This window comes from Acomys russatus, chromosome 18 (genome assembly GCF_903995435.1).
Source record: "Acomys russatus chromosome 18, mAcoRus1.1, whole genome shotgun sequence".
Lineage (NCBI taxonomy): Eukaryota > Metazoa > Chordata > Mammalia > Rodentia > Muridae > Acomys > Acomys russatus.
In genome coordinates, this window is record NC_067154.1 from 57830834 (window position 1) to 57902922 (window position 72089).

Consider the following 72089-nt stretch of genomic DNA (forward strand, 5'->3'; position numbering starts at 1 on the left):
TTAATCCCAGTACTTGGGAGACAGAGGCAGGCAGATCTCTGTGAGTTCCAGGCCAGCCTGGACTACAAAGTGAGTGCAGGACAGCTAAGGCGGAGACAAAGAAACCCTGTCTCAAAAAAACAAAAACAAAAACAAAAATCAAAAAACAAAAGCAAACAAACAAAAAAGGAAATCATGATATTTGCAAGCAAATGGGTGGAACTAGAAACGATCATCCTGAGTGAGGTAACCCAGACCCAGAAATACCAATATGTACTCACTTATAAATCTTAACTTTCTGCTTAGTCTCTGTCAGCCATTACCAAGGGTATGGAAACTCAGCCAGGAACCAAACAGAGCCAAGGCGCACTCTTGTATCAGATCTCATGGAGTCAAATTCACCTCATGCAGGCATCACTCACAACCTGAAGGGTGACTTGTGGTGAAACGTCACGGCAAGATACCATGTTCATCTAGTTCACATCGAAACACACCCCGGACGCTCTGAATGAAGAGCTGTGCTACAATGTTGGTTCATTCGCTCACCCAAAAAGCATTTCCAGGAGATTCAGGATGAACAAAGCTCTGGAGAAACCTTGAGTTTAGCCATTGTGTTGAGGATGGCAACAATCCTCCATCAGGCAGAGGCCTATGTTTTCTGAGTAAGGCAAGGTGTTTAGCTAGAAAGCCAACAGAGGGGTACTAAAGGATGCACCAGCTGACCTCTAATCAAGTCCAAACGAGTACTGCACAGCCACCACCTCTAACTCCCTGCTGGTATCTTCCAGCAGGATGGCTGCTTTGAGGCTTGGCAGATCTCCCTAGGATCCCTGGCTTTGAGGCTCTGCCTGCAGAACTGGCAAGCTAACGTTTGCAGTATCTGTTCTCCCAGGTCAGTGGTGAAGACACCACATCATCCAGCAGGGACCTGCAAGAAACACTGTACATGGGGAGGGTTGGGGTCTCCCTCTGCACCCGTACCGTAGAGATCTTAAAACTTCACCCAAGAGGTCAACTGTGCATACAAGGACAGATTTTCAGAAGTAAGTATTATATGTGTGACATGTATACGCATTTCACTACACTTGCACTGAGCACCCCAAAGATGGAAATGAGTGCACACAGTTGAGAAGCCAGTAGCCACCACCCCCAAACAGAACAATAGAATGAAAACATTATATTTTTATTTTCCTTCTAAGAAGTTTTCTCCTTGTTTCTTAATATAAAATGAAACATATAAAACAAAACCATTTACTGAAAGTATTATAATTAACTATTAAATCCTAAACAGGACGCACATCAAGCAGGGAATGCAGGATCCGGAAGAGAGCTGAGTTCACAAAGGGCGTCCCTGGCTGGACCTAGTTTCGCCTTCGGATGCCTGCTTCATGAAAATGGTCTGTGGAAAGTCAGTTCATACGCGCTTCTCTCACCCTGAGCGTGTAAACATCTTAAGTGATTTGTTCCTCTTCCTTAAGGTTGGCTGTGTCTCTGTCACTGAGAAGAATGCGCCGAAGTGCTCAGTGACATTTTCTGAGTTTATTTGCATAATATTCAATATAAGTAAATACCAGCTCCTTACTGTGTAAATTTATCCTACCTTTGGAGTTGTTAAAAAGGCATTCCTAATTGATTTATTATGAGGTCAAAAATTGTATTCCTCTTATATAGAGTACAAAATTAGAAAATTGTTTCTTTTAGGAAAGCATAAACATGATATTTATTAAAGGTTCCATGTGCTCTAGATAAAAGAAGCTGAGTGTAAATGATTTTTATTTATCTCTGTTTCTGACACAACTCGCTTTAATAAAATCTTACGACGATATGGCATATGAGAATTCTGATATGCCTGAAAGGTAAGATAGCAGTGGTTATTATTCATAAATGCTCACCTTTTAAAACCTGATTTCCCATGGTACTTTTAATATATAATTGATTTATACATAACTTTTCAAGAGCGGAGCTACCATGCACAATTTTATCTTCATTTTAGTATTTTCCTCCCACTTTAGAAGTAGGATATGAGACTATGTAGCCAACAACCCTGAACTCAGAACATAGACTTTCCAGGAAGGTCCACATTAATGATCATTGTTTGGGTTCCGTGAACACCGTGAATGGCAGGACACAGATACGTGTATGTGCGCATGCTGGTACCCAAGCCGATCTTCTCGCCATGAAGGATGCTGGGGTTATCTCGAGTGGCTTTAATGAGTCTTCTCTGGGCTATCCTGTAACTTCACAATACTTGGACTCAAATTCCATTCCATCTGGGCATTTTCCCTTTGTCATTCCAAGGAAATCGCACTGGTTCTTGGTACCGTGTGCACCTGTTTGCCTCCCAGCACTAACCCATGCTCCCGGTGGCTTCAGAGACCTCTGACCTGCATGCTCCACTTACACACGCCCAAGTCAGCAGAAAGGGGGCAAAACAAACCAAGAGAGGGGCGCCTTGAACTTCAATCTCATTCCTGATATAAACATGCCAGATATTCAACAGATGAATTTTACCTTAAATTTCGCTGTGTTTGTTTTTCCTTGGAGACATAGTGTACTCAGCCTGGGATTCAGAATACTGGCTATCTTCCAGGAGACCCATGGCCAATACCCAGCACCTGCATGTCTGTAACTCCAGTCCGGGAAGGAGAGAGGAAGGGGGGGACACCTTCTTTTAACCACCGCAGGCACTGCTTGAACATGATACACACACACACACACACACACACACACACACACACACACACACACACAAAGTACCCAAACACATAAGAAGGAAGTTTATCATGGTGATTCCCCACTTCTGAGCAGTTAAATGTTACTGATATTTCAAGTCAGAGACCCATGAGGTGCAGAAGCTCCAGAATGCAGTGGTGCATCTCTGCCATGCCAACACATGCAGGTGAGGTGTGGAGACAGAAAAGTCTGCCAAGCGCTGAGAGGTCAGCTAGGCTGCAGTACGCAGGGCAGAAACAAGAGAGACCCTGCCTCACAAAAAAGGTGGAAGAGAAGAGCTGCCCCACAAAAGCTGTCCTCTAGCCTATGCACAAATAAATAAGTAAATAAATAAATTTTGCAAAGAGTTCAAGCCAGGTGTCCTGGGGCTCATGCCTCTAATCTCCACTCCTGAGAGACTAGAAGATGATTCTGCCTTGTGCTGGTATTACAGGGGTGCACCACTGTATCGTGTCGTTACATTGTTTTCAGGATCAAACTCAGGTCACCAGGCTCATGGCAAGTGGCTTCACCCACTTCATGGGACTCTGACTTGAAATATCAGTAACATTTAACCTCTCAGAAGTGGGGACCACCATGATAAATTTACTTTTTATGTGTTTAGGTATTTTGTCTGCATGTATGTCTGTGTACCATGTCCAAATAGTGCCTGTGGAGGCTAAAAGAAAGTATTGCGCGCGCATGTGTGTGTGTGTGTGTGTGCGCGCGTGCACACACACACACACACACACACACACACACACTGGGACTGACGTTACAGACATGCAGGTGCTGCAGATTGACAATGAGTCTCCTAGAAAGCAGCCAGTGCTCTGAGCCACTGAGCCATTTCTCCAGGACCAATCATGATAAACCTAAACAGCATCTTAGGGATTAACATATGAAGCATCCCTACTTTTCATGATCAGATAATCTCTTAGCAGATTGTGGCCATTTAGTTCTAAATTGCCATAGTTTGAATAGATGCTTTGCTTCAGGATGACACACCTTGGTTGCCTAATACTCTTGAATACTTGCCTCTACAGCACCGCATTAATGCACGGACAGCCAGTTCTTACAAATAACACAATGAACTGTCACGAATGACTCTGTGTGTGAGGCTACCTAATAAAGGGGTAGGTTCAGCATCAGTGAAATGAGATCTCATGGCTGTGGGGGCTCTTACTGAATTATCTCATGACCTGTCTCTTGCAGTCAGCCTTCCCTGCAAAAGCATGACTCTCTATCCATCAGCTGGCCTGGGTTCTGTGCCAATGTATGAGGACACTAGAATTACCCCCTCCTCGGCTTGTTCTACAGAGTCAATATTTACACAGCTGTTGGATCTTGTAAAAAAGCCAACCATCAAGAATGGCAACTTTAAACTAAATTTTGTATAAAGTTCAACTCATTAAAGACTGAATTGAAGCTTCATCTGTTCATTCTTTATCCTATATAGAACATAAAGACTTTCCTTTCCATGGCTGGGGAAAAACAAAGCCGAAGGCAGATGAGGTTGAGAAAACTTAGGCTAGACTTAGGCTTTAACTAAAAGGGATATTGGTAGTGAGTCAACGGTGACACCTGCTGTGCTTTGGACAAAGGCTGAGTGTATTCTACCCTCTCCAGGCAGGACACGGTCTATGTGTGCTTCCCCAACTCCAACCTCAAAGATTAAAATCCAACCCCCAACATGAAGAATTAAGAAAGCAAAACTGATTTAGATGTGGGAAAGTAATTAGGATTCAATGCAGCCATCAGAATGAAGGCCTTGACTGAGTTCCGACGGGTTCTATAAAAAGAGGGAGAGTGGCCAGATAAACATGCACAATCCTTCATTCTTGCCATGTGATCTGTGTGATGATCTACACCACCTTGGGATTCTTTCAACAGCACAGTCACCACATTCAGCACCTTGTCTCTGAACCTATAAAACAGCGACTAAGAAAAACACACAATGTCTTTTCTTTAGGAAGTTAGCTTGTTTCGTGTGTCTCAACATAATAGTAAAATGATGGCAAACACACTTCCCACAAACACTGTTTCCTGATCTCAAAACACACTTATCTACAAGTTTAAATAAATCTACTCAATGTTTTTGTTGGTTTGGGTGGTGGTGATGGTGGTGGTGGTGGTGGTGGTGGTGATGGTGGTGATAATGATTGTAGGCATAAGGTTATTGTGTAATTCAAATGCTGATTTCTGTAAGCCCATCCCCCTCATGTCTGGTTGCAGTTCTTGTTCTGAGAGTCTCTTATTTCAATGTTGTTTAAACATTGGTCCCCAATTGTCCCCTGGTATGTCAATAAAGCAGCTTATAGCTGATCATTGAGAAGGGGAGATAAGAAGGCTGCATATCTTGCCAGCCAGGGAGGAGGAGTTAGAAGAAGAAGTGGGGGATTCAGCAAGGGATTCAGCCACAGGCAGAGGTGCAGGAGAGATGAGGAAGATTCAGCTGGAGCACAGAAAGAACTAAAAAAAAACAAAAACAAAAACAAGTAACTTGGGGATTTTGTCAAAGACAGAGTCAGGATAACAGAGGGATAAGGAAAGACTTAAACTGCTCAAGAGTGTGTTGTAAAACCTTATAAATAAATATAAGAGCCTCAATTATTTGTATGATAGCCGGGTTAAGAGAGGAACTAAGAAACAAACGCAGTTTTATAAAAATAACTGTAACAGGTTACAGTGATGGTGCTGGTGGTGGTCATGGTGGTGGTGGTGGTGGTCGTGGTGGTGGTGGTGGTGCTGGTGGTCATGGTGGTGGTGGTCTTGGTGGTGCTGGTGGTGGTCATGGTGGTGGTTGGAGGTACTTTCAGAACAGAAAGACACTGAGTCTGTATAAGGACTTTTAATCAGGGGTCACAGATAGTTAGCCACATCTTACATTGACGATGGTGATAGACCCAAGCATTTTGACTGCATGCAGTAAGCAAAGCATCATCTACAGCTAGCGCTACGGCTACGTATCTTCTGTTGGGGCATCAGCGTCACTAGGAATGGCGCATGCTGAAGATCTTCACCTAACTCAGGGTCAGTGAGGTTGTATTTAGATACCGCCTAGGTCAGGGCTGTGGCTTGGGCAGCCTCTTCACTGGGCACTCTAGGCTTCGTCCATGTATCTCTTGCTGCTTAGACCTGTCTCCATTAAGGGTGTGTATCCTTTGCGAAGCCTTTTGTATTGAAGGAAGGCCAGCAGCCCCAAGAGACCGATGAACACAGCCAGTGTTGCAGTGACCACTGAGAGGGTTGTGCTCCAAACTGGAGCTTCCCCCACTGAAATGAAAGCAGACAAGAAGGTTCCACGGTTATAGTTCTGTCATCAGCCAAACACTTCTAAAACATGAAAAAAAAACTTCCCTTTCCTGTGTACTTTTGTTTATAAAACAAAACTACCCTTGCTAGGATTTATTTTCTTTTTCCCCACTGTTTAGCATATCCACAACTATTTCTCAAGGAAGCAATTGTTTATTCCATTTTATAAATCTGCTATAATAAACAGCTCAATGCAGAACAAAACCTCTGAGGCGACACATAACTGCTTTTGTAAGTTAGAACGTCCCCTGTAGGCAGGAGAGCTAAGATGATCTTTGGGGAACTGCTAAATGAACAGCTCACAGTGGGAAATCTCACTGTTATCTCTGCCCTGTGGCAGCAGATAAGCATGTAAGAGACAGGTGGGCGCCCCTGACAGGAGCACGCACCAGCAAGAAGCAGATCTCTTTGAATCCATTTAAATAGCAGTGAACAAAACCCAAGCCTCTCACGTGGTAGATCTAATCTTCTCCTCACACTTTATATCACTCTTCTATGAAGTTGATGCATTTTTAAAATATTTACACCAGTGTGATATTTCTTCAAAAGATGCCAGATGCTGTAGAAGAGCAGTCCCTCTACGCCACCTTGTCTTTCCACACCTGACCCTCATCCAAAGGACAGATCACCTCCCGTCTTCCATTCCCACCGAGGGCCGGGGCCCATCTTGGCTGTATCCCTTCAGGATTTTCTCTCTCCTTTCCTGGTAGAATCCAGCAGTACTTGTTACTACTTGTAACTTCTTTTTCTTTTCATAATATTTTTATTAATTCTTTGAGTATTTCATGCAGTGTGTTCTGGCATTTATTTACCTTCAGCCCTTTCTCCTAGCTCCTTTCAGAACCACCCTCTCTACTTACCCCACCGCACCCCCAACTTCGTGTCCTTTAAAAAAATTAAGCACTGATTCCAATTTGTAATGTTCATTCCCCTGGGCTTGGGCTGGTCCACTGGAGCATAGCAGACATATCAGGATCCACACTCTTAGAAAACTGTCTCTCTCGGGCACCCCCAGAAGTCATTGATTGTCAGCAGGGCCTCGGTTATGGTCGGGGGCCTATGAGACTGCCCCCACGCAGTGCCAACCTGTACGGTAGCTTGATCTTGTGCAGCTTCTGCACAGGCCTTTTATGAGCTGGTTACTACTTCTTTAAACATGAAGTTCTGCCAGACATATTGGCACATGCCTCTAATCCCAGCACTTGGGAGGCAGAGGCAAGAAGATCTCTGTGGGTTTGAAGCCCAGCCTGATCTATAGAGAACATAACAAGTTCCAGGCTACACAAGAGCAAATGTTGAGATCCTGTCTCAAAAACAAACCACAAACTGATGGTTTTCATTCTACCATTGCTTTAATGAGATACCAAAAATGGCTGCCTCTTATTGACCAAATCCTGTTTGCCTTTTTTAAATTATGGTAACATACATATAATATAGATTTTTACCATCGTAGTTATTTTAATGCAGTTTGATGGTATTAAAGTGTCTTCACGTTTATATGTGACTGTCATTCCCGTTGTCCATAGAACATTTCTTGGTTTTGTTGTTGTTTTGGGTTTTTTTGTTTGTTTGTTTGTTTGTTTTGTTTTGTTTATCCTCTGGAGCATCTGGCTGTTAGGGGAGTGGGGACTTCAGAGAAAGCCCCTTCCTGCACTTTGGGAAGGAAAAGGCAATCCGAGACAGCAGGGAGGGCGGAGGAGGCACGGCAGACGTCTTGGCTCTCCTTTAGTTGAAGGCACTGAGCTTGCCAACATGCTACGCTCATGAACCAACTGCACAAAATCAAGTTTTCCTCTTCCAGCCTCAGCGAAGCCACTGGTGCCATTCGCTCTCCATCCTTCTCCTTTAGTCTAACGCATCCTCTCGGCTGCTGGCCGTCTACCAGTCCCTCAAGTGCAGCTGTAGATCCTGTCAGACGCACAGTCTTTCCCAAGTCCCTCGCTGTTTTTCACCCTTGCTTGAAAGAAGATCCAGCTTTCTGTTCCCACAACGTGCCCGTGGGTGACGAGTCATTTTGAGATAAAGGCACTTGACATTCGCTGGGTCTCACCTCCCAGAACCTCCTTAGCTGACTAAATGCAGAAACCCAAAAGAAACAAGGACTGCCAGAAATACGCCTCCCTGAGGGGAGACTGTCAACTGTGAAAGCTTTGCTTCCCCACAGATTTCCTTCCAATAGTTTGCCACTTTTCAGAGGCCACGCCCTTTGCCCTTTGTCCATTCACATCTTTGTGGCTTAAAGCAACATGTAAGCTCCCAGGCCATTGGCTTCTGTGGGTCTTGCCTTCTGTCCTAGAGACAGCCCTATGCCTTATAAAGAGGAATATCATATTTCTCCCGTTAACCTTGCTTTTGTCAATCCTAGGTTGCCAAACACCAACAAGCACAGGAGTTAGCAGCGAAGATTCCCTGAGGCAGGAGTACGCTGAAGCACCAGCATGGTTCTGTGCTATCTGGGACTTAGGTGATGCCTACTGATTGACCATGGACAACTCTCTGACTGTCATTAGGCCTAACCCAAGAGCAAAGAGAAAGGAGTTTTAAAAGGAGGCCTCCCAAATGAGTAAGGCCAGGGAGCAGCCGGTGCCAAGCAGAAGGGAAAACAGACAGATGGCAGTGCCTAAAGGAGTCTCAGTGTCTGAGAGCAACAAGAGGATCCCTGAGGTCAGCCTGGCCACCTTGTCATAAGGGCTACGACAGAGCAGGACAGGAGGAAGCTGGCAGCGGATTCTATTCTGTAGCTTCTCAACGCATTGAAGTGTTTTTGTTGTCTTGCTTTTCCTTCCTCAGCCTTCCCTGAGAATGTGTGAAGGACATTCAGAGAGCTGTTCTGGAGCCTGGCCAACAGGGAAAAGAGTGTCCACAAGCACTAATAAAGATATCCTTTCCCATTTTCAATTGGTTGAAATCAGTCTTTCAAATATCTACAATTTAAAAGCAGGATAGCTTTGAAGACATGTCATAACACTGTGTACAGCCCAGTCTGTTCTGGGGTTCAGTGTCATCCTGGGGAGACCTGTCCCTACAGCCCTGGTGTGGTCAGAGGCTGATTTGGAACACCCAGTGCACTTGGCAAAGTAACCTCACGGTATCAATCAATAAACAACAGTTGACCTTCAAACCCATGGTGGTGAATACTCATGAGGCCTTTGCACTGTTAATACCACTGTTTTACCATGCTGCATTCTGTTTCTGTCCACGACGGCTGAGGTTTTGGCCCTGCCTATTCTTTGTATCATGTGACAATCTCAAGCTTGTCTTACTCATCCCACGTCTGCGTGCACATGAAATCACTAGCCCCTCCTTGTCCACCCATGAGTAAAAGTCACTTTGACCTCATTGGTTACACATTGCAACAGCCATGGGGAAGTTTTCATGGATCTGATTAGTTCAGATAAAAGCTGTCAAATCAAGCAGAAGAGTAGACAGTGTCTGTGTATAATGGTATCTCTTAACAGCATACAGTGATCCCAAATGGTCTGCAGCCAGCCCCTTTCTGATGGCTAATTGGAAGCTTAATGACTTATCTTGTTAAATCCAAGGTATTCTCAAAAATAGCCAATAAACTTAACTCGGCCTGAATGCTTCAATTAACAGTCTTGCTTTACATGAGAGAGAGAGAGAGAGAGAGAGAGAGAGAGAGAAAGCTCCCTTAGAAGCTGAGTGAGTCAACCACTTAGAAGCTGTATACCTTACCTGACAGATCAATGGCGTAATTGTAGCCAAGTTGGTCTGCGGTTAAGAAGAGTTCCTCATTAGTCACCGGTGGGAAGAACGGGACCATGTTATACATCCGATTGTGACCGATGGGTGCCAGCTCCTGAGGCCAGGCATCTGTGGAAGGGTGGTTCTTCTTCAGCCACTCATCAAAGATGGCATCTGTAAAGGAGTGGAGGACCTGCAAGACAGATGAACAAACACAGTGCTAACCAAGCAAACCAGCCCAAGCCTTCTCTACTATGGAATGCAGTTCCTAGCACAAGAGCATCTAAAGTCCCCAGTCTGGTCCTGATGACACCTGTACTGGCATTTTCTGATGAAATTTGCTGTGACGTGGACCGGCCTCCTCCAAGGAGACTGTACATCCTTTGATCAAGCGAACAAAAGAGAGTTCATGTTGCACGTTTCCCTCTGGTCTGAAGATATCTGAGACCTTCAGAGTACTGTGCTAATTATTACTATCAGGAGAAGGGCAAATATGAAAAAACACATGTTTTCCCCAAAATTCAAATATTTTAGTTTAGCAGAAAAGAAGAGGTAGCATTTATCATCATTGTGAAATTAATGAGCAATAAAAAAGAAATAAAAGTGTCAAAAGTGGATGTTCAGATTTTTGTTTGCCCTTAACCTACTCATTTTACAAGCTCTTCCCTTGAATTCTTAGTGTTCCGCAGCAATAAAAAGTCTAAAGCTGTCTGAATACACAGAACACTCATTTTTATTTTCTCAAAGAAGCTGTAAAATCCTTTTCAAATACTGCAACCATTATACGTTTCGAAACATCCCCAATGTAATCCCCACATGCACAGCCCTGATTTTTTTTTAAACAGGGTGTAAAAGCATAGCTCAGTGGAGACTTCCTCTTTCGTTCCTAGACTGTGAGTTCAGGGTGCTCAAGGACAGCATTTCTTCTTCCTGTGACCTAGAGATGGTCAACTCAGGGCCACCATATATGAGCCCCACCCCTCTGGAGGCAGCTACTTGGGGAGGAAGCCCAACTCAGTCATGCAGACACACCACACAGATGCCAAAGGGAACCTCAGCTGCTCTAGTATCGGCCCCCAGCAGACCCCAGATGCACTGAGATCCTGACCTGCACTGGTTCAATAGAGCCACTCCAGAGTCTGCCCAAACTCATAAGAAACCATGAGAAATTAAACAGTCATGGAAGCGTCAAACCTAAGTGTTGTGGAGTCACATCTAACGCAGCAAAAGAGAACCAGAGCATGGGGAGAGGTCTGAACAGCTCAGAACAGACTCACACTCCCTCCCCCACATAGACTAAGGTGCTCCTTGAACCCTAATGTTCATACTAGGGGACGGGGGTCAATAAGGTTTCAGATGAGGAGGGCGTGAGCCATTAGCGGTAACTAAGGACAGTGCTGAAAACATCCCAGAGGACGCCAGCCTGTGGCCGTGGGGGGGGGGGGGGATGGAGAGGCCAACACAGAACCTGTAACGGCTTCCGCTGTGTGTGCAGTGGTGACTGACACTTCAGTTATAACGTCAGAACTATTACTAGCTTAGCTTGAAACATGACTTATAGGAAAAGAACGAAGGGATTCATATTTTATGGGTATATTCAGGCTACTATCCCTCTGGCATCATAACTTTATAGTTGTAGCTAATAAAAAGATGAGCATTTAAGGAGGCGTGTGGTATATAACTAGCTCTCAATAAACACACTAATTAATATTGTTAGTACTTGTTCTATGTCAAACAGTGCACTAAGAACTTTATGGATAATAACATATAGAACCCTGAAAATAACTTGATTTAATGGATGATGCTGCCATTAATTCTCAGGCTACTGTGAGGAACGACCACAGACTGGGCGTTGTAAACATTACAGACTCCTTGTCTCCCAGTTGTAAAAGGTAAAGCACCAAAGTACGATGTTAGTAGAACTGGCTCCTTCCAGTGGTCTTCGCCACTGCCTGTTGTGGGTCTCTGTCTTCATCTTCACATAAAGTGTACTGGCCAAGTCCAGACTCCTGTGTTTCCATGGACATCACTTACTACGGCTTCAACGTCTTTCTGGAATCCATGCTGAAGTTCAGCTGCCCCTGAAGGTTCATAGGCACGGAGCACATGGGGGGGTTAATGGTGTGATGGGGATGGGAGTGAGTTACATGGGAGCCATTTACATAAAAAGAATGATTTCTGCCTGTTCCTTCCCCCACCCCCCCCACCCCGAAGCATACTCACATACCACTGCCATGCTGTGACACAGCACAAAGACCCTTGCCAGATGCAATGCTATGCTCCTGGATTTTCTAGCCTTCAACCCCATAAGCAAGATAGGCTTTTTATTGTTTATAATTAGTACAGACTATGGGATTCTGTTATAGTACCAGGAAGGAGACTAAGGCCCTTTGTACAATGGATTAGGAACCCACGGTCCTCTAATATGACCATATCTGAGCTAGTTACATTTAAACAGAGTCATTTCCTGAGGGATTAGGGATTAGGGTTTCAGTATTGCAATGAGGGGAGCGACAGGCTAAACCAGAATATGAGATACAGAAGTGTCAAGAGATTTGCCCAAAAGCACACAGCTGGCAGATGATGGAGCAAGAGTTTGAACTCAGGAAGCCAAGCTCTAAAACCAGGGCTCATTTTATAATAAATGATTAACTTTTCTTTAATTCTGTGTACATACCTGCGCCTGAGGGCTGGGAGGTGTGCACATGTACGCTAGGGTGCCTGCAGAAACAGCAGACCCACCGATGCTGGGGTCATAAGGCAGCTGTGGACAACCCAACGTGGGTGTTAATCCTGGTTGTGTGCAAAAGCAGTACACACTCTCACTGCTGAGCCATCTCTCCATCCTATCCTCCTACCTTTAAAGCCAGAGTTCTTTTTTTTTTTTTTAAGATTTTATTTATTTTATGTATGTGAGTCCTCTATCTGCATGTACGCCCGCATGCCAGAAGAGGGCACTAGAGGGTATAGATGGTTGTGAGCCATCATGTGGTTGCTGGGAATTGCCTCAGGACCTCCGGAAGAGCAGCCAGTGCTCTTAATAGCTGAGCCATCTCTCCAGCCCTCAGAGTTCTTTTTTGTTTGGTTGGCTTTGGTTTTGGTTTTTTGAGACACGGTTTCTCTGTGTAGCCTTGGCTGTCCTGGAACTCACTCTGCAGACTAGGCTAGTCTCAGACTAAGAGATCTGCCTGCCTCTGCCTCTCAAGTACTGGGACTAAATATGTGCTAAAGCCAGAGTCTTTAAAGCACACATTCCTTTTTTCCACACAATAACTCACACTGTGCTTTACTCATCCGTCTAATCTAAGGACCATCCACAATAAGGATTAGTTTTCAGGTGTGAGAAGACTGAGAAGGAGGAGAAAGGATAGAATTTGACTTTGGAGTTCCGAGGCTGTTTGTGTGAACTTTTATGATCTCTGAGTCCAAGTCAGAGATAAAATTATGATTAGGAAAAAAGACAAGAAAGATGTGCTGTCTGTGCTGCAAGAGGCTAAGAACTTGTAGAAATGCAGTCGAACCCTCCCAGTGCAGAGCATATAATTACAAAAGCAGACAAAACTCTAAGGCAATTTATAATTGGCAGAGATAAAAGAAAGGAGAAAAAATAATGAAAGACAATAGGTCTCATAAGGGCCATAAAACATACAATAAATGCTCAGTAGGAGCGGCATAGAGAGCACCCCATTTACAGAAAGCAATAAAAGAGGGGAGCAGTGTGTTCTGAACATTCAAAGAATACAGTAAATATACTGCAAGTCGTAACCTATCCAAAGGCTACAAAGGGAAACAGTGGAGCCCACACAGTGGGTGCTAACGCTGTGTGTGCTGCTCCTCAACAAGAAATCTTGGGCTGTTTCGGGGACACTAATTGTATCTTTGTTAGACACAAGCTGGAAATTAACTTGGACATTATTGCTGAAATAGCCAAACGTTATTTCAGGGTGAGACACGAGGAGCAAAAGTCAAGTAAACATATTATTACTACGATCAACCTTTACCCACTACCCAGAGACATAACTGGCGCTTAGTATTAAAAATTTAGCATTTAAGAAATAACGTGACACTTTTTTTTTTTTTTGGCACAGCTCTCTTTTGCTTTGCTCTAGTAAAACAAGGCAAGGTACAGGAAGCAAGGAGGGAATACTAAGTTTCAACTCAGAAACACTTGAAGAAAAATGTGAGCGCACAGCTGAAAATCGTCTTCGTGTAGCCCTTGCAGGAGAAAGCAGTCACTCACACACCTTGTTCTCACAGGCGAGAAAATACCACAGAATGCACATAAGGGGGAGGCTACTCTGAAGGGCTAATGCCTAATAAATTCGGGTTCTTGCCACACTGGAGAAGAGAGAAGCGTCTCTGCCATAACCGGCTTTTCTCCAGCTGCAAACAGATGCAGACATTATCAAAGACCAGCTCACACCCGGGCCTTCCAGAAGACATCCCTTACCATCAGAGGGGATCATCCGATGCTAGCACATTACTCTTAGAGGTTCTAGACTTGGAACTCAGAGGTAAGTTCAGATATGGTTGTTTAAAAGTCACAAAGCAAACTTGGATATGAGTACACAGGCACTGCACTCTAAAACCTAATGTGAAAGGCATAAAGAAAAAAATGTCTTCTCAAACATATTCCATATTATATGTGGTGGTGGCGCATGCCTTTAATCCCTGCCTTAGGGAGGCAGAGGCAGTCAGATCTCTGTGAGTTCTGGTCCAGCCTGGTCTACAAACAAAACTATATTTAATCACCTTGTTATTTCATAGGTTTTTTTTTTTTTTAATTCTTGCCTTGTTCTACCAAGGACTTGAATCAATGTATAGTGAGAATGCTGTTTTCACATTTCCCGAAATAAGACGTATAGAATATGCTTGCAGTAGTTAAAGAGCACCCAAATTTCCACCTGTGTGGCTGAGCTGTGCCACAGGGAACACAGTTCAGTGGGGGACAAGAAACAAGAATGCACGTGCCCTCCCTTAGCTCAGGGCAGAGTAACCCCTACCCTGACTGTTTTGGCTGGAAGCTGTAGGCCTTGGCAAGACGGCAGGTCATAATGGCGGGGTACTTGTGGACAGAATTAGTTTCCCCATAGAGGAGACCACAGAGAACACTCCCTCACTGTCAGCTATATGAAGACACAACAGCAAAAACAACAGCACCACAGCCTTCTGTGACCATGAGGCAGGTCCTCACCACACTCCGATGCTTTCACAGTGAACTTCCTAATGTTGGCTCAAGCCTGGTCCCTGGCATTGTTACAGCATCCTAAGTGGAATCACAACTGTAATGGAAAGAACATTTGAGTGTTAAAAGGGTGAGTAAGATGGCTCAGTGGGTAAGTTCAAACCCCGTGACCCACACTGTGGAAGGAGACATCTGACTCAGCAAGTTGTCATCTGACCATTGTACACTACAGGGCACATGCTTGTGCACATATACAAACACAAAATAAATAAATACAATTTTTAAGGCACAGAGTGACTGAGGAAGATATCCAATGTCAGTCTGTGTTAATTCAGAACATGGCTTTTCTGGCAAGACATCACATCCAAAGACCTTCTAGGTCTATGTGATCCAGCTAGAATGCAAACACACCTTTAATCCAGGAGACAAAGACAAACAGATCTGAGTTCAAGGCCAGCCTGGTATAGAGCAAGTATCAAGTAATGTAAAACTTGGATCCAGGCATGGAGGTACATGCCTTTAATCCCAAATGAAGGTAAAGTTAATTTGTAGAACAAAACACCTATGTTTGAAAGTGATGTCTAATTGAGTGGCAGAAAAGGTGACCAATCAGAGAAGATTTGACAAAATAGGATACGCCCAACTCTCATGAAAAGAGAGAGGAAAGGGAAGCTACTTAAGAGGCAATTTTTCAGAGAGAGGAGGCAGTTTTACCAGGACAGTAAGAGAAAAATGAGAGAGCTCAAGTCAAGATGGAATGAGCCAGAAAAATGAGAAGAATCCAGAAGATTAGAGCAGATTGCTGAGTTAGTTTGAGGCCAAGCAGAGCAATTCCAGGCTAAGAGAGAAGCTGGATTAAATTAGTCAGCTGGGAGAAGAGTTTGATCCAGAACAGCTGAGTTGAAGCAGCCAGTGCAGAGCTCAGAAAGAACAAGTAAGGGTGAGCTCATTAAGCAGTAAGTCTCAGAGGCTAAAACATTCCAGGCCTAGGTTAGATTGTACGGCAGCTAAACGCTTCCATGACTAGGTCTAGGTTAGCAGGAGGAGGCAGTCAGCCTCCCAGACAACAAGAGAATAAAATATATTTTTTACATTGTGGCCTTCACATGCACCCACATGGACGGACACACACACACACACACATGGACGGACGGACACACACACACACACACACACACACATACACATGGTGGAGGGGGTGTGTTTCTCTGTCATTGAGAAGCAGTTTTATCTGAAAATAAAAACATTCTTCTACTTAAATTAGTATAATGATAAAACCAGAGAGACTGCTCAGTGGATAAAAACATGCGTTGCTCTTAGAGAGGACCTTGGTCCGCTACTCAGCATTTACATAGTGGCCCACAAGTGCCTGTAGCTTCATGGAATCTGATATTCTCTGTTGCCCTCTGAAAACACCAAAATGCACACAGCACACAGACATACCTGCAGGTACTCACACATACACATGAAGAATAAAATAATCATTAAGTTAAATGTGCACAATGGTACTATATATGAAATATATGTATGAAAATATTTATGCATATATACCTACAGAGATTTATGTAATATGGATGACATGTAAAGGAAACTGGCAATTTAGTGGTTAACTCCTTGAGGGGAAAATATTTATGACTTTGAAAATTCTGAGGACACAAGATTAGGTGCAACAGGCTTCTGGTATTACTGCGCCAACTTTCAAAGAGGCAGCCAGCTCAAAAAGCATCCTGAGTGGAGGCGGAAGAGAGAGTACGGTGGCGGTGGCGGGATCCAGGCCGCCCGGAGCCAACCCCACCACGTTTTGTGTTGCAGAATCATCAAAACCCTGGGAGAAGGGAAATGAAGTTGATGCTAGACCATCCTAGTTGTGCCCATAAATTATGGCTCTCCACTAGGGTCGTACTTTACCCGACCAATAAGGAAGTACATTTAATTCAGTCCTTGGTACCAACTTAGCTCTCAACAGTATGTTCTAATACTTACAAAGCCTAGTGTTGGGAAAAAAAAGCATTTAGCATCTACCAAAGTAACAGTTCCAGACAGAACCTACCCTTGCCAGAGGTGGTCAGCCATCCTTGCTGGTACTTCAGCTTTTCTAGAATTCACTCAGACACGATGCTACTTGAGAGGTAGTGACTGTGTGTCGGTTTGTTAAGCTGCATATTTAAAAAGTCCACACCACATTTATGAAGCATAAATACAGTAAAACCCAATGGCCCCATCTTTTCAAAAGCCATGAAAAATTATTCAGACATGCCCTTCACCAATTAGTGCTAAGTCTGCTTAGCGTGACCTAACAGCGCTAAATTAGCCAATTGTGATGGGATCAAGTTAAGAACTGTCTGGGCTGATAAAGGCAATCGTTAGAAGAATAACATGGAGAAAATCCATGCCTGGAAACTCCGTGTCAGCCCTTTCTTGTTGATGGGCAGATGCCTCAGCTTCCCTGAGCCTTCCGTTCTCCACGTTTCAAACAAGGAGGACAGTTTAACATAAAGAGCTTCATGAAGTTAAAATATTATATTGTTTGTATTCACATCTCTAGAATAGGAGCTGTCACTGAAAAAATGCTTAATAATGAACAACATTTTAATAACAGAAAACAAAATGGAAAAGCGGGTTTGGAGGGCTGAGCCCAGGACCCATGCCTGGGAGGCACACACTCTACTAAGAAAAAGGCACTGTGCATGTAAGGCCCAAGCTTGATGTGGTGTCAAAGACCACACCAGACTCTCAGAATCTAACAGTAAGTCAATAAAATGAAAAAATTTTAAACTATGTGAACAGGATCTGCCATCTGGGGTGGAGCCACCACTAAGATGCAGATTTGTGTGAAGACCCTTATGGGGAAGACCATCACGGTCAAGATTGAACCCTCGGACACTGTAGAAAAATGCAAAGGCCAAGATTCGGGATAAGGAAGGAATTCCTCCGCATCAGCGGAGTTTGGTCTTTGCTGGAAAGCAGCTGGGAGATGGCCGCACTTTGTCAGACTACAACTCAAAAGGCGCCCACCCTTCACCTGTGTTGAGACCTCATGGTGATGCTAAGAAAAGGACGAAGAAGTCTTACTCCATCCCCAAGAAGAGGAAGCAGAAGACGAAGAAGATGAAGTTGGCTGTGCTGAAATACCATCAGGTGGATGAAAATGGCAAAAATTAGTCCACTTCGTCTGATGAATGTGGTGCTGGAGTGTTGTTCATGGCTGGCCACGTTGACAGACATTACTGTGGCAAGTGTTGTCTGAATTACTATTTCAACAAGCCAGAAGACAAGCAGTTGTGTATGAGTTAATAAAAAGAAGGAACTGAAAAAAAAAAAAAAAAAAAAAAAAAAAAAACCCCAAAACCTCAAGACAAAGGATGCTGTTGTTTGTTAGTCACTTAGGGAACAAAGTAATCTCACCAAGTCTGACTCACTCTATTGGATATTTGTGATTTTTTTAAAAATTGTATAGAAATCATGATGTGCCGGGTGTGGTAGCACACGCTTTTAACCCCAGCACCAGGGAGGCAGAGGCAGGTGGATCATTGTGAGTTCAAGGCCAACCTGGTCTACAAAGAGAGTCCAGAACAGCTAAGGCTACACAGAGAAACCCTGTCTCAAAATAAAATAAAATAACAACAACAAGAAGAAGAAGAAATCATGATGAAATGAACACACAGGTCACATAAAAGTAAACGTTAGCAAGAATTTTAAAGGCAAAGAAAAGATACTGCGCTTCACTTATAAGAGAAATTCAAATTAAAACTTCTTCACTTGCCAATTAACAAAGAGGAAAAGGCAAGACAACAGAGGGACAAAGATCATAATGACAAAAGGAGAGACTAGCAGTGAGGGTGACTGCCACACGGGAGTTAGGAGGGAGTGTCCTTCTGTCTTCTGGGGCAACTCAGGATTTTTATCTAATGTCCCCCGCTTTATCTATCCTTCCCTCCGAGGAGTACACCCTGTCTGCTCACCTTACCTGTTCTACGTTATTTATCACGATACTGTCTGTAAGTCAGCAGATTAGAAACTGTTGAATGCCTTCTGTGACTTCCATGTGGTTTGTCTCCATCAAAACTCATGTTGAATTTTAATTCCCAGTGTAAAGGTGTTGAGTGGTAGCACAAACCAAGTGAATAGGTCATGAGGGACCAGTCTCCTGAGTGAGTGACTGGGCTGCCTAACAGGACCCAAGTCCAACCAATAGAGCAGGCTGTTGTTGATGTACGCTTGGCTTCCCCAGATAGTTGCTCCTTCTCATGAGAAGTGATTTCTTGCTGTCTGTCTTCACTGTGGCTTGACACGACATGAGGCCATCAAGCCTGGATCTCAGGCCTTTGGAACATGAATTAAATAAACCTTTCATGTATAACTTACCTAGCCTCAGAATTCCTGTTATCGCCCACCTATAGGAGACTGCTTCAGCTTTTGATGATAAATCTGTACAGCGGATCACCAACCAACCAGGATAAAGGGAAAGAGAGTAGCCCTTACTAAAAGGCTGTGGTGGCATGGAAGGGAACTAAAAAGGAAGTAGGGGTGGAGGGAGAGGAGAAAATAAGAGGAAAGGAAAAAAGAGAGGAGGGGAGGAGAGGGGAGGGGAGGAAAGAGACGGGTCTATAGTATATTTCCATTTAGTTGAATGTGTAACCTATTTGCATCTATGTTTATAAAATTTATCTAGAGAAAAAAATGGCAACAAGTGGCTGAAAGATAATAATGATACAGAGACTTCATTTAGACATTTTTCATTGTCAATCTCTTATGCACATTAACAACTTTAAGATTCATCATTTTAGGAAGGGTTGGGAGTATAGCCCAGTGGCAGAGCATGAGATTAGCAAGCATGCAACTCTGGCTTCAATCTCCAGGACCAAATGAAATTGAAAAACTAAGAAACCATGTAACAACTGTGTAATTAAGTGGACTAAGTAGAAATATATTATATGCCATTAACATAATTGCTATTTACACAACTTGAACATAAAAGAAAGCAAGTATAAAATATGAAATAGGGGCTGGAGAGGTGGCTCAGTGGTTAAGAGTGCTTGCTAGTCTTGCAGAAGACCTGGGTTCAGTCTCTAGCACCCACAAACATTCACAGGCTGTAACTCCGGATTTCCAGTGCCCCCTTCTGGTCTCCATGGACATTGCATGTGCATGATTAAAATATGAATCAGCAGGTAACATATGCACATGAATTACATTTTCACATTTAAAACCTGAAAAGGTAATTATAGCATTTTAAATTATTTTTAAGCCTTCAGAGATGGCCCAGTGGGTAAAGTGCTTTCTATACAAGTTTGAGGAGCTAGTTCAGGTCCCCTGAACTCACATAAAAAGCCAGGTGCTAACGAGTGCACACTGGTAATTCCAGAGAACTTAGAAACAGAGTGGTCCCAGGGCCCCACAGACCAGACTGTTTAGTTGGGTCATGAGCTCCAGACTTAGTGTGGGAGGGACTCTGTCTAAAATAATAAATGCAGAATATCGGGGCACTCTCTACTAATCTCTGGACTACACAGGCACACAGGCCTGCACTCACATCCATACACATGCAGACTATCTTAGTTGGATTTTTATTACTTCAGTGAGAAAAAACAACTTGTTGGTTTCTTTCAGCTTACGGTTGTAGCCCATCATGAGAAGAAGTCAGGGTCTCAAGGCAAGAACTAAAGCAGAGGCCATGGAGAAGTTCTGCTTATTAGCTTGCTTCTCCTGCCTAGCTCTGTTTGTTCTCCTGTAAACCCTAGGACTACCTGCGCAAGGGTCGCCCCATCATCTAATGAGAGCTGAGACTGCCCACACCAACCATCAACCAAGACAATGCCCCACAGGCTAAGCTATGGGCTACCTTTAGAAGGCTTTCTTTTTTCCCCTTTGGAAGTTCCTTCCTCTCAGATAACTGTAACTTATGTCAAGTGACAAAACTAGATGGCAGAGTGGGGTAGGTAGTAAGACTGGCTTGGGAGTCTCAGCCTGTGAAGAATTACAGTCTATTTGGTGGGAAGGAAAAGCAGGAGTCAGCTATTATTATTACCTAGTCAGCGCTCGGGCTTCCTAACCAAGTCCCAGGGCTCAGAGGTCAGCACATGTGCCTTGGAAAAAGATAACTCCACAAGGAGATGCCACCTCTATCCAGCTAGAGGGTTTGTACCCAGCAGATAGAGGGAACAGGGCTGGGGAGGCTCTGGGGAAAAGTGAACACTTGCACACTGCTGGTATAAAGGTGGTGAAGCCATGAAGATGAGGACTGAGATTACCAGGTGTTCCCAAACTCCAGCGCAGGGTTTATAGCTAACAGAGATAGTGTGTCAGAGGACGCCTAGAGTTCCTCACCATGCTACTCATGATAGCCAAGATGGGGAAATCAATCTCCATGCACAACAGAGGACTTGACCAAAGGCTGGGAGTATAGCTCACTGGGTAGGGCTTCATGCCCGCATGTAGCTCTGGATTCCACCTCCCAAACCACAACAACGTAACACAACATTAAATTACATTAAAAAGTGGTGTACATACACAATGGAACACTGTTCGGTGCCCTTTTTTGTAAACATAGTGTCATAGGTAGGCCAGGCTAGCTCTAAAATTACCATGTAGTCAGGGATGGCCTAGAATCCCTGATCCTCCTGCCTACATCCTGAGTGTTGAGATCACAGGCACGTAGCACCATTCCGGACTTCTGTTCAGTCCTTATGCAGAATGACATCGGTGAATCTGCAGCACGTCCATGCAGTAGAATAAGCCCGGCAGACAGACTGCACAGCCTCCTATTCTAAGATGCTTCCCAAAAAAACGTCCTGAGACTCTGGGAAGAAGGTCACTCATTTCTAGCACAGCTTCTTTCTCAGCAGTTAACTATTTAACTTTACAGTGTGCTGGCTTCTCCAATTCTCAGATTTTCTGGACTATATCTAAATTTAATACAGAAGAGAGCAACACCTAGCTTCCCTGTGGCCTAACCTCATTTCCCATGTTAAATGTGTGGGCTGGCTACAACTCATAAGAATTATTAGAATTTCAGCATTGCTTCAGAGCATTTTTTTCCCCCTCCGTCTTGACGTTCTTCTTTCTCTTCCCTTTTATTGGGATCCTACACAACTTTGTAGTTCTCTTGCTTGAAGAGATTTCACAAAAATAGTTTTAATAAAAATCAGTATGCAGCATAGTTGCATAAATTGCCTCATGAATCTGTAATTCCTGAGGCTAGAACTCTGTCAACTAAAATAGTTTAACCTAAATCTTGGTACGTAGAATCATTAAAGCTGAGTTGGCTTTAACACAAAGCTCTTTGTGAACAGCCTTAGTAGTGTGTGTTCTGAGACAGCGCCAAAGGGCTACCTCCACCTTCAAAGAAAGGCTCTGATTTCCTGTTTTGTTTTATTTTACTTCATACGTATACAATCATATATTATCACCCCTCCCCAAAACTTTAATATGGAAGATATTAAAAGTAATAAAGACCAAGACAACTAAATATCTAGTATCCTTGAACTTCATGTAAAGCTGCAGTGATTTTTTTTTTTTTTTTATTAACAAAATTACCATGTGGGTTCTCACCTAGAACAGGAAAAGAACATGACTACAGAGAGATATCCCACAAGCTAGAGCACTGGGATTGTAAGTTCAAGCCTGGTGTGGGTGACATAGTAAGTCCCCGCTGCAAAATACAAAACAAGAAAGAAAAAAAAAAAAGAGAAAAGAAAAGAAAGAGATTGGTGGTGTGGGGACAGTACTCTATTACCCCAGTGTAAATGAAGAATGTTAGTCCCTTAGTTTAAGAGCCAGCAAAGTAAACAAACAAACAAACAAAAACTATGACCTCCTGGTGTTAAGTGAAATAAGAAAAGGGCAGAAAAGTACCGCATGGGTCTTCCACCAGCTTCTCCATGTGGCCTTGTACTGGGACACCACATTCAGTAGTTTGTGTGTTATCTATGGTTACTTCCGTGCTTCAGTCAGTAAGGGCTGAGGACACAGCTCAGCATTTACTGAGCATGCCCTAGAGCCCGGGTTCAGCTCCTAGTACCAATGTAAAAGCTGAAAGCCAGGGAGGGAAGCAGGGGAGGAAAGAGCAATAGAGAAAGCAGGAGGGGAGGGAGGAGAGGAGAGGAACCAAGTACCTGCGACCGAGTCTCTCTGGCCTGGAAACCCCAGAACTTTGCTATTTCTTAGATCAAGCTAAAGGACTTAAGTTAATAGAGATGAGATATGATAGATATTGAATTTCATTCAGAAATTTAGACCCCAAAAGATAGAAAAGACGTTTACTTCAAGTTTGACAATACAAATAGCCAAATCACTATGAGTGTAACCTTTATATAACTCCTGATTGTCTCAGGGTTCTCCCTGCTGTATGCACTTTGTTCTATTCATGTGTGTGTGTGTGTGTGTGCTAAGAAGAAAGAAAGAAAGAAAGAAAGAAAGAAAGAAAGAAAGAAAGAAAGAAAGAAGAAAGTGTTTTTAAAAAGAAAAATGTAGCCTGTGTCTGTAGGCTTTCCTGGGGTCCGTGGGCTACCTCACAGAGACTGAATTCCTACAGAAACCCAGCTGCTGACGTTGCTTCTCTTTCCCTTAGGATCAGAGGAAGGCTTGTGATCTCATGCCCAATTTGTATATCAGTTGCCTTAGGGCATGAATATCTGTCCACATCAGCCAAGAAGAAAACAAGGAACTTCAATTAAGCTTTGGAAATTCAAATCCAATTCAAGCATAATTCTCTCCCATAGACTAGAACAAAAAATATTATTTTTTAAATGATAACATTCAAATTCTCTCTGGGGTGTCTGAAGCATCATCACATCATCCTGAAGAAAGTTACTTTAGTAAGTACAGCATTTTCCCATAGTATTGAGGCATGTGATCTGCAGATGGGAACAGAGGCCCCATATTGTTCAGCGACCATCTCAAGACCGAACAAGTTGGGAGCTAAATTGAGTCTGGTTGACTTAGAAATCAGTGTCCTTCATACGGTGTCACATGACCTCCCAGGAATCCACAAAGACAAACTTGTATAAACTGATGGAGCTATGAGTTGATGAGTTCGCTCAATGTAGCATGTTGAAGCACACACTCATCAATGTGCCTACACTACACGTATGACCTAAAAGGGGATTGGTTGAGGACTGAAGGGTGGGGCCCTGATGTGTTAGGATTAGCATACGTCTAAGAAATAGCAGAAACAAACTTGCATCCCCTCTCTTTCCATTACTCAACATCACAGCCAGGAGGCCCAGGAGGAGAGGCTGCTGTAGCTTGCATGTGAGATGTCCCTACAGACTTCTGTGCTTGGATACCTAGTTCATACCAATTGGCACTGTTTAGGAAGATAGGTTGGAACATGTATGGGGTGGAGCCTTGCTGAAGGAAGTAGCTCACTGTTGGAGGACTTTGAGGCTTTACAGGCAGGTCTCACTTCCTGTTTAGTCAGCTTCCTGTCTGTGGATGCAGTGTGACCAGAGCCCTGTCAGCCTTGCCACCACGCTTTCTCCCCTACACCAATATAAATCATCTCCCCCTTCCTGCTGCTTTTTTGCCAGGTGGTGGCCCCTGAGATAAGAAAACCTAATGTAGGAACTGCCATCCTATGCTAAATGTGTTGATCTTACACTGCTGAGCCCCTGTCCAGAACAGAGGCATCAACAGTGTATTATTACAAGAATCTGAACAAGCAAAGATACCTTAATAAAAGTCAACGAAGGAAGGGAAAATTCTGGAAGAATCTAAATCCAGAATACTATCAAAAATTTAAAGGACAAAAGGAGACATTTCACCTTATGGGGCATCCTAAACCATGCACATAAGACAAACAGCTCTAAAGAAAGCCAGTGAGTAAGCAATGTGAACTAAGGCCTCCAACGCAGGCACCTGCTGGAGGTCAGCAGTCGAAAGCCCATGTCACTGTTCTGTAAAGCTTCTCAGCCAACTTTAACGAGCTGTTCTTGAGAAAGAAAAAGCAACTTCAGCACCCAGGAGCTGGCCCTGTGCTGTCAGCTAGGACTGGATGCACTCAGTCAGACACACTGTTGAACGTCAGTGTTAGACAGGGACCTCTATGACTTTGATGGATCAGGACCAAGCCAATATAGGCATGTCTGAACAGAGACAAAATACCTAGTATCCTCTGCAGTGTCTGCTACAAATGACTGCCTGCTGACTTACAAATAAACAGCGTCTAGTCTGCCTTCCTGTGGGCAAGTGCTTTGAGCACCCAATCATGGAGTCACCCTTCTTTCCTGACAGGAGTGACCTGCAGTGACACTCCCTTGCCTTTCTCCACAAATCATCTGGCATGAACCAAAGGCCTTGTTGGCTAAAACATTCCCAGCATCCTCCATTCTCTCCCTGTAAGCAGTTATAATAACCCAGTGTGTTCATCTGTGCAAGAAGGAAGTAGATGCCATAAGCTCCAAGACCTCGTTGGATACCTGGACCTCAGGTAGCAGCAAACCTCATATGCACTGTGCATTCCTCTACAATGCATATACATGATGAAGTTTAACTTATCAACCAGGAATAGTAAGAGATTAACACAGAACAATAACAACAATTCTATAATAAAATCGAGATGAATGCGAACTCTCTCTCAAAACATCTAATTGCACCATTTTCATCTTTCATCTTCCTCCAGACCATGGTTGACGCTGGGTAACTAAGTCAGAGAAAAAAAGTCTGCTTTATAGACACGTTCCCAGAGGACCACCTCTAGGTGAAAGGCACCATGAGGGGCAGCTGAAATTGTGGCCCCAGCTAGCACAGTCCCCATTCGGGTCATCTCAAGAGAACTCCATGACAAACTTATCTTTAAGAATTAGTGCAGCTTGGAATTTTAAAATTGGTAACCGCATTGCCAAGTATTGTCAGACTTTCCTCATTTAAAAGTAAGACTGAAATCAGATTTCTCCAAGAGACTGACTGCACTTGGGGTGTTAAAGAGCAACAGCTCTCTCTAATGGCTGTCTCCTGTAGTAGAAGCATAAAGCTAAATAAAGCGAGGGAGAAAAAAACTGGGTTTCATGTCACCACCATGGCGGAACGCACTTGCAGTTCTGATCCAGCACCATTCCTTTCGCTCCTTCCTCCTGGCTGACCAGGCCTTTGTCTCACAGGCAACAAACTGAAAGTGGTTTGTGTGCAGGTAACAATCTTCAGTACAGTTGTGCTAATTTATGGCATACATTTTATTAGGTTATTGACACTATTTTGCTAACTTGTAAAGTCCCGTCCAGATTGTAAACTCTTGGTAAAGTTGATCTAAATCCAACCATTCCTAATGGATTGGCTTCTGAATGGGGCCTTCATATGCTACCTACCCATCCTGCCCACGTGGATTAAAGTCACTGTACACATGCTGAGATCATATTGCTGACAGAGAATGAAGCATCGCCAAACCTTCGCTGCACCGAAAAGCTAGGGAATCTAATAGATTACGTAGAAACAGTTTCGTAAGTTCCGAGTCTCTGAACATACCACAAAAACAGGATCGTTGGCAGCTGAGTGTGGCAAGGCATTCGTTCCATTCAGGAAGGCGTGAACCAAATTATGAAGGCTCATAACTTGAGAGTCCAGTGTTCCATCCGCTCTATCAAAGCCTTCCAGAGCATTCCTGAGAGAAACCAGAGGGTGGGTGACTTTGTAAAAATCAAGCAACGACTCTACATTACCCAGCCAGCTTCTAGTCTGACTCTGGATAAGGATAGAAGTCAACATCAGTAGTTGCCTATGCGTTCTTTTGCCTCAGCCTTTTGTGGTAATCCTCTGTGAGGGGAAGGAATTCATTCAATGCTGCCCCTGCACCTGCTGGGTGACAGGGCTCTCCTTTGTGCACAGTATAACTGTTTACTTTTATTCTTGTTTTCTATACTTTTGAAATGCAGGGACTATGTTTGCTTCTTGTTTTTATTGCCAGGGCTTTTTTTACTTCTCCACACATGAGCTGTGTTCAATAAATGAATTTTGAATCAACATAAAAATCTTACATCCGTATTTCTCAGTGAAATAGACTGTCTGTTGTCTGGAAGACAGTTACCCTTATAACCAAACCCCAATGTCTCCCTTATCTTCTCTTGTTCCTGCCTATATTTTCAGGAAATTCTATCATCCACACCCTGACACACTGATATTCAAAAGTGTGATTACCTTGGAATCTCTGAAGAAAGTTTTTATAATCTGTTCTTGGATTTCCACCCAGTATCGACAGGATGGGTCCTAACACACACTGCATGTTCCTAACCGACCTTCAAAACAGTGATTATAATCCAAGAATCAAATTTTAAAACGACTCTTAGTTCAGATCTAGAGAGAATGCAGTCTGGTTTAAAAGCATTTTTATCACAAGGAAAAAATGAATGCATTTTTTTTTAAACGCATTACCCTTTGCCCACTTTTTTGTTTGATTATTTGAGGCAGGATCTTATTAGTTGGCCTGCAAGTCACTAGGCAGACCAAGTTGGCCTCAAACTCATAGAATCTGCCTGCCTTTGCCTCTGCCTCCCACATGCTAGGATTAAAGGTGTACGCCACCATGCCCAGCAATTTGCTTACTTTTTACACCACTCTGAAGGTGTGTCCACTTCCAGCACAGCTCCAAGCCCTGATACAGTCAGCAAAATTCCTACAACTAAGTTCTGCTTATGCTGCCCCTAGCCCCAAATCAATTATGCAATTTATATATGGGGATTGGAAGCTTGGAGAGACTGGGAAAGGACCTGGTTTTGGACAAGGTCACCTTCCCTTTCGTGGATGCCTCCTGCATTTGCATACATATTCATAACCATTCCTTTGTGGTGAGGGGAAACTGGTCACTGATCTCCAAGTTTCAAGTATGAGGTTATTATGCTGAGCAATACTTTGAGGTAAATCTGAAAAACTCCCCTGAGAGTCAGACCCCAGTGTACTACGATCTGTGGCTGATAAGTGCCAACACTTAAGAACATAAGTAAGAAAAGAAAATCAAAGCGTATGAGCACTGTGAAAGTATGACAGCTAATGAGCTGCCGTGCTTCCCAAGGTAATGCCTGTATATATGCTGAGATCAGACATTAGGATGGCATTGCACAGCCCAGCTAGAAGCTAATGAAACTACAGAAGTAGGAAGAGTATATTTCTCAACATCAACCCTTCCTTTTAAGCCTTTCTCCGATATTTAAATTTGTCTGCCAATACCTGTATTTCTTTGGTCCCATTACTACAACAAGCATGGTAGTCTAATGCAGTGGTCCTCAACCTGTGGGTCACAACCCCTTTGGAAAACTTCTATCTCCAAAAAAAAATTACATGAAGATTCATAACAGTAGCAAAATTAAAGTTATGAGGTAGCAACACAAACGCTTTGTGGCTGGGGCCACTACAGCATGAGGAACTATACTGAAGGTCCTCAGCATTAGGAAGGCTGAGAACCCCTGCTCTAAGGTGTTGAGGAAGAAGTCAGTGCTCACCTGAAGCTGAAGGTAGAGTTCTGGAAGAAGGGCGGGCTGTCAAACTTCTGCAGAGACAAGCAGTCCTGCACATTCCTTAAGGTGGGCAGCCTCTCGTTGTTTCTTCCTACTTTGCTTCTTCTTAGCAAACCTTCGTAGGTTCCATTGCACAGTGTGACCCGGCGGTTGTAGTCATCCAAGCTAAGATGTGTGGAGTTAAAAGCTTTGTAGACGGTGCCATGCACTTGACCCAAGCAAATCGATGAGGGTCATGGTCATTAGTTAATTCCCAGGGGCCAAGGTAGGTGTGAAAAAATACTACCCTTAAAAGTAATCATGGACAGAGACATTTCAAAAATGTGGCTGCCCAATCCGTAAATATAGGAGTAAATGGGTTAATAATTATCTTTCCATTCCAAAGACGGTGACAGGGCTTGCAAGCAAGGTGGTGACAACTGCAATTGTAATTGAATATGAAACATTAAAGGGGTAACACACTAGCCTCTATTACACTGAACCAAGCCAGTTTGGGAGTAACATCTATGTAGAACTGGGAGGCATTTAGACCAACTAGAGGCAAACAGGAAGCCAGAAAAACAGATAAAATTACATAAATAAAATGCAGTAATAAAACATTTTTAAGTATTCAACGTGATGAAAGCCTTCAATGCCATGATTTGATTGTCCTACATGGAACACACACATGCACACACATGCTCACATGCACATGCACACACAGTTATCAATGTTATACCCCATAACTTATATAATTAAAATGGTTTTTAGGCCAGGCACAGTGGTGCACTGTAATCTCAGCTGTAAGAAGCAGGTGGGTCTCTGTGAATTTGAAGCCAGCCTGGTCTACAAAGCAAGTCTAGGACAGGTAAGGCCGCACAGAGAAACCCTGTCTAGAAAAATACAATAATAACAATAATAATAATAATAATAATAATAATAAGTAGTAGTAGTAGTAGTAATAATAATTCTAGTTTGTATATGTTTATGTGAGTGTATGCACACACATGTGTAGGGCTACATGAACCTGGTGCTCATCTTTCCTTGGCTAGAAGCTAGCAAGCACTAGCGAGCCTCTATGCTCCACCTCCTTGAAGCTGAGTTTACAGACCTGCGTGAGATGACCAGCTTGTCATACGTCTGGCAGGTCTGGAACTCCAGTTCCAGTCTTTGCAATTCTCCTTGAGTACTCTTAATCACCAAGCCTTCTCTCTAGGCTGTGAAATAATATATTTTAAAAGTAAAAACTAAAAACTATACTGGGAACTGTGCGCAGACAGTTGGAGATTGGCAGCTAGGTGGTGAGTGTGAGACTGAGGAGGAGAGACGGTCACAGCGCGTGCTGCTGATGGCCTGGAATCTCATCATCAGAGATTCGCGGCTAGAGGTAGATTTTAGAGACACTGCTGCATGGGTCTCAGTGAGTGACGGGAAATAGTTGAGATTGAGACTAGAACAAGAACACGTGCCAAGAGACGGGAGCCAGGCCCTGAACATCAGCCAACCAAAGGCCTCTCAGGCATCATCTCCCACAGTGTGTCCCAGGGAGATGTCCTGTGAAGTAAAGAGTCTCAGAGGCAGACATGTTTGGCTTCCCCGGGACAAATAGTAAAATGTTCATCTTCTTCTATGGAGGCTAGAAGATGGTGTAAATATTTATTTTTTAAAGCATACTTTGAACTCAGTACTTCTTAGACTTACGTGATCATAGAAACGTGTTTTTCACACCACTTATGGAGAGACAAAGGAATGGTGGGGAAATGGCGTTCTATAGATCTGAGTGGAAATTGTGCAAGGGCATCTAGGGCATCCCACTAGCTGAGGCCTGACCTGAGAGCTTCCGGGCATGAGCGGATACAGAAGATGACTTCCTGTGGCAGGGTCAGGCTCCTCAGAACACACATCCTCCCCAGGGCGGGGCCCTCGGGGCAACTCTGTACCCAGGAACAGTGCTGGCCAGGGGGTGGCCCAGTTTAAAACGTGGGAATTTGGGAGAGAAATAGGTGAAGGAAGGCAGAGGAACCTCTTGACGAATCTTTTTCTGAGATACAAGTGTTACCCCCTCATCCACAATTTTGTCTTTCGTGGCTGGTTGCCTGCCATCCACTGTGATCTAAAGTAGCCCTGCAGTCCACTAAGAAACTAAAGTATGGGCTAGAGAGATGTCTCAGAGGTTAGGAGCACTGGCTGCTCTTCCAGAGGTCCTGGGTTCAATTCCCAGGTAGCACATGATGGCTCACAACCATCTATGGTGAGATCTGGTGCCCCTCTTCTGGCATGGAGGCGTACATGCAGGCAGAGCACTGTATACATAATAAATAAATAAATAAATAAATAAATAAATAAATAAATAAATAAATAGATCTTTAAAAAAAAAGAAACGAAAGTATTTAAAAAGAGAGTCTATGTTATGTTTGCATAGACCTTACTTCAGAACAATATTGTAATTGTTCTACTTTGTCTTTAGTTATTGTTGCTCTCTTACTGTGACTAATTCATAAATTAAACACTGTCATAAGTAAGAAAAGTCAGGATACTTAGGGCTTGGTGCTATCTGAGGGTGCAGGTACTCTTGGGAGTCTTGGAACATATCCCCAAAGTCAGATGGGATTACTAAATTGCAACTAGAAAAAGAAACGGGTCCAAGGGACCTCTGAAGATAGAATTCTTCCGGGATTCTGGGTCACTTATTTGCTCATGTGGCCTTCAAGGACTAAAAGATATTTTTGAGCCTCCTTCATCCCAAGGTCTGTGCTTCTGCCCCACACAACTCCTCAGGAACCTGTGACCCAGACACACCAGCTCACTTCCAGTGGCTTTTCTAGACTCACATGATGTTCCCACACCGAGCACCTACTGTCGAACCACACCCTCTTTGCCTTCCCCCATATCTAGCTGGGGTCTGTACCTTGGTCTGTTCTGTCTCCCGAACCATCAGCTCCACACCCTTGCAGACTTGTCCTGACTCTTCTTGGCTACATACACACACACACACACACACACACACACACACACATGCTTATTAGAGAATTTCTCAGGCTGCTTTGGAAATCATTGGCCACAAATTGATCCATGTACATGCAGAACGGCTGGATCTTACCCGCCCTGTGTTCCCTGTAGTGTGGCAGCACCAAGGATGTGGTTGGTGCTCAGCAAATGTCTGCATGCCGGAACTGCCCCTGATGGTAAAGCAGTGCTCCTGGTCCCAGAATGATGGCCAAATGCACTAACTCACAAATACGATTCCCATACACCTGCCTTTTAATTTGAGAGCTTTAATGTTTCAATTACTCTCTCCCATGGGGGAAAATGCCTTCAGAAATATGTAAACATGAGAAATACAAAGAAATATCGCATCTATCACCCAGAACTCAGGGACAGCAGTCTCACAAGCTCTGTTGCATTACCTGTCACACACAATCTCCCAGGTGGAGAATCTTGAGTTCTGACTAATCAGGGTTGGGTCATCTTGTCTTGCTGCTCCAAGCAGCTCGTCTGTGCACACGTCACACTCATTCTCCCCGGTTGCAAAGTTCCAGTAAGGCAAGGCAAAGGACTCGTTGCCAGTGAGTCTCTGGAAGCAAAAGTAAGACCCAACACTTTGTGTGTGTGGCAGATGCTACACAGAGGCATGTAAGGCAAAGACTAGTCTGCTTCTTGGCCAGTTTTATAGCAAAACTAGGACTACCAATCAGGCGGATAAAGAAATGTCAATATATAAAAGTATATTCATATGTCCACCAAGTATGTAAATCTCAACATACATTTGTGCATATGTGTAAAACGCAGTTGTTCTGCCTTAATACAGAAGAACATTTTCAATAATGCAGATGGAATAAACAAGATTTAAAAAAAAGAAAAATGTTGCATAATCTCACATGTAACATCTGGAAAGGAAAACAATATCAAATGCAAGAAAGTAAGGAGAGGGCTGGAGAGATGATCAGTGGTTAAGAGCACTACCTGCTCTTCCAAAGGACCTGGGTTCAATTCCCAGCACCCACATGGCAGTTCACAACTGTCTGTAACTCCAAGATCTGACACTCCCACACGAATGGACATAAATTAAAATTAAATAAAATATTTTTTAAAAAAAGAAAGTAAGGAGAGCTGGGAAGATGCAATTGTCTAGCAATCTAATGTCCAATAGGAGGGCAAAATCCACAACACTGAGCCATGATACACAGGTAATTTGCCAATACTCAACACGGAGAGAAAGGGCAGCTACCTGAAATGCTACATGGATAAATTTTCTTGACTAGTTTTCTCTGAAATAAGTGTCTCAAACATCACGTACTCCTTAAATGCAAATACATTTTAGATACTGAGCACACGATCTGACCCACCTGTAGCTCTCTTTCCAGCCACAACAAATGGTATCTGTGCCATGTGACAAATGCAGGCCCTTGATGTGAGAAATCTATGGCCTTATAGGGGCGTCCTGGACCTAAGACAGTTAGCAAACGGAGATCAGAGAACAGAGTATTTAAGAAGTTAAACCTTATCAGGGATACGCCTGTGTCCAAGAAGCACATGGTTTCTTACTTCAAAAACTATCATTTTTTTAAAACCACAGAAAGAATCATGGTAAAAAGAGTTTCAAAACCAATTAGCACTTTTACAAAATATTCGTTTTCATCTCCCAAAAGTTTAATTTTTAGCAGAGAGCTCGGAAACTTGGGTCATTTTCAGTAGTCAGTGTCCTGTTACACATTTTAGTTTTTCCGCAACAATGAATTACAATAAAATGCTGTCTAAAGTGTCAATCGTTAAGACCCAAATGAAATGCATTTTAAAGATTTTCTAACTTGTTCTTTTAAATTGCATAAATTCCTAACAGATAGATTACTTAATAATGTAGCAACTGTAACCACACTTGATGCTAATGCAGCCTTTATAGAGCCGAGAAAGAACTTTTTGAGAATGTTGTTTCACCCATCAATCAGCTAGACCTGCCAGTGACAGGCATGGCCACTGAGACCAGAAGAGAGAGGGGAAAAAAATACTGGAACTAATTTAGCTGGCCACCACCGGAACAGCCAATTTCAGCGAAGCGCTTTGGGCAATTTAACACCCTTCTTGCTGTGTGCTCCATCCTTCTCCTGCCTTTCACAGCAGCTTTTGATGGTTACACAGAAACGTCATCTCTCTCTGGTTACCTCAAAGTACCTATAGTAACTTCAGAGAGCTCAACAGGCACGAATATAAACTTAGTTCCTATATAGGACCAGAAATTATACTTTTCCTTTCCTCTTGAGAGGCTATTCTTCTCATCAAGTGAAAATTCCTCAGAGCAATGACAGGAAAAGGGTAAGGAAAGGCTTAGAGCCAGAGAACCCCTCGTGGATAAAAGAAGACTGACGCTTACCTGTGAGGCAGGTTTTAACAACACCGAGCTAAAATGTCACTGCTGTTGGCTACACAGCCTTTCTTTAAAAAAAAAAAAAAAAAAAGTTTTTTGACTAAAGAAAAGTTTCAAGTTTTCTACACAAAACAATGAGAGGGTCACCAGAGGATGGGAGCCAGTGACGTGGATGAAAGAGTGAGGTGCCACATGAGAGTGCACCATCCCAAGTAGGCGCAACCATTTTGTCCACCCTGGCACCAGGGAGGGGACCCGGAAGTAGAGACAGCAGCAGAGACGGCCACGTGTACAAATTAGTGTGAGAAGAATCTAGAATGGACTCAAAGTGTGCTGGAGGAAAGCAATGGCCTCTCCCCAGTCCATGGGTACCTGGGAGCAGAGCTGTGGTTGTTTGATTAATGAAGTACATGACTATCAACTTCCTGTGTCATGTTCCAACCAGTCCCCACATTTTAGGTTCTCAATATTGGACAAGCATCATTTTTCATTACTGTTGTGGAGGCAGAGAACACCTGCACCACGGCACGTTTGTGGGGGGGGTCAAGGGACAAGTTCCTGGAATCCGAGGAGCCCTCCCCCCACCCCACCCCACCAGCATTTTGGAGTTGTTTTGTCAAGGAAAAGTTTGTGTCGAGGCATAGGAGCCTTGAGCTCTTCTTGCTTAGCCCTGAGGGTGATTCTGCCTCTGTCGGGTGCTAAGAAGGTGGCGAAGTGAACATGATGCTTGTGGCCAGCGTAAGGTAAAGCCACTGCAGGATGAGTCTGGACACCTGAGTCCGAGCCACAAAACCCACATCAAAGCAGACAGAGAGATCTGTAACCTGAAGACGCCATCCGTGCTATGGGGGAGGCAGCCTCACGTGAACTTCCTCCAACTGAAAGGCTAAAGATGCGTGGGTTTAAGGAGTCATTTCTAATGTAGATGCTGCAAATCGGGACAAGGAAATGCAGAGCTCCTTGGCGTATGTTTGGTTAACTCTCTGGTTTGAAGAAAAGGCCAGAGCCAGCTTTCAAGCCAAAGATGATCTCCCCCCTGCCCCCGGAATCAGAAGGAATTTGCTTCCACTTTGCTCATGCCTTTGAGGATTAAGTTTCACAGAAAGCTAGGATTAGACTTTGAACCAGGAATATAAACTGGAAAGGTTTGAAGTGTCTGCAGGACAGAAAGAAATGGCTGTATTTGAACGACAGGCAGTGTTTGGTAATTCTGTCAGTCCTGAAAGTAACCTCTCTTGAGGTTGCTCTCCTGTTAATTAATTTGTATCAAATGGCTTCCCACCCCAATACTCCAACCCAGTCAGGTGACTCTAATAATGGATATTAACCCAATGGGAAAAAACCCACCTAATAATGTGTCTCGAACAGAATAATAATGGAGCCACACAAAAAAGTCATACACGCTGCAGTTGGCGATCTGGGGCTCGGTGCCGTTGGGTCCGAGCAGCCCCAGCCAGTGCTGTGTGGTGATCACGTAGTCTGGGTGGGCGCTCTTCTTCGCCAGGTCTAAGGCACTCAAGAACTGCTCCCGCTCCTGGGGAGTCAGAAAGTGGATATTCCGGCGCAGGACGGGTGGCTTCTTCTGGTCACAGTTGGGGCCGGTCCAGCCAAACTTGCAGCCTCCACAATTATAACCAGCAAAGTTTCCTGGTTTGTAAAAAGGGGACGATAGAAAGTGAAGATGAGGTTATATACTTTGGAAGAAAATCCTCAGTTGGAATTCCAGGTAGAAGGAAGCAAACGGATGATTATGGGGGGGGAGGGGGACGGGGAGAGGTGAAAGAGGAGGGGGAGGGGAGAGGGGGAAGAGGGAGGGGAATGGGAGGAGCGCCCTGGTTCACACAATGAAGACCAATGCCAGGACTTAGAGGGGGCTAGGCAGGGCATGGGGTCTCCAGGAGCCCAGGCCCAGGCCCGACACTACTTTCCTGCTCTTGAGCGAACAGCCTCTGTTACTATAGGGAAATCATTTTATTGGTTCATTCATTTGTTTGTTTGGTTGTTGTTAAAGCAAAAGAGGAGGTGGAGGGGAGGCAGAGAAGGAGGTTTTGTATGCAGAACCTCAGCATGTGTCTAGTTTTGGAAATCATGTTAGCAACATGATAGTTAAGGCAAAATAATGGCACTGGAGCAGCCCATGCACAGTGTGAGTGTTGACGTTGTACACACAGAGGGAAGATGATATAAGAACTCGGGGGTCATCTGGAAGCCAAGCGCAGAGGTCTCCAAAGACACTATCCCTGCTAGCACCTTGGTCTCAAGCTTCCACCTCCAGAACTGTCTGCACTCCTGTCACTGTCTCCCTCCTGTCACAGTCTGCAATGGTGTTTTGCAGCAGCCCTACTAAAGGATGTCTCCTGCCCTTGTGTGTTCCTAACGTGGACGTATCTCTTCTTTTTTTTAATTTAAATAATTTATTCAGATTACATCTCAGTTGTTACCCCCTCACTTGCATCTTCCCATGCCCCCTCCCTCCCTCTTTCACCCTCTTCCCCTCCCCTAGACTTGTGACAGAAGGGGACCCCCCCCATACGATCACAGCCTATCAGGTCTCATCCTAGTAGCCTGCAAATGGTCAAATAGAGGGCACCAGAATTCATGTCAGCGTCAGTCCTCACTCTCCACACAACTGTGGAGAATGTGTTGTCCATTGGCTAGATCTGAATAAGGGTTCTAGGTTTATGGCATGTATTGTCGTTGGTTGGTACAGCAGTTTGAGCAGACCCCCCTGGATCCAGATCCGCCAGCCTTGATGGTCTTCCTGTAGGTTTCTAGGGTCCTCTGGATTCTTCTATTTCCCCATTCTCCCATACTTCTCTCACTTGGAGTCCCAGTTGGAAGTTCCAGCATCTATCCCAATCTCCTGCTAAGTGAAGACTTTCAGGGGACGTCTCTGTTGGGCTAGTGTCCAATTATAAGTGAGTATAAACCATGTGTATCTTTCTGGGTCTGGGTTAACTCACTCAGGATGATCATTTCTAGTTCCATCCATTTGCCTGCAAGTTTCAAGATCTCCTGGTTTTTAATAGCTGAGTAGTATTCCATAGTGTAAATATACCACAGTTTCTTTATCAATTCTTCACCTGAGGGACATCTAGGTTGGTGGAGCATCTTTGAGGTATATTCCAAGGAGTGGAATAGTTGGGTCCTGAGGTAGCCCTATTCCCAGTTTTCTGAGAAAGTGCCAGATTGATTTCCAAAGTGGTTGTACAAGTTTGTACTCCCACCAACAATAAAGGAATGTTCCTTTTCTCCACATCTTCGCCAGCATGTGCTGTCACTTGAATTTTTTATCTTAGCCGTTCTGATGGGTGTAAGATGGAATCTCAGAGTTGTTTTGATTTGCATTTCTTTGATGACTAAGGACATTGAGAAATTCTTTAAGTGTTTCTCAGCCATTCAATATTCCTCTGTTGAAAACTCTGTTTAATTCTGAGCCCCATTTCTCAATTGGGTTATTTGGTTTGGTGGTGTTTAATTTCTTGAGCTCTTTATATATTTTGGATATTAGACCTTTGTCAGATGTGGGGTTGGTGAAGATCTTTTCCTAGTCTGTAGACTGTTGCTTTGTTCTGTTGACAGTGTCTCCTGCCTTACAGAAGCTTCTCAGCCTCATGAGGTCCCATTTATTAATTGTTGACCTTAAGGCCTGGGCTGTTGGTGTTCTGTTCAGGAAGTTGTCTCCTGTGCCAATGAGTTCCAGGCTTTTCCTCATTTTTTCTTCTAAAAGATTTAGTGTCTCTGGTTTTAATATTGAGGTCTTTAATCCACTTGGACTTGAGTTTTGTGCATGGTGATAAATATGGATTTATTTGCATTTTTCTACATGTAGACATCAGTTAGACCAGCATCATTTGTTGAAGATGCTATCCTTTTTCCATTGAATAGATTTGGCTTCTTTGTCAAAACTCAAGTGTCCATATGTGTGTGGATTCATCTCTGGGTCTTCAATTTGATTCCATTGATCAACCAGCCTATTGCTGTGCCAGTACCATGCTGTTTTAATTACTGTTGCTCTATAGTACAGCTTGAGATCAGGTATGGAGATTCCTCCAGGGGATCTTTTATTGTCCAGGATTGTTTTAGCTACTCTTGTTTTTTGTTTTGGTTTTTCTTCCCAATAAGGAAGTTGTGAATTGATCTTTCAATGTCTTTTAAATTTTGTGTAGGTATTTTGATAGGAACTGCATTGAATCTGTAAATTGCTTTTGGTAAGATGGCCATTTTTACTATGTTAATTCTCCTGATGCACAAACAAGGGAGATCTTTCCATCTTCTGATGTCATCTTTAATCTCCTTCTTTAGAAATTTGAAGTTTTTTCAAACAAGACTCCTGTAATGTGCTCTGCACACCCAAACCTGGCCTGTCCTTGCTAAGCTCTGCTCTCTCTTCCAACCTACACCTCTGAGCCAACACTGGCTGATCCATTGGCTTAATAAACAACCCTAGCACTCAGGAGGCACAGATGGTAGGGTCTCTGTGAGTCTGTGGCCAGCCTGGTCTATGGAGTGAGTTCCAGGATAAGACAGTCAGGGTTACACAGAGAGGCCCTGTCTGGAAAATAATAACAACAACAAACGAGATCACGTCCAGCATCTGGGTAGCATCTAACTTTAAAAATGCTGGTTTGTTCCACAAAGGAGACAGTGATAAAAATCACTGTTGTCTGGCAAATCATAAAAGTGGATTTGCTGCCTTGATGTCAAGAAGTGCAAATCCTTTGAATCTGCTATCTGCAACAAAGCATCTCTACCTTCTCACACCCAGGGGACAAGAACCAGTGAGCGAACGCTAAAATGCCCCTGAGGAATGGTGGATAATTCTTTCACCTGCAGTTGCACTCGAACCTCGTGGGTTTACTACTTTGGACATAATCAACACCTCATCCATTAGGTGGTAGTGCATTTGAGGGAGAAAGTTTAATCATTATTCCCACAGGAAGACACTAGTGCTTATCTCCAGAAGATTAGCGGGTGACTCCAAGTACTGAATGCAGATGACCAGCTCCCTGCTCAGCCACTGCCACCGTCTCATGCCCCCAGGATTATCACTTATTCTTTTTGTGCCTGAAACCCCGTTTCCTTATATTTCTAAATCCATCCCTGTGCGAGCTACCTATCCATCTTTTTTATATTTCACCAATCCTCTCTATACCACTTTTTGGCAGAGCTACTTAAGAGGGCGTGAAACCCAGGGTTTCACACACACTGGGATGTGCCTCACCACTGATATGCCCCAGCAAGTCAGAAGGAGCTCAGCTGTGTCCCTCAGGCACTTGGAATCCCCTTTATTGGTTGATGTTTGGCCTTTAAGGAGGCCTAGCTCAGTGGTGAAGCATTTGGTCTCCATCCCCAGCATCAGCAGGACAGAAAGAGAAAGAAGGAGAATCCGAGTCACCCACTGAGGTAGCGTTTACACAAATAGACCAGGCTGGCCTCGAACTCCCCATCAATCTGCCTGCCTCTGCCTCCCACATGCTGGGATTAAAGGCGTGAGCCACCATGCCAGGCAATTGGCTAATATTTTATGCCTGAAGAACACTTCCTTCTCAGTTGTGCAGTCAACCCTGCAGCTGTTTTTCAAGTCTACCCGAGAGTACATGGCCATCTTTCTCCAAGGGAAAAGAGACCATGCCCAGTGTGAGGCAGGATGCCAAAGCTGCACAGGGAGAAATGCACAAAGGCAAAGGGATTGTGTGCTCTCTGATCACTGAGTGTGTGTGTGTGTGTGTGTGTGTGTGTGGTGGGTGTGTGGTTCTGGTTGTTCATGTCTGTATATGTCAGTGTGGGTTTGTGTATGTGTGTGCATATATCCATGTTAGAAGTCATCAAATACTTTCTATCAGTGTCTACTTTATTTTCAAACAGTCCCTCACTGAACCTGGACTCACCAGTCCAGCTAGACTGTCTGTCCGGCCAACAAGCTCCAGGAACTAATCTGACTCCACCTTCCCAGCTCTGGAATGGCTCCGAGATCAAGATGCCTTGCTGCTTTGGCAGAGGACCCAGGTTTAATTCCTTGCATGCATATGGCAGCTCACAGCTGTAGGTAGCTCCTGCTCCAGGAGATCTGGTGCTCTCTGGCCCCCACAGACTCCACAGGCACCAGGCATGCATGCACTTGATGCACACATGTGCATGCAAGCAAACCCTCTTAGACACAAAATAAAAACAAATAAATCTTTTTTAAATAATAAAGTTTGGGGGAGCAGTGAGAGAGGCCTGAGGGACATGAAGGCAGTTAGCTGGGTTATCTGAGGGGACTGTGTAGTTCATCACGCTTGCTGGGCCTTAATGAAAGGCCTTCGGCCACAAAGCCCAAGCGATGGGCACCAGGATCAGAACTTGAAAGTTTTAACACCTTAAAGTTGATAGTTGGTTTTACATTGCCATAATTAAAATACTCTTTATCACAAAATAAGTCAAGAAAGTCATAAAACAAGGTCACCAGAGTTCTGTTTATCTCAGTCACCCATCCTACAAATATAAAAATCATTTAGAAGCAAGAAAATAACAGTAAATTTTAAGTGCACACTGAACCTGGCTTTTTGCATGGTTTCTGGAGACCCCAACTCAGGTCCTCACAGCTGCAGATGCTTCACCAGGCCAACCACCTCCTCAACCCTTTCTATGCAGTTTTTCATACTACATTTAAATAGTAAGGAATAACATACTTAAATTGTATAGCAGTGACTTTAATAATACTTACACTAAGAGATATAAAAATATTTTTGACTCTTGAGGTCCTGATGTAGAAGTTGAGTTAGTCTTGGCTTATGTGGTAATTTCGGCACAGCATTACTTTCTCATGACTCTTCTGGTCAATAACTGCCTTCCTCACTTATTTCTGCAGCAAATAACTTACTGAACTTACAACCTAACTACAGTCAAAACTAAACAGGCAGTGTGAAACCAAGGGGGCTTGTATTTGGAAGGGGGTACATGGGAATCTCTGAAATTTTTTTTCCAATTTTTTTTATTAATTTATTCTTGTTACATCTCAGTGGTTATCCTATCCCTTGTATCCTCCCATTCTTCCCTCCCTCCCATTTTCCCCTTATTTCCCTCCCCTATGACTGTGACCGAGCGGGACTTCCTCCCCCTGTATATGCTCATAGGGTATCAAGTCTCTTCTTGGTAGCCTGCTATCCTTCCTCTGAGTGCCACCAGGTCTCCCCCTCCATGAGGCACCAAATCTCTGAAATTTTGACCTAATTTTGACCTAATTTTTATCTGAAATAAAACTGTCGTTTAAAAATTTTTTTTTCTCTTTCCTAGGAAGAGCAAAAGGAAAAAGTTGCGATTTCTAGAAATTGGGTTCCATAAGATTAAAATGCATTATTCACAAGTATAAAGTTGCCAAAGAAGAAATATATTTTACTCTAAAAAAAAAATCTTGAACTGAATATCAACAATGCCTTCCTCTGTTGCTGCAGCTTTTTATATTTTCAGACAAGTTGACACTGCTCGTGGCTTTGGTCTGAAACTTTCCGAGCTTGCCATGTCAAAATAAGAGTTCTGCTCCAAAGAGTTCCTGTGAAAAATAAGTGTGCTATTATAGAGCGCCAAGAATGGTGTCTGCGGCACAACAAGCTCCGTGCTAAGCGCTGCTGCTGATAGTCGTGGCAGAGCAACCACTTGTCCTCACTCTGCCCACCGTGAACCCGTGAGCATTACGTCCAGTGGCTTCCTTTCTACACGCCATGGGCTCAACACGCTGAGTGTAAATAAATGTCGTGTGAGTTAGTGATGGAGAGAGAAGGCATTTATTAGGCAGCACTGGGGAGTAGGCACGCTGGGGAAGTGAGCACTATGAGAGGGCAACATACCTGTACTGCGGGAAAAATAAAAGTAGAAAGAAACCAAATTTTGTGGGATGACAAAAGACAAAATAAACAGTCCTGATTCGGGAGAAGACCCCCACTGCTTCACAGCTATGATGAGCTATGATGAAGTGGAATGGAAGCAGAGTCTCACACACACACACACACACACACACACACACACACTCACTCACACGCTCACACACTCACTCACATTCACACACACTCACACACTCAAACACACAACAGCTTGCCAGAAAACATTTGCTATTCATCATTTATAATCCAGAGGTTTTCTTAGTCAAAATATTTCTTTTCTGCATGTACATCAGGCCCCTTCTACTTTTATCTTGCAGACTTGGCCTAAAGGATTTATCAAAACACTGAAAGCAAAATACTGAAAAACTATATAACATGCTATGTATTTCTTCCAGTTTCATGGTTGTATCTTGCACCAGCTTGAAATGAGCTACTCTCTCTTTCACGCATCAATGGTAAGACATGCAAGTGGGACACGTTTGAAAAGATTATGGAGTGTTGCTATTGGTGGGAAACAGGGAAAGTAGGGGAGAGATGACTCCAATATATATCGCCTTGAGTGAAATTGTCCTTGAGCAAAAATTAAACTTAAAGAGTGAAGCTCCTCTCCTGGCTTAAAGCTGGGAGGAGGAGAGAGAAACATCTACACACCACAAGTCCCTACGTGCACTGCACGGCTCAAACTCAAAAACGCTATTAGACTAAGTAAGCTTAACGACCACCGATTAGTGAGTTTACAAGGAACTCTAAACAGCCTATTCCTTTTAATTAGAGATTCTATTATTTTAATAACAATACTTTATACTCACACAGATTCTTTCATCTGCAGAGCTCAGAAAGGTTTTACAAGTGTGGTTTCCTCATTATCCCCATTTCAGAGATTGGAAAACGAGGCAGTTAGTCACTTGTGCAAACAAGAAGCTCGCAGCCAACTGTTCAAAAACCATTTGGTGCCCACGGATTTCAAAAGCGCAAGCACACAGCTGCAAGTGGCATCTGCTCATAAACGCCCAGGTGAGCCTCAGAATGCCACAGCCAACACCAAAGTCTCCTGAAGTGTGGCTCTTTCTCACAATTACACTCAGCAACTTTTTCCCCAATTTATCCCAATAGAAAATAGGAAAATCCTCTCTAGAGTATTGGGTCAGGGAACTTGTTTATTTAATTTTTAATCTTTAACTTTCCATTATGAAGCTAAAGCTTCTCTTTCCAGCCTGTAGTCAAAAACATGGAGTCACTATCTCTTCCCAACCTGTAGTGGAAGGTATGGAGTCATTATTTTCTCAAAGAATGAGCAAATGCAAAGGTCACCAGCACGCCACTGGCCAGAGACTAATTTCTATTTCTTCCTTAGAATCTTCAGGTTGTCCAGGAGAGTCCCAGCTGCTCCATTTGCAAATGATTTAGCTGGCTCCCAGAGCCAAGGGCCTTTGGGATTCTCAAAGTCAGGTATAAACTCTATAGAGCACATGAAAACTATTAAGAAAGCAAATCCCTTGCTCTTTAAGAGAGGGAAATAGAAGACCATTTGTGCCTGTCTTTGAAACCGTTGACACATGACCAAATGATGACAATTATGTATACAAAGCAATGTTCCATTGCAAGCCTCTAAGACTCAGTTTTGTGTCTCAAGACTCAGGCAGGGGAGCGGGAGAAAAACCACCCAGCCAACAAGAATGGAGCCAAAAGGTCAGTGAGGAAGTAACTCAGTGGTAGAATTATCTGCCTGATGTGTGTAAGCCCTAGGTTCAAGTCCCAGAATTTCACACACACACAAAAAAAATTTTTTTTCTTTTTAGTAAGTTGAAAAAGGAGAAAGAGGTGATGGGATCATTGCCTTTCTCTTACAACCTGGGATGGGCCTGAAAGACATTGTGCTCAGTGGAAAAAAAAGTCTCCACTGTACAATGGTGCCTGATTCCTCCTAAACGAGGCACCTAGAGTAAGGAATTATCTACCAGAAAGGGCAATAGCATGGTTACCAGCAGTGATGGCAGGGAGAAAAGGCAGAGGCTGCTGTGAGTGGGTATGGGCTCGCAGTGGCGAGTGGTGAGTAAGTTTTGGGTGTATCTCTGTACCGTGGTATTGTACACGTAAGAATGTGCTATCAAACTAAGGCCCATTTTAAGTGTTCCCACAAAACCAGAAAAGCAAGAGCACAAGGGGACTTCTTGGAGGTAGCAGACCTGTGCATTGCCTTGGCTGTGTGAGAGAAACAGGGGTGTAAAACTATACACGTGTATAAGCGTATTGAATTGTATGTGTCGACTGTGAGCAAAATTTTGTACGGCGGTTATACACCCAAAAGCTGGATGAACGGGGAAATCTATCAAGCTGATATTATGAAGCACACATCTTAAGCGAACTTAACACATGTGTGTATGTAGCACAGAATGGTCCTGAGGTGGGAGGTGAGCCACAGGCAAGAAGACAAGCCCTGGAAGGCAGCCGCTGGAGGTGCAGACAGTGCGCCTTGAGGAGGCTCCACTTGAAGAAATTGGCCTCTGGGAAGGCGGTGTCTTTACATCAGAAACTTGAGTACAGGTCCTACTCCTGACCCATCGCCCCCTGTTTTATTCCAAAAGTAGGTTCCTGGGATGCCTTCTCCTCTGCCGGGTCCTGTCCTGCCCACTTCCACTTTATTAAAGCAAATGTGCTTTCACTATCCAAGTGAAAACTACAAAGATGGGGTAGGATAAGTTAGCTGTTTTTTCTGACTTACTAAAGCATTCTGCACAGGACGCTAAAGCAGAGACGCTCAGCTTTTGAAAGACACAGCACTTTGCTGTCTATTGGCATGGAAACAATTGCCACAGATGGCTCTAGAGGTTTGAGAGAAAGATTACCCATGTCCCTGTGGTCTCCAACACCTCAAGTGTGGAATCCAATGTCCCCCCTGGAATTGAAAGCCTATGCTGTAATGGCTCAGAAAAAAAAAATGGATAATTCAATATGCTATCCTAACTTTGGTCACAATTAATTTATAGAACATAACTGGATGTAAAAATTCCTTTGGATCACATAATTTATCATGATAAGGGCCCGGATGTGACTCAATGTTGCAGCACCTGCCTGGCAAACACAGGGTCCTGGATTCAATCTCTCAGTACTTCTACACAACAGTAGTGAATATTTTATAAAGAGATCATGAGGTGAGAATTTTCGGAGCTCTCACACCTTCTCTTTGTGATGCCGTTTCAGACCCTGACCCAGCTGGACCGTCTGTGCTCCCCTGTGTTTCAGCAGCCCCGTGAGAAGGCAGAAATATGCCAGAAGGGAAAGCTGTGTGCAGCTGGCTGCCAAGGGCTTCGTTGGAGCTGCCGTCTGCAGGTTTTCTGAGCTTTCAGACGCCCTGCCAGACTGATGTGTTTATCACAGTTGTGCACGGTTTCTGAGAACAAGAAGACGCAGCAAAGAAGACAATTTAAGAACCCCAGGAAAGCGGAAAAAAATGGAGATTCATAGAAACGAGTATTAGGAAAGACCTTGGTTGTAAAGAAACAGCAGTGTGCAGGTCTAAGAGTGCCCAGTTGGAATTCAGACATTGGTGGAAAGAAACCACTGATCTCTCATAGCACCCCACTGAGGAAGCTGCTTTGCCCCGTCTCCCCAACTTTGGAAAAGCCACAGTCCGGGCCTGGTTTGAACAAGGCAGGTGAACCCTGTTTGTGGTCTATTCAAACCTGAGAAATGCTGAGGGCAGAGCTCTGTGGCACCTGCCTCCTTTCCCGCTGCCCACTGCCAAGCCTCACCCAGCGCCTCAGCAAGTGCGAACCCATTGCAGGAGAGGCCCCAATCCATCTTGAAAGGACTTGTTCTGGTTTCAAAGCAGGCTCTCCATCTCGGCAGCCTCCCCTCCCAACAAACAAGGCAAAGGTATGTTGGCAAGTGTTCAGGAACTCAGGCGTGGCCCACTTAGTGTTGATTTGGTTTTCATAAGTACACGTATAGGGCGTGAAAATATAACCAACACATCTGCCTTACTGAAGAGAATTGCCACCAAAAGCAGCTAGCCCAACAGTTTGTCACCAGTCTGATCTCTCCCCTAGAAAGGATCGCTTTCCTATCTAAGATGTCCCACCAACTCTCAAATTCAGAGAGACAGTGGGATCTGCCCAAGGGCCTCACCTGTGCACTTGCATGTCCGGTTGAAGAATTTTCTCGGCCACTGCTCACGGTCATCCTGGTTTCGAAGGACGTAAGGGCCGCTCCAGGGCCTGGTGTCGGTCTGCACCTCTGTGCACTGGCCCCTGCCCTCCTGAGATCCACAGATGTTGGCTGACTCTGGGCCCAGGGGCGGGCAGCACTCTTTGGTCAGCACACCACCCAAGGTCATGCAGACGCGGGGAAACTGAGCCTGCGCTCCGAGCAGAATTCCACAGCCCAGGCAAGCCAGCAGAAGCCCCCACTGCACAAGGCCCATGCCTTCTTAATTGGGAGACCTGGCCAGGCTTCCCACCTGTTTTCTGTCTGGCTTTTCTCCTTGTCTTCCACTCCTGAGTCCTGAAGCATTCACTCACTCAAATCTTTTTTTTTTTCTTTCTTTCTTTCTATTTTTTTTATTCTAGTCCTTTCTTCTCCCCTCTCAAAATTCCCACCTAAATCACATAACCTACATGTGTGCACATGTGTACGTGCCCATGCACATGCTATTTTATGAGACTCAAACAACTAACACAAATTTAATTTCATCTTCAGCTCCTCCAGCACCAAATTTAATGAGGGGAGTGCTTCTCGCCAGTCTTCCCGTTAAGCCAGGCTCTGTCTAATTGAGTTAATTTACAGAGTGCTCCAGCCATACTGTTTATTATGCTGCCATTTCTAAGCCCCCTCCTTCTCCCCTTAGCCCTTGACTTTAATTGCCTTGAACTCAGTTCAAAAGCCAAGCTCCGTGTTGCCTTTATTCTCTGGGGCTCGCCAAGCCACGGGGCCTGGTGGGGCTTGGGGTGGGAGGGGCTGGGAGAAGGCATCATTAGGGGGATTATAACTAGAGAAATCCCTCTTTGTTAGCACATGACCCCAAGTGCACAATGAAGCTGATAAGGTGTCTGGCTTTGTGTCAGGAGGGCAAAACCAGCCTCTTTATTGGGCTCATGTGTCCCAGCCAAGCTTGTGACCTCAGACTTCCCAGTGCGTCAATAGATGCAGAGAGGATTCTGCCAAAGGCCCTTCACAGACCTGTGCATTGCTAAATACATTTCCCTCATGACTGCTCACTGGCATGGGAGAGAGACCGCCACAGGAGATCACGCAGCCCCCGAAATAAAGAGACGTTTATTACAGACTGTTTAGACAAGGAACTGCTTTGTCACATGGTTAGGAATCCTCTTGCTTCCAGATAAGAAACCCCTCACCCCCTTCTCTTATTAGCATGTCGATGCAGCAGATTTTTTTTCGTAATTTGCATGGAAGAGTATGTGACCAACGGTTCACGATCGTCATCATCTCTCTGTAAGGAAGGCAATGGGACAAGCTGGAGTAAGGCTCACAACAAACTCTTCTGATTGCACTAAAGTTTGGCATAATCCCTCTGTAGTCTAGGAAGGAATGCCCCTTCTTCTGGGGGTACCATGGGAGTGTGCAATGGACAATGGTGGCATTTGTCAGAGCGTGTGTCCCTTCCTGGCGGGACTTGGACTGTCTTCGTGCTGTGAGACCTGTACAAACTGCTGGCTTGAAATTGCTCCAGCTGCAGGCTAAGAATGCCTTATACATGGAACTAATGTATCTAGTATTAGATTTCAAAGGAATTCTTTTTTTAAAAGATTTATTTATTATTTATACACTATTCTGCTCCCCTCTGTGCCTGCATGTACACCTGCAGGCCAGAAGAGGGCACCAGGTCTCATTATAGATGGTTGTGAGCCACCATGTGGTTGCTGTGGTTGCTGGGAATTGAACTCAGGACCTCAGGAAGAGCAGGCAGTACTCTTAACCACTGAGCCATTTCTTCAGCCCCTCAGAGGAATTCTTAAGGTTGAGAAAAGTACACAAGAGCCAGGTGTGGCCACGACTTCAATCTCAGCATTCAGGAAGCAGAGGCAGGTGAACTGTGTGAGTTGAAGACCAGACTAGCCTAAGTTTCAGGACAGCCATGGCTGTAGAAAGATACTGTCTTAAGAGAAAAAGGAGAAAGAAGGAAGGAAGAAAGGAAGGAAGGAAGGAAGGAAGGAAGGAAGGAAGGAAGGAAGGAAGGAAGGAAGGAAAAGTTCACAAGTGTCCCTATGCAGGTGATCTGGGCTACCCCTGTGACATTAGATCTGACTAACTTAATGATAGTTTCTACCTCTGGGTTCTAGACATTGAATGAGACTCTTGATATGTACAGGTAATCAGCAATATAAGTGTGTGTGTGTGTGTGTGTGTGTGTGTGTTCATGCATTGTGCACGCAGGTGTGTTCACTTACAGTATATACATTTTTGCAAGGCTGCACAAGTACATGTTTGTATGTGCAAGTGGAGGCCAAAGATGAACATAAACTGTTTTCCCCAATCCCTTTCCACTTTGTTCTGTTGAGACAGAGTCTCCCATCGAACCATCTGGAAGAGTGGCTGAGGAGAAAGCTTCAGGGATCCCCGGCACAGGGATTACAGGGGTGTGCCACCATTCCTGGCTCCTTATGTGGGTGCCGGGGACAGGAAGCGGTTTCCATGGTGAGCCACCTCCCCATGCTCACGCCAGCGCTTTCTGAGCTTTCCTTCTGATTCTACTGCACAGGCGGAGTCTCGAGCCACGACACGGGAATGCAGGCCTGCAGCAGTGTCAGCTAAGACGCCAGGGACATTCCTTTCTTAGGCCGTTGTAGTCAATTTCCACAAACTGGGAATCCCTTCCGTCCTTACACAAGAGACATTTCTCTAGAAGTTGTGGGAAGCCAAGGTCTAAAATGCAGGCACTGACAAGGCTGGCATGTGTCAACGGTCTATGATAACCCTGTCCCTTCCAGCTTCTGGTATCTGCTGACAGTCCTTAGTGTCTGTCCCTGCCTTGGGTGTGCCATCCTCAGCCCCTGCTGGAGTCACAAGCATTCCCCTTCTTTGTGTCTGTATCTCCTGAGTCTCTCCCTTCTAACGGCACTGGGCATGGGATCATAAACCAACAGGAATACCCCCAGGATGCCCTTGGCTTGAGATAATTATAACTGCAAAAAGGTTTTTTCTCCCAAACTTGGCTGTATTTGTAGGGTCTGAGGCACATGTCTTTTGGGGGGTGATAAGTCAACCCAGGACACACCATTGATATGAAGAAACTTGACTACACTGTAACCCTAATACCTAACAGCTGGAAAGGTTTAAAGACCTTTCAGACTGCACTCATCCCATCCTTCCACTTGATGCCACCAGCAGGAAGCCTGGGTTATGTTCGTGTCATTAGTGTGTTGTGTTACTAGTTTGTGCTCCGTGCAAGTGGCGAGGTTCTGTGGATGTCACAGCCAAACTTCTAGGGACCTGAAGCTGATGGACTTTGAGCATTTCTCACATCAGATTGTCTCCCATCTCATGTGACAACACACGAAGCTTGTCACAACACCCCAGAATTACTTACCTCCCTGGCCTTGCTCAGAACTGTGCTCCTCAAACTCAAGCCAACTTCCTCCCACATGGGTCCCCTCAAAGCTGTAGACCCCTTCAAAGCAAACTTTTTCTGTCTCACCACGTGTGTCCTCCAGGCCTCTGGCTGAACCCTGCCCCAGTTATTGACTCTTTGATTTCTCTTTCTTCCTTCCCCATCAGTGCTTTCTGAAGCACTTGGAAGGAAACCAAACATCTTTCCATGTGCTGCTCAGAGCGGTCAGCAGATCATAACCCATGTGTTCCTACATTAAGATGAATACAAAAAGGACAGAAGGTGGGGTCCGGGATCTAGAAGCTTGGTGTCATCACACGCTCAAGCACATGATCAGTCAGCTGAAGGTCATTTGCACAGAGACCATATGCCTTTAGAGTTCATGTTAGTCTTAAAACAGTTTTCCAAAACTTCTGTCCACGGATAGTTTGGGAAGAGCTAGACTGGAGGACTCTGCAAGAGACTCTCCCCCCCCGCCCCCCCCCCCCGCTTTCTCCCTCCCTCCTTCTCTCGCTCCCTCCCTCCCTCCTGCAATCACTGGTGCCCAGACAGACCTGCTCACTTCCATCTTGGCCATTGTCCTGCTGTTTCATCTGCCTGAAGTATCCTTCCCTGGCTCCCCTGGCTTCCTGTCACTTGAGGATCAGTTCCTTTGAGATTCACTTCAGGGCGGCTCAACCAGGACACTTTACCATCACAGCGCTTGCTTTCGTTTTCTTCCTGTCATCAGTCACCTACTCTCTGGTTATTACCCCAGTGTTGTAGGAGAGGAAGTGGAGGCTCAGACCTCAGGGAACAAAGCAGTGGGAGAACGGTGTCTCCCTGACCTCAAGGGCCTGACCTTCTCAATATGCTGCGTTACTACATTTATCTTCTTTGAGGAACTGCTTCCAATACTTCAAGATAACAAAAGAAGAAAACATACCTTTTTGGAGTGTGTGTGTGTGTGTGTGTGTGTGTGTGTGTGTGTGCGCGCGCGCGCGCGCGCGCACGCACATGCATATGCACGTGATCCTGCGTGCTCATGCCTATGTGAATGTGTATGCACTACATCCACGCCAGAGTCCATGGGGGCCAGAGGAGAGCATCAGATCCCCTGGTACAGGAGTTAAAGGCAGTTGTGAGTCGCCATGTTGATATTTGGAACAGAACCCAAGTCCTCTGCAAGAGTAGCACGTGATTTTAGCCCCTGCATCATCTTTCCAGACTTGTGGGAATTTAGATTCCTTTATCTCTAACTCTCTGCCACGTACTGAGCTTGCTCCTTTACCTTCCATTATCTCATGTAAACCACAAGGAGGGGCTGGGAATGTGGTTCCGTTAGCAGGTATCTTGCCTGGCATGTGAGAAGCCTCCCAGGCACAGTGGTGCTCTCCTCTGAGCACCTGGATGTGGAGGTAGCAGGGTTGCCAGCCATCCTCAGCTGAGGAGCAAGGCAAGCCGTCTGGGCTGCCTGACACCTTGTCTCTACACAAACAAATATACCCTAAGGAGCTCCTATTGGAAATTTAGGTGTTTCTCATAGAAATTAGCTATTTTTACCATTGCTACCCCAATGGAGGAGGCTGATTGCAGTAGGGGATAGGGATCTTGCCTGTTGTGGTGGTGCATGCTAATAGGATTTGCTGAAGGAGGAAGACAGAAGTTGGTCATGAGTCCGAGAATAAGGTGTTCTCCAGCCTGTGGTAAACTGAATTACTCTTGGTGTCATGATGCCAGCTTACACTAAAGTCTGTTCTAATTAGGCACCTTGTGGCGCTGATATTTATGAAATCATCTATATACCATTGGAGGAATTTCCCTGCCAGCCTAGTAGCCAGAAAAGCTGTGCCTCCTCATTGGTCCCAGTTTGTCCTAAACCTTCCAGCCTTGTGAATCTCCCTATGGTGTTTCTGTCTTTGCCTCGGCCACGGACGACAGCTCCAAACCCACGGACCTCACAATACACAACTGACTCAGCCAGGATCTCATCTGTTAGTCTGAGCTTCTTATTTCGTCATTTTGCAAATTTGCGTGTTGCGGGAGCCGTGCCAGACTCTTTTGAGAAATGAAGCAGAAAGATACGGTGTGTGTATATACACACATAGATCTCTGTGTAAACCTAAGCGTGATGAGCACACAACAGAGTTGCCGCCGTAACGAGGCAGGACACAGGGAAGAATCAGAAGGGCTCCCTGAGAAGTGGGAGTCGGTGAACGAACACTGCAGATGAAAGACAAAACGATCAGAGAATGCAGGCAGGACAGCAATTAACCATTAACTCCGAGCAATTCATTACAAATGGGAACGGCCCCAGGGCATGGATAGCCAGATCCAGGAAGACATAGCACGGTGTCTACGGAAACTATTTGTTGCCAATAAGAACTATGAAAATCAATGACTCCTATGAAAAATCTTCTGAAACCCAGTGAAACGTGCCAATGTTTGAACACTGGATTTCTTTTGTGCTTTTGGATGTATTTTTCTCTGGAATCTTAGTTTGGCAAATTCTGTCATTTCTATTATTTTTTAATGTTTAAGAAAGAAAATAAAGAACCCCTGTGAAGAGCGGCTACCATGCATCGCAGAGCTAAGTAATCTAAGAGCAGGAGAATTGTTTTCTAAGAAGACACTCATTGTACCATCTTTTCACAGGTGAGGCAGCAGTGCATTTAAAAAAAATGTTCCGTGGACATTCCTTTTGATGCCAGCACCCAGCACCGCATTGCCCTGAGGACTGAAAGTGTGTCAAGGGAAGTGAGTTAGACTGTGAGAGTATTCACACATAGATGGTTCAGGTTAGGGTGCTAGCCTTTGGCAGCCAGCACAGCAGTGCAAGCCTTCCTCACTCTTAAAGCAGGAAAAGGTTGGCTCGACGCTGGCTAGGCCTTGGACTAGGACAGTCAGTGTCTTAGAACTGTTGCTAAGGTTACTACAGAGGAACCGCGTGCATCTTTCTCCTGCCTGTCAGCAAGCCGCCTGCTCCTTTCTCACAGGCCTCTCACTGTGGAAGTCCTCCCCTTGTCACAGCCCCCTGCTGGACTCCTCAGTCTGATGTCCTCTATCTGCTCTGTGCTGCACATCATGGGGACGTGAGGTTAGCTTATTTTCCTCCTGTGACCAAACTATTTCCTAAATGCTGGTTATCTGTCCTTATACGGTTTTGCTTTCTCTGTCTAAGATCTTTTCCTTCCCTGGTACTGTGAGGGTTTTGTTTTTTTGTTTTTTGTTGTTTGTTTTTTATTTTTCTAAAGGAATTAAGTGTTAGGAACAGGCTGCACAGCTTCTGTTAAGTCAGTTTTTCCCTTTCTTGTATATTTTTGATAGTCTATCCTGAAATCTGTGCTAAGATATCAAACATACCTTCTTTTTTTTTAACTTTTTTTATATTTAATTTGGTCACTTTACATCCCGATTGTAGCCCCCTCCCCTGTCCTATCCTCCCTCCCTCATACCCCTCTCCCTCCCTAGTCCTCAGAAAGGGGGAGCCCTCCTCCCCTAACATCTGACCTCAGCCTGTCAAGTCTCATCTTGACTGCCTGTATCCTCTTCCGCTGTAGCCTGGCAAGGCCCTCCCCCAGGGGGAAGTCACCACCATGTGATGATCAGAGTCCATGTTAGAAGTAGTCCCTACTCCCCATATGATGGGGCCCACAAGGCGACTGTGCTGCCTATCTAGTACATCTGAGCAGTACTGTGATTTGCAGATGATATGATAGTATACACAAGGGACCCAAAGAATTCTACCAAGGAACCTCTGCAGAAAAGTACCTTCAGCAAAGTGGCTGGATACAAAATCAATTCAAAAAAAATCAGTAGGCCTCCTTTATACAAAAGACAAACAGGCTGAGAAAGAATTAGATAAACAATACCCTTCAAAATAACCACAATAACTCTAACCAAGCAAGTGAAAACCCTGTATGAAAAAAACTTCAAGTATCTGAAGAAAAATATTGAAGAAGATATCAGAAGATAGAAAGGTCTCCCATGCTTGTGGATCAGTAGGATTAACATAGTAAAAATGGCCATCTTACCAAAAGTTGTCTTCAGATTCAATGCAATTCCCATCAAAATGCCAACACAATTCTTTACAGACCTAGAAAAAAAAAATTCTCAAATTCATATGAAAAAGTAAGATCCCCAAATAACTAGGAGAATCTTATACACTAAAAGAACTTCTGGAGGTATCTCCATCCCTGATCTCAAGCTGTACTATCGAGCAACAGTAATAAAAACTGCATGGTGCTGGCATAGAATCAGACAGATGGATCAATGGAATTGAATCAAAGACCCAGAGATAAATCCACACGCCTATGGACACTTGATTTTTGACAAAGAAACCAAAACCATACAATGAGGGGGAAAGATAGCATGTTCAATAAATGGTGCTGGGCTGGTTGGATGTCTACATGTAGAAAATGCAAATCGATCCATATTTATCACCCTGCACAAAACTAAAGTCCAAGTGGATTAAAGATCCCAACATAAAACCAGATGCATCTACATGTGTTAGAAGAAAAAGCGCATCGGCACAAGAGACAACTTCCTGAACAGAACACCAATAGCTCAGGCTCTAAGATCAACAATTAATAAATGGGGCCTCATGAAACTGAAAAGTTTCTGTAAAGCAAAGGACACTGTCAAAAGAACAAAACAGCATCCTACAGATTGGGACAAGAGCTTCATCAACCCTACGTACATCTGACTGAGGGCTAATATACAAAATATATAAAGAATTCAAGAAATCAAGCACACCTTTTTTATGTATTTTATTAATTTATTCATATTACATCTCAATTGTTATCCCATTTCTTGTATCTTCCCATTCCTCCCTCCCTCCCATTTTCCCCTTACTCCCCTCCCCTATGACTGTGACTGAGGGGGACCTCCTCCCCCTGTATATGCTCATATTGAAAGTCTTCACTTACCAGGAAAGTGGGACAGAGGGGAGGGTATCCTATTGGGACTCTAGGTGAGAGAAGCATGGGAGAATGGGGAAATAGAAGGATCCAGAGGGTCCTAGAAACCTACAAGAAGAACATTATGACAGGCGGATCTGGGACCAGGGGTCCTGCTCAAACTATGGCACCAGCCAAGGACAACACATGCAGTAAGCTTTGAACCCCTACCCAGATCTAGCCAATGGGCAGGACATTCTCCACAGCTGAGTGGAGAGTGGAGTATGACTTTCACACGAACTCTGGTGTGAAAGTCATATTTGACCATGTCCCCTGGAGGGGGAGACCTGGTGGCACTCAGAGGAAGGACAGCAGGCTACCAAGAAGAGACTTGATACCCTATGAGCATATACAGCACACCTTCTAACTTGAAATTTTACACCGCTCGTGTTCACAGTCACCTCAGTCCAAGGTATACCCTCAAGAGCCCTCTGGTGCCCATTTGCCATGTTGTTTTCATCCCTCTTTTCTATGGGTGTTCGGTTTGAGTGTTTCTTACATGCATCCCTGCAATTTAATGAACGGTCTGCTTCAAAATACAGATCTGTGGGAGGGAGAAAACAACTCCCCTTTTGGTGCACTCTGAAATAAACCTAGTGTGCGTGCTCTGTCCACTTGCAAGAGGTTCTACACTTTTCAAGACAACTTTAGTACTAGCTTATCAATGTGCCGTTAAGACCGCATAGGCTGTCACTGCGAAGAGAGCTCTATGATTGGGAAACAGGAAAGGAAAGGCTGCCAGCTTCCATTCCGTGCTTCTGGACATTTTGACTCTGAACTGTGGATATGTAAAACTTGTTTGTTCATTAATAAACAAAGCTGTAAATGTTTAATGATGAGGAATTATTATGGTGCATGACACAGCTGGAGGAGCTTTCTGTAAGGAGTAAAAGGTGGCCATGTCAATCCAAAGTTCCCACAAGCTACCTTCTGTGTAAGGACAAACTGGTTCTAAAGCTTATGGAAGACAGGTGTGGTGGCACACACCTTTAATCCCAGCAATCGGGAGACAGAGGCAGGCAGATCTCTGAGGTCAAGGCCAGCCTGGTCTACAGAGCAAGTTCCAGGACAGCCAGGACTACACAGGGGGAGGGGAATATATATATATATATATATATATATATATATATATATATATATAGAGAGAGAGAGAGAGAGAGAGAGAGAGAGAGAGAGAGAGAGACAGACAGACAGACAGACAGACAGACAGAGAGGCAGAGACAGAGAGAGAGACAGAGAGAGAATGAGTTTATGAGGAAAGACAATGAATTTACTAGCTCTATGATCATGGACATAAAATCTTTTTTTAAAGATTTATTTACTTTAATTGTATATATATGAATATTTGCCTTCAAGTATGTGTGTGCATCACATGCAAGTCTGGTGCCCATGAAGGCCAGAAGGGGGTGTTGGATCCTCTGAAAAATAGAATTACAGATGATGAGAGCTGACATGCTTGTGCTGGAAAGAAAATCCTGGTCCTCTATGAGGGCATTGAGGCTCCTTTACCACTGAGCCATGTCTCTGTCAGTCTCAGTTTTCTGATAAGTAAACCTTGAGGATAACACCAGCTTTGTAAGGTTTCATGCTAAGAATTAAACACACACTGTGTATGTGGAGCCTGGCACAGAACAGGACAGCAAAAGTTCTTGTCCAGCAAACACAATTATTAAACACTCAGATCATGCTACGTCAGCCTTGAGCCTATAATTTTGCAAACCATTGATCATTATGTCATCGTCTGTTTTTTTAGGAAGCAACTACCTGATAATTATACACTATATTATATTTCAATGAACAAACATGAAAGGTTGGAAACCCCACTTGAACACTGAAAATCAATTCCCGCTGAGAAAAATCTTGATTCTTATCAACTTGTTATCAACTTATTTCTCTCTCTCTCTCTCTCTCTCTCTCTCTCTCTCTCTCTCTCTCTCTCTCTCTCTCTCTCTCTCTCTCCTCTCCTCTCCTCTCCCCCCAGACAAACACACTCACACACATATACACTTCTAGCTCTATAATCTAATTATCAATACTTCCAAAATATTTTCTCCTGGCAACTAAATCAATATTTTTAATTCCAACATATGAAAAATATCTTTGTCCACAATGCAATATTTCTACACAGAAGTAGAAGTAACTGTTCTTTCTTGGATTCTACTGAATTTTACAAATTTTCTCTGATTAGCTTGGAACTTCAGATCCTCCATCATTAATTATAACAACTATACATGAAGACTAACTTTAATAAGCCATGGAGGCATGGGGATAAACCAACATGTGAGAAATAACTAGCTTCAAAAACTCTCACAAATGAATCCAATCATTAAAAACAAGAAACAAAATAGTATTCAAAAGCTTCTTGACCTATATCTGATGCCACTACAGACTCATTATTTTATAATGGCTGTCAGAAACTACCAAACTATGGCATCCATATGACACTTCCTTTACAAATGGCCCTGTTTCATGTAATTATATCTTTACTGGTTTAGCAATCTCAGTGGATCAAGTACAGACATGCAGGCACACGCGACTGTGCCTGTGCGTGCACACACACACACTCCAAGAAGGTAATTTTCAAACATTTTATTCATTTGATAAGCTGTGGAAAATAACTATGTTCCTGTAAATCATGACAGATAGCTGCATAGGATGTGCAAGTTTTACTGTTATGAATTTTTCATTTCTTAAAACAAGAAAAAAAGAAAAACAAACAGAAAAGTAGTACAAACCAAGATAATTTCTCAGGCTTTGATTTATCCTCAGTTATAAAGATATGCATATGTATCACAATATTTTATGGTCCTGAAATCCGTAACATTTATGAAAGTGCACTCTGTGCCATGGAAATAAGCCTTAGCTTGTGCAGTGACTTGAAGGCTGGGCCGGAACTCAGTGGAGTACAGCTGTATTGGAAGAGGAATAGATTTCTTGTGGAAACATTTATTCCTCTTGAAAGACCCAGAAATTGGTGTATAAATAAGACCATGGTGTAGATGGGACTAGCAGCCATCATAGGTAAAGAGCTTGAAACTCAAACATAGTACTGAAAATAACAGGTAAACTCTCTAGGCTCATGGATGGTCCAGACGGTTCATTTCTGCTAAAGAAATCTGAGGCCACAGAAACCATCTAAATTGCATAACTGAGTAGTTTGAACAATAGAAAGTTTTCATGTCTCAGGTCAAGCAGCTGGAAGCCTGGGATGAAGTCTATGAAGGTATTAGGAGGACGTGTTCCTGCACGCTCCAGAAGTTTCGGGTAATTTGGGGATCATCTGTCACACCGCATTCTGGTTTTGTGTCTCTCTGTGTCCAGATTTCCCCTTATAGGGACACCAATATAGTGGACAAAGGGCCCAGCCTACTCTAGTATCACCTCAGCTTAGTGAATTGCATCCAAAAAAGATCACATTCTGAGGCATCAGAGAGGTGTGTTTACACATATAAACTTGAAGGGGGACACAATTCAAGCCAACTGCACATCAAAGCTCATACGCTTATTCAATTTTGAAAACTGTGTCACATCTGCGAACTTTGGGCTTCAGAAAGAGAGTTTTGGGTCATGTTAGTAGAGAAGAAACCCTGCATACAACTGAAGAAGAAGGGTCTTAGCCATTTTCCAGTGGCGTGCATAACTCCTCTTGTCTCGCCGACACTCCAGATTGGAAAGGAAAGTCTGTAAGGGCAAGTATTTATCAGTCAGTCAGTCCTGTGCACTCCCATGAGTACTGCCGATAGTACTATTCATGGCTTCTTTGAGCTGTGTCATTCCAAAAGTGTTGCATCAGAAATGAGCCAAAGATTACGTAGACTCTTATTTCAGAATACCAAGGCCCATAGAGAGTCTAAACTCACAGACCACAGAGCTCAGCAGAGATCAGATCTCCTGAGTCCTGGCACAGTGCTCCTTCCTCACACCAGGCTACCACGATGAAGAAAACCCAGACATTCTTTCCTCATCTTTATCTTTTCTCTCCATTTACCTTTGTCTCTGACATCTTTGTAAAAAGTCAGTTTTAATTCATCTTTCTACCAACCAAGAGTTAAGGCAGGCAGACAGTAAGTGCTCAGTAGTTGACAGATAAACCTAGGAGCTGAATGAAGGCAGAAGCCATGTGCCTTTATAAGGACGAGCTCCACCATTGAGGTAGCCAGCTACCCTCAGGACTCACTTGTCCCCCTGTATGGAAAGTCCAGGGCACTCCACTTCTTCCTTCTGTTTTGAGGGAGGTAGGATGTTCCTCTGAGCTAAACCTTTGAACTGAAACCATGGCTGTCTCTCCGTGTGGCAGCTTCTCTTCTTACAAAACATGTGGCCACGTCCCTCTCCTCCGTGGCAACATGAACTGCTTGGTCTTGTGGTAGCCTTCGCTTTCCACGCCTCTGTCGCGGTATGGGCTGGTCACACTGTGCTATGTCCTCAGGCGTACACCCTCCGGCTGGCTGGGGATGTAGCTCAGCTGTAGAGTTCTTATCTAGGCCCTGTGAAGCCCGGATTTGACTCCCTTCCTTGCCAAAACAGGTTGTGATGGCACAAGACGATAACCCCAGCACTCAGGAAGCCAAGGCAGGAAGAGCAGAACTTCAGGGTTATCCTTGGCTACTTAGAAAGTTTGAAGCCAGCCTGGGCTAACGACACCTTTCTGGCCAGGGTTGAGGGGTGGGGCGGGGCAGGGGTAGGGGGAGAAAAAGAAAGAATGTACCTCAGGATGTGAGTGCTTCTTAAAGTATTTCCTGTCATTTGTATTTCTTTTGAGGACTTTCTGTTCAGTTTCATGGTCCTGGCTCAGTTGTGTGCTTTGTTTCCTTGGTGTTTAGTTGTTGAGTCTTTGTATGTTTCTGACACTACTCCTCAGTCAAAGGCACAGCTGGCAAAGAGTTTCTCTGCTCTGTGGGCGGCCTCTTCGCTCACCTGACTCAACTGGTAGTTCTCTTGTATGTAAGAAGCTGTTCAGTCCCATGAGATCCCATTTGATGATTTGTGTGTGTGTGTGTGTGTGTGTGTGTGTGTGTGTGTGTGTGTGCTTTATTTTTTGTGTTCCTAGAGTTCTGTTCAGAAACTCCATACCTGCACCTATCATAAGCTAAGGCGTACTTACACTTTTTCCTCTAGCAACTTCAGGACACCCCGCCTTCTGTTGAACCCCTTGACCTATCTGGAACTAAGATTAGCACAGGGTGAGAGATAAAAATCTAATTTCATTTTCTCCATGTTGAAACCCAGGTTTCCTGTCACCACTTATTGAATATGTTGTCTTTTCACTAATATATGTATTACATCTTTGTCAAAGATCAGGTAACCATAGTTGCATGGACTTATATCTGGGTCTCTTATTCTATCCCACAGATCTATGTGTCTGTGTTTATGCCAGGACCATGCTGTTTTTATTACCATGGTGCTGTAGCGTAATTTGAAACGAAGGATAGTGATCCCTCCCACAGCAAAACTTCTCAAGGAATCCATCGCACCCAAGTCAGAATCACCAGGGATACAATTGACAGTAAATGCTAGAGTATAAACTAGTGTAGCAACTTTGTAAATCAATCTGAAGAGTTCTTAAAAAAAAAAAAAAAAAAAAAACCTAGAAATCTAACCACCACAGGCCCAGCAATGCCGCTCATGGGCATAAACCCTGAAGTCCTTATACTCCACCACAAGGGCATTTGAACATCCATGCTCACTGTTGCTTTACCTACAACAGCTAGGATATACAATCCAGATATACTGAGAAGTGAAGAGGGAAAATATAGTAATTGTACACAACATAATTTCCCAGGCTCAGAAAGACAGATGTCACATGTTCTCTCTCATATGTGGAGCCCAGCGTTGAATATTTTGCTTTGAATGTTTAATTTAGTACATGTGGAAGCCAAGAGGTTAATGAGAGGCCATTGGCAGAGGAGATGCCTTGTGGAGGATCGGTGCATTACAGCTAAAGCAGGAATAGAGGAAGAAGATGCTAGGGGCAGAGAGGCTTAAGCAGGAAGTCAGTGAGGAGACGGCGGCAGGAAACAAGCAGATGCTAGGGAAGGTGAGTTGAAATGAAGGGTGGGTGGGGAAAGACATATGGAAAGCTCTGCTCTTACAACCCAGCTAAAGATATACTTGGGTGAACTAGACGAACGCATGTGATATGAAAGACTGAAAAGAGTACTGGGCAGAAAAGTCTTAAGTATGAGTGGGGCTTGAGAGATGGGGGACATAGGAGGGTAGAGGTGGGTTAATCAAAGCAAAGGGTGTGTGGAAAAGTTTTCTGGAAACCCACTATTTTGTATGCTAATTACTTGGTCAGAGGTGTCCTGCACGGGTGGACAACACTGCTCTCAGAAGATGTGGGCAATTAAATTAAACCCTCAATGCAAATATATGGAGTATTTCCCTATGAGTTATAAATCAGAAATACCCCCAGATGCTCCCCAAACAACGCAGGCTGCTCCTGCTGTCCTTGGTTGCCCAATAGAATCAGATAGGATGACCCTATTGCTGAAGGAACCACATACTTTTGTTGTGGGACATAGAGAAATCAATATGCCAGGGACTCTTCCTCCCTGTTACTGGCTTTCCTAGTGCCAGAAAGTGTTGTCCAGGCAACTGGGGGAGGAAAAGACATCAGTGGTCTTACCCAGGATGGGAGCCTAAATGCTACAATATGCAATACTGACTTGCCAAACAGGAAGTGCCCACTTGTATAATAGAGGCATGACTGTTACAGAAACAACCAACCACTTTCTGCTTGTTTTTGAGGTTTGAGACACAGTGAACATGACCCTAGACCTTAGCACAACTGAAACCATGCTGAAAGTACCATTCATGCCTTCAAACCTATGTCATAGGCAACAACATCTCAAAACAAGAGCAAAGACCTACTCCATCAAAGCCCATACTAACCTTGGTTTTTTGTTTCTGTCTTGCTGCTTCTGGCTAACTGTCCTTGCCAAAGGAAGTGTGTTAACCTAGAATGTGGTTTTGTGCCTAAAATCCCACCCTGAGAAGGGATCAGTCCTGCACTTGGCTCCATTCACCCAGTGTAGTCACCAGGTGGCTAATAAGGACTTCCTTTCTACTCCTTAAACTCATGTCTAAGTGGATTTCTCTGACTGACACTTTACAAAAACAAGAGAGATTTCCTGCCTGGAACTCTAAACCTGGTCTAAAAGCTATCGTTGGACTAGTACAGGCTCTAGGAAGAACCTGTTATTACTCTTTACTAAATAGTCAAAGTGTTAAACTGCCTTTTAAATATTTATGTTTACACATAAATTTGTGCATCTCTCAACCTTGGTCAACAAAGCTTCTTTTTGTAGTTGGCAGCAGTTAATGCAGAGACTCATAACTGGGCAAAGTGCTGAGATCAAGTGACTGTGAGTGCTCCGCCCTAAGTGGACCATCTCTATCATCTCTTCCCTTGCAAAACTTAAGGAGCATTGAGAAAAGGGAGCAGAAAGAACATGAGAGCCCAAGGATGTGGAGAGGCGCTAGGAAAGGCTGTCTTCTGGACATGACATGACCATTGCACACATGAGCTCAAAGCAGCTGTGGTTACCTTAACAAGACCAGAACACTCAAAACTCCAGCAGAGATGGGAGAGGAGCTCACCAGGCTGTACTCCTTGCTAAACAACTATGATAGTTAACAAGGGAGCATCATTTTTTTTTCTTTAGGTGTGTAACTACTGTTACTCTGCCCATGCTCCAATAGACGGCACCACATCTGTATACATATAAGCTGCACTGGTTGGACTTATTTAATAATAATAATTTTAAAAGAACATGAAGTTGGGAGAGGGTGTGCTCCTTTGGGGCAGGTCGGGATGAAGGGAGAAAGAGAGATGAATGGGATCAAAACGCATTGTATACACATGTCTCGGTCACTGTGCTGTTGCTGTGAAGAGACACCATGACCAAGGCAACTCTTCTGAGAGAAAGCATTTAGTTGGAGGCTGGCTCACAGTTTCAGAGGTTTAGCTCATTATCAGCACGATGGGAAGGAAGCACAGTGGCATGCAGGCAGTCACGGCACTGCAGCAGTAGCCGAGTGCTTTACAACCTCCAGTGTGGGCTTTCAAAACCTCCAATCCCGCCCTCAGTGACATGCTTTCTCCACAAAGGCCACACCTCCTTTCAAAGAGTTCTACTCCCTGGTGACTAAGTATTCAAATATAGGAGCCTATAGGGAGGGGCCGTCGTTCTTTATACCACCACAACATGTATATATGAGTGAAACTCCCAATGGATGCACTTGAAACATTTTTTAAGCATGGCTTCTAGCAGACTTCCTCCCACATCTACAAACAATAGCCTGCCTTTTGTGCTCACAGGTTATTATAATTTCATGATTGGAGACCAGTCCTTCTCATTACTGAGAAAACAGTCCAGATGTAAGGTGGCTGTCACTCAACCCTTTAATCCACATTTAAATAAGCTTAATTCTAAACAAAATACCTACTTGGAGAAAATTTTTATTAAAGTGTGAAAGACAGAAAGAGTCAGTGTGTCAGAAGACTTCCAGGGAAAGGACAGATGCCTGTGACATGCAAAAGACAGTTCAGGGCTGAAACTATCACTTCTTGGGTTTTCTCCATATTAAATTCTATAGAATATGCCACATTGCACTACTAGCTGTGGGGTGACTTTCCCACGGGAAGAGAAACGCTGCTTTCTTCTTCTTTGTAGGCAACATCTAAGTCAATATCTAGTAGCTAATAACAGAACAATAAGTATATACTGTCAGAGTAAGTGAATGAAAGAATAATAAGCCATGAGAGCAGCTGTGTAGGGGCCAGGTTAGTTGGAGATGGGAGCTTATCCCAAAACCTGCCCACTTTTTCCAATTAAAAGTTAAAGTTTATTATTTAAATTTTTATTTTTTACTTTGTATTTGTGAGTGTGCTTGTGTATCTGTGTGTATACACCAGAGGGGTGTGTGTGTGTGTGTGTGTGTGTGTGTGTGTGTGTGTGTGTGTGTGTGTGTGTGTGTGTGTGCCCATTGAGGCCAGACAAAACCACAAATCCGCTGTGGCTGTGGTTACTTGTGGCTCTGGGTGATGAGAACAGAGCCCAGATCCTCTGGAAGATCAGCAAGCGCTCTTAACTGTGGGGCCATCTCCTCATTCAGCTGAAACTTAGAACTTAATATAACTTTTTTCATATTGGTTCTGATACCGAGGACATAATCATCTTAGGAAATTTGAAAACCAAGGCTGAAGAGATAGCTCAGTGGGTACAGAGCTTGCAAGCATGCGGCCCTGAGTCTAAATTCTAAGAACTCGTGTAAAGCTGGTTTCTAGTGAACATCTCCAACTCCATGACATTCTGGAAAGTGCAAAACTGTGGGGACATTAAAGAGATCCACGGTTGCCAAGAATCAAAGTAAGAAGGGAAGGATAAAAAGGTGAAGCTACTCTATACCAAATTGTAATCATGGACATGTATTGCACAGTGGTCAAAACGTGCAGACTATACAACATGAAGGCTACACACAAATGCAAGAAGTGTGCTTAGTAAGCTACCAGTGTTGGCCCATCAACTGTAGCAAATGAACCACATCAAAGAGTTAATGAGGGAGGCAACTGGAGGGAGAATGTAGCTTGGTAGCACGTGTGAGGCCTGAGTTAGATCCCAGCAGCAAAAGGAAACCAAAGCTGAGCCTCGTGGGAGTGTATAGGGAAACTCAACTCTCTCTGCATGCCCCTCGGGAACTGAAACTGAGCCTGCTGGGAGTGCGGGGAAACTCTCTCTGCCTGCCACTCAGGATCCTGCAAACTTAAAACTGCCTGAAAATCAGTCTATAGTGAATGCCTGTCATGACAGCTTCTCAGGAGGCTGAGGCAGGAGAATCTCAAGTTTGAGGCCAAACTGAGCAGTAACAGGGAAGCACTGTGTAAAACCACTTGAAAATAGAGCACTGGTAAGAGCAGGAGATTGCATCTAAAATTCCAAATCTCAACTTTGCCCTGAAAGGCCAAAAGCTGCAACAACTCTGCCTCAAATCTGCTCCCAAATCCAAAGGTGTGTGTGTGTGTGTGTGTGTGTGTGTGTGTGTATGTGTGTGTGTGTGTGTGTCCTACTAGGCCTCAGTGTCTACCTGGTTCCTGAAACCTCATAGCACAGACACTGTTTGCGGTGGTTGAGTCTCCTAGAGTCCCGGCTTCTGGCCGTATCCCAGGAAACAATTTTTCACAAGACTCATAACAGAAATTTCTCCACCTGTCATAATCTACCCACCTAACAGACCTTGATTTGTAGCTTTCTTTGTTCTTTTACTATAAACTTTATCAAACTGTAACCATAATAAAACATTGAGTTTGGGGTACCCTAAATCTGTGTTCCTGGGCCATGGTTACTCATCTTTGGCTCCAGAATAGCACTCTCTTTACTTTTTTTTTTTTGGTAAGAGTTGTGTTTTTGTGTCAACAAGCAACAGACCCTGGAAGATCAAGTCTCAACTACATATAGAAAAACAAAAAAACCTAGAATAGCTAAAACAATCCTGTACAATGGAGAACTATCTCCATCTCTGATCTGAAGCAACAGTAATAAAAACTGCATGGAACTGGCATAGAAAAGATTCATTGATCAATGAAATTAAATAGAAGACCCAAAAATAAACCCACACACCTACGGACACTTGATTTTTGGCAAAGAAACCAAAAGCATACAATGGAAAAAAGACAGCATCTTCAACAAATGGTGCTGGTCTAACTGGATGTCTACATGTAGAAAAATGCAAATAGATCCATAATTTATCACCATGCACAAAACTCAAGTCAGGTGGATCAAAGGCCTCAACATAAAATCAGATATACTAAATCTAATGGAAGAAAAAGTGTGGAAGAGCCTTGAGCTCATTGGCACAGGAGACAACTTCCTGAACAGAACACAGGCTCAGGCTTTAAGATAAACAATTAATAAATAGGACCTCATAAAATTGAAAAGCTTCTGTAAGGCAAAAGATACTTTCAATACAACAAAATGGCAACCTACAGACTGGAAAAAGATTTTAACCAACCCTACATCTGACAGAAGGCTAGTTTTATTTCTTTGATATATATATGTATATCAAATATATACCAAACCAAATAACCCAATTAAGAAATGGGGCTCAGACTTAAACAGAGAATTTTCAACAGAGGAATATCAAATGGCTGAGAAACACTTAAAGAAATCCTCAACATTCTTAGTCATGAGAGAAATGCAAATCAAAACGACTCTGAGATTCCATCTTACACTCATCAGAATGGCTATGATCAAAAACTCAAGTGACAGTGCATGCTGGCGAGGATGTGGAGAAAGGGGAACACTCCTCCATTGCTGGTGGGGGTGCAAACTTGTTCAACCACTTTGGAAACCAATCTGGCACTTTCTCAGAAAACTGGAAATAGTTCTACCTCAAGATGCAGCTATACCACTTGTGGGCATATACCCGAAAGATGTTCCACCATACAACAAGGACATTTGCTCAACTACATTCATGGCAACTTTATTCAGAATAGTCAGACTCTGGAAACAACATAGATGTCCCTCAACTGAAGACTGAATAAATAAAATGTGGTACATTTACACAATGAAATACTACTTAGCGGTTAAAAAACAAGGACATCATGAAATTTGCAGGCAAATGGATGAAACTAAAAAAGACCACCCTGAATGAGATAACCCAGACCCTAGAAGGAGAGGGTGTGGTGAAGGAATCAGGGATCAGATGTGGGGAGAATAGGGAAGGGAGGGGAGAGGGCTTAGAAAGAAAAGAGGAAAAAGATGGTGGAGACATCTCTGAAACGAGCTGGAGACCTGCAACAGGGTAGCCTCCAAGAAGGATATGGAGGTGACTCTAGCTGAGCCTCCTAAGCCCCGAGGGACATGGAGCCTGAGCAAGCGACCTTCTAGCCAGGCAGGACTTACAGTGGAGGGAGGGGAACACCAACCCACCTACAAAACCTACAACCCAAAATTTACCCTGCCTAGGATAAAGATAGAGCAAATAGAGCAAAGACTGAGGAGAATGACCAGCCCATGCCTGGCCTAACCTGGGACCCTCCCCATGGGAGACACCCAAGCCCTGACACTATTAATGACACTCTCCTATACTTACAGATGAGACCCTAGCATAGCTGTCCTCTGAGAGGCTCCACCCAGCAGAGGATGGAAACAGATGCTGAGACTCACAGCCAAACATTAGGTGAAGCTTAGGGAGTCCTGTGGAAGAGAGGGGGGAAGCATAGAAGGGCCTGGAGAGAACAAGAACTCCACAAGAAGATCAACAGATTCAAACAACCTACACCTGCGGGGCTTACAGAGCCGGATGCACCAACAAAGACCATGCACAGACTGAACCTAGGCCCCCGACATATATGTAACCAATAGGCAGCTCAGGTTTCATATGGGTCCCCTACTAAGTGGAAAGAATGCTGTTGCCTAATTTTCGATTACTTCCCCTAGTGGGGCTACCTTGTCTGACCTCAGTAGATGAGGATGAGCTCAGGCCTGATTGGACTTGATATGTTGGGGTGGGTTAGTGAAGGCTCCCTTTTTCTGAGGAGAAGGGGAGGAGGAATAGGGGAGGAGGGTGAGAGGGTGGGACTAGGAGGGGGATACAATCGGTATGTAAAGTAAATAAATAAATAAACTAAAAAAAAAAAGAAGTGAAGCTAAATTTCATGTAACTACATTAGATGCCAAAGCAACCTCCACTGACACCAATATCTAATTCACTTTTGCTTAGAGTTCATCAAAACTTCATCCCGTGTTCTGGATCTCTATGGCTTTTGCCTTCATTCACTCACTTGTTCATTCAACTACTGTGGTGAAACAATGTTATAAAAATATCTCTTACAACCTAAGTGACTGGAAGTCTTCCTGGACTTCACAGGCAGAACTAATCAAACTACTAGAAGTCAGTTAAGACTGATACCCTACTGTGTGTACTGTTTCTTTAAGAGAACAGTGCAAGAGCCCACTTGCTTTGGGTTTTCCAAGCCATCAAGTTTTACACACTAAGCTAATCCATATCTTTAGTCTTAAGCTGTGTACTCTTCTAGGCCTTGACCACAAGTAATGAATATGTTATGGTAATAAATGCTGGAAACAATGAACAGGCTGAAAGCAACCTTATAAAGCCAATACCTACCGTAAGTGATGGGTATAGATTGATACGTCTGTTTGGGGTGACATGTGCAGTATTGTTTGCTGTCTGGGTCAGCTGGAGGCAGATGGAGTCAGAGATTTAGACCCTTATTTATCTCTGTTGAAGATGTCTGTAAAATATCCCTCATACACTCATTCCTTCCCCCACAAGGTGCTGTCTGTGCCAGTCAATAAATAGAGAGCAAACATCTTCTGCTGGGAACACTCACAGACAGACACAGACAAGACACATGGATCGATTCACAAGACTGTATTCCGACATGCACAGATGCAGACTCATACAACAGACAGATGAAGAAGGTCAGACACCACAAGGAGAGGGAAGTCCAATGCGGGTCCCCAGGTTACACCATGGGGAAGTGCTTTGCCCGATGTGCTCCAGGCACCGTGTTGTTATGTGTGATGACAGAGAAGGGCACAAGAAGAATAGAAAAGTGAGACCACAAAGTCTTCAGGAGCCTCTGGGGAAGACCTGGAAGGGAAGCGACCTCCCTGTGTTTCACTATTCTCCCTTCCCATGGCCGTCTCCTATGAGTAACGTGTTTGTTGAATTTAAAATGCTCTACCAAAATTGAACATTAAATTAATTTGTTAAAATTATTTTCCCCAACCACAAAGCAGACTTAGACACATTTAGGTTCAAAGCAACATCTGGGAACTTCATTTGGCCTTTCCATGTCCAGCCAACTGAAATCACTGAGCTTTTCACCTCTCAGAAGCATAGTTAAGGGCTTTCAGCTTTTTGGCCTGGCTTATGGGATATTCCAAGCTATCAGATAGTGTGGGGGCACTTTGAAGACAGTACCCCACTTTGGTGGAGCATGACAGTATCAAAGTCTTGGATAAGCAATGCATTGCTCTCTGCTGGAATATGCCCCCATATGCTATCTTTATATTTATGTAAACAACACAGACTATTTTCTAAGAGTAAATTGGGGTGGCAGCCTAAGTATTTGACTTACAATACTGCAGATTATATGTTTGTTCTTCCTATGGTGAAAACCCCGTTGTTTAAGTATCCAAGCAAAGAGCTCACACCCTGTATTGCCTCATTACTGTGACAAACTACCTGACAAAGCAACTTGAGGAAGGCTTATTGTGGCTCACAGTTTGAGGCCATACAGTCCATCACAGTAGGGAAATCATGGCAGCAAGAACATGAGGCAGGGGGCACACAGCATCTGTGGCCTAGAATCCAGAGAGGTGAATACTGGTGCCCAGCAGTAACAGAAGTTTGATTTCTTTGTAAACTCAGTTATGTTATGCAAATATGTTTTTGTTTTAATCCCACATGTGGAATTTTAGTTTGAGCTTTAGTTTTTCCATAGCTGACAACTGTCTCCTGAGGAGCATGGTCTTTGCCTGCTGGTAAAAGCACAGAGAGTGGTGTGGCCTAGGACTCTGAGGGAGATAAATAGGAGAGGTCAGGGAAAGAAGGTGTAAAATGTGGTGGTGGCATGTGGTTTGTAGAAATTTGGAGAAACCAGAGACGGTCAGTGTGGTAGGCAGAGAGAAACGACTCAATGCAGAATCTTGGAGAAGACTGCTTGCTGTGTTTGCTATTGAAGGAGATAGGTATTGCCCCCCAAAAAACCCAGTTCACCCCAAACATCCAGGAGAAGTAAATGGGTCTGTGCCCCCCTCTCTTCACTAACCTTCTTTCTTTCTTACCCAGAGTTAATGGGTTGGTTGAAGGGAGGTAGAGGTGTCAATACTCTAAATAAAATAGATTTAAAAAAAAAAAAAAGCATCAGTACCCAGTTCTCTTTGTACTTCTCCAAGACCCTAGTCCATGGAATGGTGCAATCCACAACTAACGGAATGTGGGAGTGAAATGGGTACAAAAATCAAGGTAATTACTGTCTTTTTTTTTAATATGATTTATTTTCTTAGCAAGTTTCATATGCACAATACAGTATCATTGACCATCGTCATCACGTTGTACGTGGGATCCCTAGAATCCACTCACATCACTATTTCAGCCTGGTGGCAACAATACAAAGTGTGAGCACTTTGCTCGATGCTTAAGCAATGGGCTGCTTCACCGTAGGAAGAAGGAACAAACACATGCAGTATTATGAGCCCAAGACTTAGGCTGCCACTCAGCTTGCTCCTAGAAAGCAGTCTGCTTTGTCCACATAAACATAGTGACAGCACATGTGGGCATAGCGAGCAATGAGTTGTTGCTTTACATTTTGATCAGCATGTCTCCATTTCCCCCACATCCCAGAGCAGGTAACTACCATTCTACGCTCTGCTTTCAAGACAATTATGATGTATAGACTTGGTACGTGAGTGAGAGCGTGCAGTCCGACACTTGGCTTGGCACCATGTCCTCTGTGTTTATTCAGGCTGCTTCGGACAGCAGGATTCCCCTGCTCAAAGTCTGAATAACATCCACTGTGCATAAATGCTATACTTTCCCCATCCTTGCATGTACGCACCTTGCTTATTGTGAACAGTAATGCTGCGGCAGGCACCTGCTTTCACTTTAAATGTGATTTTATTTTTAAAATCATACAGAAGCTAGGTAGGATGGGGCACAGCTGTAATCCCACCATTGAGGATGTAATGGGAAAATTCTATGTATTAGGCTACGCTGGGTTATGTGGCAAGGAGCAAAATAAAGGGGGAAAAAGAAAGGAGGGAGGGAGGGAGAGAGGGAGGGACTGGCCTTCAAATGATAGAGTGAAAGTCTTCCACAACTTCTTACAATTGTAAGAACTCAAAGCCTAGAAGGGAGTCAGAGACAGACACTTAATGATGTCTAAAGAAAAGAAACTCCCTCAACTGCCTGAAGGACAGTGGTTTGGCAATTTATCAAGAAGAAAAACCACATGCTCTCCACTGCCCCAGCCCCAATTCAATTCAAGCAGTCTTCCTCTTCCACAGCAGTAAATTCTCCAGATACATCACACGGCATCCCAAGTACTGGAAAGGAAGCTCCCACTCACACGTGACCTATCTTAAGATGCTGAAAATGGTCCTTTGTCCACATCACCCTGTAGATTGTATCCATGATTTTCATAGCTGAATTTCTGAGGTGAAGAAGGTGTATTTAAATCAGCTCCCATCAGGGGTGGTAAGGCTTATCTATCTGATGAGACTGTGAGCTAACGTGCTTCACCATCGGCTTGCTGCTGATCACATCCCCTCCTGCCTCTGTCGCCCTGCCATCCTCCTCCAGCTTGAGTGGCTCCCTAGAGGAGGTGAAAGGATTCAGGACTAGGAGACGCTGATGGCAACAGGGGTGATGGGCTTGCATCCTTAGTTTCTTTCTTTGGTCTTCGGTAGTGCCCCTCCCCTTCCCTCCCCTCCTCTCCCTTCCCTCCCCTCCTCTCCCTTCCCCTCCCCTCCTCTTCCCCTCTTCTCCTCTTCCCTTCCCCTTTCCATGTCATTGTCCTGTCCCCACTGTCCCTCCATTCACTACACCCTACACTCCTGAGATTGGCCTTTGTTGAGGAATTCGGGCATCCTCTTCCTCACCTTTACTGAGAAATGCTGCTTTTTTTGTTTTCCTCCTCAGCTCCCTTACTACCCACCAGTACCCAGCACTTTGACTGTAGTTCCTGATATGGCCAGCAGGCCTCTTAGCTCTACAACTGCACCCATTTGCCCTTTACTGGAATTGCAAGTGACCATGAGGCCACGGCCCTGCCTTTTTCCTGTCCCCTTTACTTACTGCATTCTCCATCCAGGCAACACAGGGTCATAACAGTCACCAGGATGTCTCACGGGTTCTTGTTACTGTGCCCTTCATCCCGTCACCGTGTTTCTGTTTGGGCTTGCACTGCCGTCCTACCTTTTGGCAGCCCTCCCCTCTCCACCTGCTCCAGGAATTCTGCCCCTTTTCTCCCCATGCCCCTCTCTTGCCTCTGGAGACCTCAGTTTCCCATAGAGCAGTTGCAGAAAGGGCAGGAGTTGGCTTCCTCTCTCTGCTACAAAAATTCTTAGCGTACTCTTCCAGTCAGAGTTTGCAAACCTCCACAGCCTTTCTTTAAAAAAAAAAAAAAAAAAAAAAAGATTTATTTATTTATTATGTATACAGTGTTCTATCTGCATGTACAGAGGGCACTAGATCTTATTACAGATGGTTGTGAGCCACCATGTGGTTGATGGGAATTGAACTCAGAACCTTTGGAAGAGCAGCCAGTGCTCTTAACCTCTGAGCCATCTCTCCAGCCCCCAGCCTTTCATTTTACTCACTCAATCACAGACCACCTCCCGCTGCAAGCTCCGTGGTCTGCACTTACCTGTGAGAGCTCACGGACTCCAGGGATTCGGGGAAGTAGTTGACCTCTTGAGCTTTTCAGTTTGGCCTGTCTCCCTTTCTAAACGCACCCTCCTCTCTGTCCACTTTCATGCTCCCTAGTTGTCTTCACGCCCTCCATGTTTTCCTCACTGACCAGCCGCCACCTGTGTGCCCGCCCTCTCCTCTCCTTGGCACACGCTCCTCTGTCATCAGACCACTCCGCCCTTGTGAACAAGTTCTCCAGCTTCCAGCTCACGTGAACCAATAGTCCAAAGAGCAGCTTCCAAAAGTCCTTGCCAAACAGAACCATGAAAATCCTGAGCACCAACACCTGTGCGTGTGACTGCAGGGCAGCCGCTGTGTGGACCAAGCAGAGCCTTACAGGAAGATACGGGGTGAGCAGTTGACCGGATGGGCCAGTTCTGGGTGATGTAACACTGTGCTCCTCCAACCCCAGTGCAGTTGTTCACAAAGCTGAACTTAGAACCCCTCTTGAATAACTTTTCTTTCTTAGGTGCATATATATTGCTTATGTCTCTCTTAAAAAGCTATACACACTACCTTATTTGGAAACAGGGTCTTTGCACCACAGTTCATGATCTCATAACAATACAATCCTATATAATATAATATTTATAATGATA

At 44.1% G+C, this 72089-nt stretch overlaps 1 protein-coding gene and 1 pseudogene across 1 annotated transcript; one reads left to right on the plus strand and one right to left on the minus strand.

The window, feature by feature from the left end:
* Nucleotides 1–5789: 5789 nt before the first annotated feature.
* On the minus strand, nucleotides 5790–46073 carry Dct (dopachrome tautomerase). The gene is made up of 8 exons (XM_051160962.1): nucleotides 45670–46073; nucleotides 35027–35326; nucleotides 32664–32764; nucleotides 31725–31891; nucleotides 28324–28503; nucleotides 26357–26492; nucleotides 9703–9904; nucleotides 5790–5967 (listed from the first exon to the last, which is right to left on the minus strand). The coding sequence occupies exons 1-8, from the start codon at nucleotides 45962–45964 to the stop codon at nucleotides 5795–5797; spliced, it is 1554 nt and encodes a 517-aa protein (XP_051016919.1). The 5' UTR covers nucleotides 45965–46073; the 3' UTR covers nucleotides 5790–5794.
* Nucleotides 17716–18190, plus strand: LOC127201959 (ubiquitin-40S ribosomal protein S27a-like; annotated as a pseudogene).
* Nucleotides 46074–72089: the final 26016 nt, after the last annotated feature.

Excerpts from the sequence above, each read along its gene's own strand:
- Dct (XM_051160962.1), bottom strand. The coding sequence starts at position 45,964 with ATGGGCCTTGTGCAGTGGGGGCTTCTGCTGGCTTGCCTGGGCTGTGGA. Across the intron at positions 31,892-32,663 it reads GGCTGGAAAGAGAGCTACAG|AGACTCACTGGCAACGAGTC; the intron begins GTGGGTCAGATC and ends TTTTGCTTCCAG. Across the intron at positions 28,504-31,724 it reads TGGGAGATTGTGTGTGACAG|CTTGGATGACTACAACCGCC; the intron begins GTAATGCAACAG and ends CACACATCTTAG.